At 38.0% G+C, this 72,089-nt stretch overlaps 1 protein-coding gene across 2 annotated transcripts; it reads left to right on the top strand.

Annotated features, from left to right (window-relative positions):
* The first annotated feature begins 41,886 nt into the window (after window positions 1-41,886).
* Window positions 41,887-60,685, top strand: Plscr5 (phospholipid scramblase family member 5). Of its 2 annotated transcripts, none has more exons than XM_045137005.1 (7): window positions 41,887-41,998; window positions 47,054-47,199; window positions 50,990-51,032; window positions 51,914-52,134; window positions 54,689-54,850; window positions 58,552-58,713; window positions 60,647-60,685. In XM_045137005.1, exons 1-7 carry the CDS (start codon window positions 41,986-41,988, stop codon window positions 60,683-60,685), a joined length of 786 nt encoding a protein of 261 aa, XP_044992940.1. In that variant the 5' UTR covers window positions 41,887-41,985. The 2 variants fall into 2 exon arrangements, with proteins under 2 accessions (XP_044992940.1, XP_004663688.1); XM_004663631.2 differs by having other exon boundaries at window positions 47,054-47,235.
* Window positions 60,686-72,089: the final 11,404 nt, after the last annotated feature.

Genomic DNA, 72,089 nt, shown 5'->3' with positions numbered 1-72,089 from the left:
ATCAATATACCCATCTGGGTCTTAGAAAACTTAAGAAGCTCCTGAAGAATGCAAACTACAAAATTTTCCACCCAAGGCCCTTAGTGAATGAGGCCATTTCCCACTGCCTTACCTGTAAAGCAGTGAATCCCTTGACTGTAGGACAAAAGGCCTCAGGAAACCATCTATGTGGACAGAGACCAGGCACAAACGGGGAAATAGATTACACTAAAGTCAAACCAGGTTTATATGGATACAAGTACCTTTTAGGTACTTTTAGGTACACCTTGTAGACACCTTTTCAGGCTGGGTGGAGGCATTCTTCACTAATAAAGTGTCTAAGAAGCTGCTAGAAGAAATTATCCCCAAGTATGGACTGCCTTCATTTTGGGGATCTGATAAAAGACGTGCCTTCATATCTCAGGTAACATAATTTTTAAGGTTGTGGGGTACAGATTGGAAACTTCATTATGCCTACCATCCCCAGAGTTCAGGCCTGGTAGAGAGAATGAATCTGAACTTAAAGGATACCTTAACTCAATTAACCCTAGAAACTGGCAGTGACTGGGTAGCCTTCCTTCCTTATGTCCTGTATAAGGCTAGAAACACCTCCTATACCCTAGGCCTAACTTCCTTTGAGATACTATATGGGAGGTCCTCCTCCCCTTCTGCCTAACCTTCAACCTGAGATCCTTGCAGAATTTGATGATTAGAATTCCCTAGAATCCCTACGAGCTATCCATAAAGTCCAAAAACAGATTTGGCCAGATATATGCCAAATCTATGGGTCAGCTGACCATCCTAAGCCCCATTGCTTTGAATGAGGTGATGAAATCTGGATTAACAGACACAATCACAAGACTTTTGAGCCACGCTGGAAAGGCCCTCATCTTGACCACATCCAGAGCCGTGAAGGTTGATGGAGTCAGAACCTGGATACATCAGTCCCACATCAAACGTGCGGGATGAGAGACCACTCAACAGTTGCAACACCAATGGGAGAGGCCTCCTGACGACTCAACTCCAGAAGGATGGAAGATTCATCTCCACCCACTGGACCCACTAAAGCTAAGACTTTACAAATCCTGATCTTGATTTCTGCTATGGGTTTGGCTCTCACTGGACCTAACCCTCATGAGCCATATGACCACACATGGGTGGTTACTAACATGGGTACAGGGACAATTGTTAATTCCACATCCGACTCAGCCCCTGTTGGAACTTGGTTCCCTGTCACAACATTTGACTTGTGCACATTGACTGAAGGGAACTGGGATACCCTATACTGAACTCTAAAATTGCTACCACCCAAGTGGGCTCAACATGGTGCAACACACCCCCTTCTATGTCTGCCCAGGGGGCAGGAGATCCAAATCTCAGAAAAACAAATGTGAGGGGTGGAATCATTCTTTTGTGCAAGCTGGGACTGCGAGTCAACAGGGACAATCTTTGGGGATCTCCCAGTTAAGGATGACCTCACTATAGTTAAATGGAGGCCTGGGTCAGACTCATGAGGATTGGGATATGGACTGCAGCCCAAACTCTACTCAAATGTTCTCAGTGGACCATATGCTTTTAGTACCTGTAATCTAATCATTATTAAGTTTACCCCAAAAGGTAAAAAAAAGCCACCAACTGGGGAGCAGGAAACACATGGGGTCTATGGTTCTACATACCAAATAGTGATTTTCAAATACTATTCACTATTCAGCTCCTAAATCTAAAGATAAAATTTGGGCCCAAAGTACCAGTAGGCTCCAACCTTGTCCTGCCACCAGCTAAAATGTCACTACAGGAGCAGGAGGCCGCACCTACTGAAAGGCCCAATCTAACAAATAAGCCTAGGGTGACTTATATCCTATCCTGGAGCCCTGCTGCAAGTCAGGAGCCCCAACCCAGATCCAGACCTTGGAACTTACTCTGGGCCACCTATCAAGTGATCAACTCTAGGCCTGTACTCATTGATGACTGCTGGTTCTGCTTAGATGCCAGGCCTCCCTATTATAAGGGAATATCCATATTTGGGAATTTCTCCACCTCTGAGGATAATGGGGCCTGCTGCTGGCACCACCTGGACATCAGGAGGTTAATTTTGGAACTGGTAGAAGGGAATGGACTCTGCATTCCAGGGGAAGATAAACCTGTCCCCCGTACTCATAGATATCTATGACACACCACACTAAAAGCCCAAAATCAGGAGATGTACTTCATCCCCCCAGATGATGCCTGGTGGGCCTGCTCTACTGGATTGACTCAATGTGTTCCTACTTTAACTCTCAACTATACTGATAGATTCTGTGTGCTGGTCCAGCTAAACTCCTAAAATCCTTTGTTATTCAGGTGAAGACATGGAGACCTGACTCTCCCCTCTTCTGGCCAGAAGATTAAAATGGGTGGCATTCACTGCAGTTCTAGTCCCCACCCTGCTAGGAATTGGTGTTGTTGGGGCCACAGGAGTGAGCACCTTGGCCCTCATTCTCCGAGACAAAAATTACAAGGCCCTAAGCCTAGCAATAGATGCTGATCTATTTGAGCTAGAAAAGTTTGTCTCATATCTTGAGACTTCCTTATCTTCACTAGCTGAAGTAACACTTCAGACCAGACATGAACTAGGCCTCCTACTCCTCTAGGACTATGTCTAGCCCTAGGAGAACAATGCTTTTTTATGCTAACCGTTCTGGAATCATCAAATAGTCAATGTCACTAATATGGAAAAGATTGTAAGATAGAGAAAAAGAAAGGAAAAAGTCAAAAACTGGTATGAAACCTGTTTTAATTGGTCTCCTTGGCTCACTACCCTCCTTTCAGCAGTGGCAGGGCCCCTGATGATGTTGCTACTCACCCTCATTTGTGGGCTCTATTTACTTAACGCTCTTATGAGGTTTGTTAAAGAATGTATATCTACTGTTCAGCTTATGGTATTAAAGTCTCAATATCAACCCCTAGACCCCTCTCAAGGATTTGAGATGAAACCTATCTCAAGCAGGGAATGAGAGGATCAAATTTGCTCCAGTTTACAGGTAGCCTGAAGTTTCATTTTCTCAGAGAGGCAGGCAAGACTTCTGGGAAAAACCACAAACAAAGGGCTGTTAATCAACAGTGACCCTGACATGTGGCGGGGGAAGACAGCAACCCAGGGTCCTGAGTCAGTTCCTACAAAGTCTCTAAAACATGTCTAAACATGCCCAAAGATGGTAAAATCTGGGCCACAGCAAATCAAAGGTATACAAATGTAACTGCTTCTTGCTTAGCCAATCACATTAGAAGATGACCTAACCTTCCTAAAATTCCCCTAGCTGTGCTTAAAAGGGGTCTGTGTACTCCTCTCAGGATTGCCATTTTGGATGAATTGTTGAACCCTGCATGCTGGTTGATTCTGCAGAATAAATGCTCTCTATTTTTACATACTATTTGAGTCTGGTGTCTTTATTCAGTGATTCTCAGACCTTTACACTCTGTGCCTTTATATGTTGGAGGTATTTAACTTGTTTTATTTTATAAGACTTACTATCTTTTAAATTGGTCAAGAGTGAGTACAATTTACAATGTGTGATGACTATAAATCTATTGCGGGCCGGGGCAGAGTGTGGTAGTTTGAGTAGATGGCCCCAATATATTCAGTGTTTTATTAGTTTGTAGTTTGCATCTGTAGCCACCTAGCTGGAGGCAGTGACACTGGGTGGATCTTAAGGTGTGGTAGTGGGTTTGAGATTTCAATCTAAAGATATGCAAAGTGTGACTATCTGGAATTCCTGAAGTTTGCTGTGCTATGTGACTTTTAGGCTTGTGCTTCTCCCTCTGTGTTTGGACCTGTGAAGGCAGACCAGCTTCTTCTGCTGTTATCAAACTTCCCCTGGATCTGTAAGCTTCCAAAAAGATTTCTTCCTCCATAACCTTGCCTGGTCTGGAAGTTCATCACAGCAAACCTGAAGCTGTCTGCTACAAAATCTAACCAAGGAAGTGACAGAGCTCTACCATGAAAACTTAAAGTCACTCACATGAGAAATTGTAGAATACACTAGGAAATGGAAAGACATCCCGTGTTTTTGGATTGGAAGAATCAATATTGTGAAAATGTCAATCTTACCAAAAGCAATATGCACATTTAATGGAATCTCCATTAAATTTTCAAAGGCATTCTTCATGGAAATAGAAAAAACAATCCTAAAATTCACCTAGCAGCATAAAAATCTTTGAATAGCCAAAACAATTTTGAGCAGCAAAAGTAAAGCAGTTGGTATTACCATACCCTATTTTAAGCAACATTACAAAGTGATAGTAACAACACAGCATGGTACTGGCACAAAGGCACACACATAAATCAATGGAACAGAATAGAGGATCCACATGCTAATCCAGGCAGCTACAGCCATCTGATTTTTGACAAAAGCACCAAAAAACTTCATTAGAGAAAAGACAGCCTCTTCAACAAGTGGTGCTGGGAAAACTAGATATTTATATGTAGAATGATGAAAATAGATCCTTGTCTTTCACCATTCATAAGAATCAAGTGAACTTAATATCAGACCTGAAATTTTGAAACTACTAGAGGAAAAAGTAGTGGAAACCTTTCAACATATTGGCACAAGCAATGACTTTCTGAATACTACCCTAGTTGATCAGGAAATAAATCCACTAATCAACCACTGGGGTCTCATGAAATTACAAAGATTTTGTACAGCAAAGGGCACTGAGACAAAGAATTCAGAAAACATTAAATAAACAACCCAATTTAAAATGAGCTATGGAACTAAACAGAAAATTCTCAAATGAAGAAATACAGATGGCATGTAAACACCCAAAAATGCAAATTAAAAATACTTTGAGCAGGGCTTGGTGGCACACACCTTTAATCCCAGCACTCTGAAGTCAGAAGTAGGAGGATTGCAATGAGTTCAAGGCCACCCTGAGATTTCATAGTGAATTCCAGGTCAGCCTGGGCTAGAGTGAGACCCTACCTCGAAAAACAAGCAAACAAAAACTACTTTGAGATTCCATCTCACACCTGTCAGAATAGCTGTCATGAAGAAAACAAATGACAATAAATGTTGACAAGGATGTGGACAAAGAGGAACCCTTCTATACTATTGGTGGGAATGTAGTCTGATACAGCCTTTATGGAAATCAGTGTGGAGTTTCCTAAGACAGCTAAAAATATATTTACCTTATGACTCAGCTACTGAACTCCTACGCATATATCCTAATGACTCTTCTCACTACCTTATAGATACTTAAACAACAATATTTATTGCTAGTCTATTCACAATGGCTAGGAAATGGCTAGAGGTCCCTCAACAGATGAATGGATAATAAAGATGTGGTACATTACACAATGGAGTTCTAGTCAGTGGTAAAGGAAAACAAAATTATGTAATTTGCAAGCAAATGGATAGGTCTGGAAAAGATTATACTAAGGGAGGTAACCCAGGCCCAGAAAGCTAAATGTCACATGTTTGCTCTCATATGAGGATCCTAGTTACAAGTGTTCAGACTTGTGTGAGAGTTGGAGTAAAAATTGGTAGCAGAGGTTAGTAACCTAAAAAAGTGGTATAAGAGAGGGAGAAGAGGAGTGGACTTAAGGGGATGCTACTGTATATATGTAAGTAGATGGACAGATTACTGCAGTTGGAATGGCCAAAGTGTGGTCAGGGGGAAGATATTGAGTAAAAGTGTGGGAGAGGGATAATCAAAATTCAGGATATTGTGAATAAGACACATGATAACCTACATTTTTCGATAATGGCACATCCAGAAGTTATACACTGTTAATAGAAAAATGTCAATGCTTGTAACAGAATACCTTTCAGTGAGTTGTTGGCCAGGGAGGTCCCTGATACCCCCAAAACATCATATGGTATTGCCAAGGCTCTTGATTTCCCACAAGAAATAGATCATAAGCCCCTATTACTGAAGACTCCACATGCTTGGCCTGCAAGGTCACTGAAAAATCAAACTGGAGATGAGCTGAAAACCTTCTTCTTATAGACCAGCTGTAAAACTATATTGTATGCAATCTTATGGAAGACAAAAGCCATCAGTGGTAAAAATAGTGGACACTACAAGCCTCAAGTTTGGCCAAACAGGCCAAATGAGCTAACGGGTGCAATAGTGGCATGTCTATTATGGGGGAACCAACTGATGTCTAATTGGACTGGAGAACCACTCTATGGGAGGGAATACATGCCTAATACTGAAAACCTAATCAAAAGCCTATGGTTGAGGTAGTCATGCATTTAGGAGTGCAATGTCTGCTCTTGTCTGGCTAAGTATATTATGCTCACCAAACTGTCCTGTAAGCCATTTACCTAATGTTCACACCCATCTATTAATGCTACCCTCACTTTTGGTTAGAGAAGCTTCTTTTTTCAGATGGTAGTGACCCAAAAGTCACCACAGTGCTGAAATGATGTGATGGAGGAATGTTCAGCACTGAAACATCTCTATCACATCTTCCAAGGCTCAGGGTGCATTGCAGAAGAGGAAGAGGAAATAATGTAAGAGCTTAAGGAAAGGTAGAACTGCTTACAGTACAATTGATGAGACAGAAATTTGCCTTGATCTCCATGACCTCGCAATGCTTAGTAATTTCTTCACAAGATCCTCATAATAGGAGGAAAAATGATGACATTAAAATAAGAGACAGACTAATGGAGAGAGGGAGGGGAGATGATGGAGTGTAGATTTGTGAAGGAGAAAGTTGGGGAGGGGATTATCATGGTTTATAGGTGGTAAGTATGGAAGCTGTCAATAAAAATGAAAAATAAAATAAAAATAAATCTTACTTGGTCTCTTGAACTTGAAGCAAAAAAATTATGCTAGGTCCAATTTACTAAAAAGTATCAATGCTGAGCCTTTTATTATAGCAGGAATTATATTTTCACTATGCTAAGTGTTTTCCATTATATTGAAAACAACTCTGAGAAGGATCTATGCTTTATACACCTTTTAAGGCTTGGAAATAAGCTTTCAGCAAATGAAAGAACTTGCCCTGTAATCACACAGTTGCAGGCTATAATGGGGTCCAGTGTCACGCAAGTAAGACCATTGACTCATAGAATGTGAGACAAAGTTTTACTGGGTAAAAAAGAAAAGTCTGGTTTATCAGGTCTCCACCCCATATTCTTAGTGAAGCCCAGAATTATTCAGAGTGTCAGCTTTTTATTGGAAATAACCACATGATGTTAGAAAAAGAACAGGATGGGAGTTAAACCCTAAATCACAATTTACATGTGACAGTTACAGCCATAAAAATAAAAACAAACAACAACAAAAAAAAAACAGGAACATGAAAACACATCTGTTGGTCAGTTACAGGAAGCGCCACCTGGTAGGTGTGAGGCAGGCCTGTGACCAGGAGTCCTGCTTATCTTAAGGAGTTCACTCAACAATGCAGGCCCCAGGAAATGCTATTCATCCCAGCAGAGCCTCTTGTTTACTTGCTATTAGCAGAGCCTCCTGTTTATCTGCCATTAACAGAGCCTCCTGACCTCTATATTTCTCTAGGCTAGGTATAAAGAAATGTAGAGAAACCTAACATTCTGCTCTCTTTACACAGGCTGCTTGAAACTCAGCTTTGGCTGAGTCTGAAGCAAGTGTGATATGGAAGTATGCTTTTCTGGTGAGTCTTGTAGTCTAAAACATCTATGTATATGTGTATGAGTGTATCACAGTTATAGAAAGTAACGCCATGTGAATTTCTGAAAGTGTCAAAAATGGGAACTTAATTTGTAAGTGGGTAGTTCAGTATTCAGTGTAAAGGTAGAAAATAATGACATCGCAGGCCCATTCAAGACTGGCCTGGAAAGACAACACGAAAGTGTTACCTTTCTGGTGATCTGAGCTACAACTTGTATATGTATTTATGTACCTCACAGAGGAGAAGTAGCCAAAGAGACAAGATGCACAGGTCCTTGTTGGAGCCAACTGCCTGGCTTTGGGCCAGGGACTAGAAAGAAAAGGATGACCAAAAAAAGTATGGAGGGGCAGAAGAAAAAAGTATGGAGTCAAGTCACATGTCTAAGTAGGTGGTGTGGAAAGAATATATATTTTCAAATAAATTTTAATGACTATCAGAAAATATACATCATGGAAAAGAGATGTAAAACAAACAAAGGCAATAATGAAGCTTTTAAAAATATATGCACACCCAAAATAAAGCTTTGACTTAAAATAGCATCACTTATTCTTCAGGATGGAATTTCAAGAATTAAATATAGAAAACAAATTAGAATGAGATTGTCAATGTTCTTTCTTTATTTTAGAAGATAAATGCTTTGTTAAGATTTAATTCATCTCAAGCTTTATTCCTTCAGCATGCTAATTAATAGAACAAGTGCATAGATTTGTTAATTAAAATAAGGTACCTCAGGGAATTGAAATTAATTTTGATGTCCTAATAGATACCTTTATATCAAACAATTTCCCAGATGTTTTGTCACTATTATGTGAATGTAGATAAAGGCATTTTAAGCTTGACCTTGGCAAAATTGAGAAGGCAGCTCCCATTTTAGAAAAGTCACAATTGCAGATTAATGCAGTTTTCATTAAAACTAATCTCCATGGATATGGTCAAAATTTCAGAATAAGCTTTCAGCCACTGTATACCAGTCATTTGTTCAAATGTGAACCAGTTTAATAGTTAATGAAAGCTATCACCACTTGGCAGATGTTTCCTAGCCTTCATGAATGTGTTGAGGGGCTCATTTATGCTTGTATTGAGCACACGTCTAGGTCACCAGAAATATCACTACAATTTGCACCTTAATTAGCAAAATCAAGCATGTTGTGGGCTGCATGATAATGAAACATAGGTGCCCTCCAACTCTGGAAATGAGTCAGAAATGTCTTTGTGGGGTCAGCATTAAGAAAGCTTGCATTTCTGTGCAATGTAAATGTCAAAACCAAAGGATTTTCTTTTAGCTAGTATATAAAATATGCCATCTTTTATTGAGTATTGTTGTAAAATACAGAGTATTGTCACTATAAAGAAGAGATTTGTTACTATGATTCTTAACACCTAGAGGCAAACAAACCTCTCTAAATATTTGACTTAAAAAGCTATGGTTTCTCCTTGGATTTAACTTGCATATGCCCACAAATATTCATATATAATGTCAGAGACTTCACAGAATACTTTTACCCCATGGAGTATATAAAAATATATGAAATATAATCAGTGTTTTAATTATTATACAGAGGATAAGATCAATGAACAAGTTTTATTAGAATACTAGGCCCAATAAAAGTATATATAATAAAATTGATTTCAAGTAAAAAGATTAAACAAAACGTGCTTTGCCTCTGTCATATCTGGGCTGGAATGGTGCATATGCATGTACATACAGCCACACTGTGGTAGTTTGTGTCTTTTGCTGGGAATGGACTTGATGTTTTATTTAGCTTCTAATGTCAGTTGGCTCACTCTTACACTACAGTGTTCCACCTGCTTTGGCTGCGGTGATGCCCACCCTCTACTCACGTCATTCTTTTCCCTGCCATTACGAAGTTTCTCCTTGAGTCTGTAAGCCAAAATAAATAACTTTTATTTCATCCGCTGTTCAGGTGCTTTGTGCCAGCCACACGCAGTTAATGACAACAGTAAAATTAATACCAGCGAAGTGAATTATTTGCTTTTACAAACTTAACTTTGTGACTTTTAGAACTGATTTAAATGTGGGAGGAAAGTATAAGGATTTGAAACCTTGTAAGTATAGCTTGATGGATTCTGGTCAGAGTTGAAATGTGGTAAGAACTATTGTCGGGGAGGTTTGGCTTATAGAGGAAGGAAGAACTTTGTTCGGACTGGTCTAGAAGCAGTTTGTGGGAGAAGCTGGCTGAATTCTGTCTGCCTGTTTCCTGAGAACTTGTACAGAGATGCACTGCATAGAAATGGACTGCTGTGAGTAGAAGGATATAGCACAGAAAGGAATGAAATTTTTGGGCTACAGGCAATTGTTTGAGAGATTACAATTGTTGACATTGGCCCAGTGGTTCTCTATTGGGCAGCAGGAAGAATGCAGACTCTTGAAAATTATGAGAATGCTAAAGAAATATCCTGCACTTCAAAGTCAGCTTTATCCTCCCTGGATTAACAAATTTAGTAGTCCCCCTGGTACTATGGTATATGACAAATGCAGGAAAGGGACAGTCGCCGGATTTGCAACATGAGTTATTTATTGAAATGGCCACTGTTAGATGTGAGAAAGGGTTATTGGAAGTCCCTTCATAGAGTCATGATGGAGCCATGAGGATGAACCACCGGTTGTAGTAGAAACTCAGCCGAGATGCCAGTGCTATGGGATGGCTACCAAGGAGACCTGTGGGCTCAGGATGGAGCTGTGGGTTTGAGATGGGATTTTTCCACAGGCTTTGAGCAGTCCAGCTGGAGGGGCAGAATTGGAATTCCAGACTTACTAGTTAGAAATGTTAAACTTGGGCTGGAGAGATGGCTTACCAGTTAAGTGCTTGCCTGTCAAGCCTAAGGACCCTGGTTTGAGGCTTGATTCCCCAGGACCCATGTTAGCCAGATGCACAAGGAGCGCAGGCATCTGGAGGTCCTTTGCAGTGGCTAGAGGCCCTGGCGTGCCCATTCTCTATCTATTTATCAGCCTCTTTCTCTCTCTGTCTGTCACTCTCAAATAAATAAATAAATAAATAAATAAATAAATAAATAAATAAATAAATAATTAAAAGAAATGTTAGACTTGGAGCTATAGAACTTTATTATCTGCCCTGTTTGTTTTAGATCTTGTATTAGTTCCATTTCCTTGTTATGTTCAATGCCATGTCTTTCATTGTGTATATTTATTCTGTGGCAGTATTTTTTGCTTTTGTTTCTAAAGCTCAGTTGAGAGACCTTTGACTATGAGACTGTGAGGATATTAGATAGTACTGGAATTGATAGAAACTATGGGAACTCTAAACTGAATGCATTGCATTTTACATCATGGATGTTCATTAATTTATGGGGGTCAGGGACAGAATGTGGTTGTTTGAATCAGGTGTCCCCCATAAGCTAATGTGGTCTGAATACTTGGTCTCTGTTTGATGGCACTTTGGGCAGTGAAGGCTTGATGAGGGAAGTGTGTCACTGGGTGTGGGCCTTACTAGCCCTAGCTTGCCAGTGGTAGTTGATATGCTCTCCTGCTGCTGCTATCCTATTTGTGTTGGCCAGGAGGTGGTGATGTCCAGAGGCTCATACCATGTTTTCCTCTGCCATCATGGAGAGAGCTTCCCCTCCAGTCTGTAAGCCAAAATAACCACTTTCCTCCCATATGCTGCTTTTCATCAGGTGCTTTTGGCCAGCAACAAGAAGATAACTGCAATGCACACATACACATGCACACACATACCAAATACACATAGGCATACATACATACACATGAACGTATCCACATGAAAGAATTCAGGTGTGTTCAGAGTGGTTAGATTTTTGTTTCTATTTTACTGTCTGACTATATTTACAGATTGTTATTAATGCAGCCCATACATATGGCAAAAGCCATCTCCATTTTACAGGTGCCCTTCCATTTTGCATATAATGTTAGACATCTAAATAACTGCAGAGAATATTCTTATTATACTAGAAACATGTTTGTTTTATAGAATGTGTGAATCACCAGACGTATAATTGTAAAAGCATGAAAATGAAACATGAAGGAAAGATTTTTCTTTTGATATAAAATTCCTATCATATTTGTCAGCATTATGTCTAAGTGCTTTTGCTTCCCTGAAATTCATGTTGCACTTCTAACCTTGAAAGTGATGACAGTCATAAGGAAAGGGTAGCTATGTTATAACATGGTACAAACTAAGATGGGGGAGGAGAGGGTGGCAGGGATCCTTAAGAAGGCTCTCAGCCAGAGCTAAGTCCTGGAGACCTGGAGCTGCAGAAGACTTTGTACATATTTCACAAGAGTCTGAAAAATCCAAGTCCAGCTTCAAGATTTCTCATAGAAAAGTACAAAACAGAAACAGACACCTTGACTTGTTGAAAATATAGTTAATCATGAAATTATTGTGATTGCTGTGGATACTGATGGGTATTTGAGAAGGTTGGTTATTCATGTAATTTAGAAACTATCAGGACTCCCTGAATAATTAGTATGCATGTATATATATGACATTTATTATTTAAACGTATCTCAAGTTCTCTCAAGCTAGAAGAGATCTATGAAATAATAAAATAATTGAGATAAAATTAAAGCCAGCATATACATAAGATGGTTAGTGAAAGAAAACATATATTAATAAAATTAAAAAGAATCTCAAGAACGATATATAAGGAATACCAAAATGAAAAGTCAAGCAAAAGCCAAATGAGGAAAAATAATGTTCAATACAGCCCAGAGGGAAACTTCCAGAACAGGCCTTGTCAACAACTGAGAGTCAAGGGATTCCACATGAATAAGGATTTCAAAGCTCATACAGTTTTGGCAACCAGAGGCTAGGTTACCTTGGAAACCGCCATTTGACTCCAGGAGTAGAAGACAGAGCTCACTTCTCTAAGCAGGCAATGGGGGTGGAAGGTGGGCAAAGGAAGTTGAGCAGACAAATATTGACGTATATTTTAGGAAGCAGATATTGAAATGAAAGAGACAAAGGTTTTGTGCTGCAACTGACAGGAACACAAAGAGAAACCATTCTGCACATCCCTTTCCTGTGATGTTTAAATATCTAGATAAAGCATAGATGTAAAAATGTCCTCCCAGTAGGATATCAATTAACAAGACAATGGGCTGCTATGCATGCCTAGAAATGTTTTGTAGAATCACTGCTTTTGCAGGTAGGCCAAAAGATTTGTTAGACAAGATTGCAGATAAGGAGAAAAGCAGAGAGCTCTTTCTAGCCCCACCCAGCTGTAACTTAGAGAATTTGTTCTGCTTTTCTCCCTTAGCTTCCTCTGAAACATCATAGAAGGGCCAGTGAAACATTTACAGAGCATTCTTGGCAAGAAAATTTATAAGACATGAAGAAAAAATTAAGCACAGATCCTTTATAAAGCTTCTACCCCGTTTCCTTTGCAATAAATATTTACAACCAAATTCTACTATAGTTGATGCATTTTCTTTGCCATTTTGTTTATTTTACACAGGTTATTGGTTTTTACTTGTGACTTCTTTTGTACAGTAATATATGCAAGTATAAATAAATTAAGACAGTAGAAAATGAATAACAAATCCATGAGTTTGCCATGCATAATAATTTTTAAAACTCAGAATTCTGGAGCATAATTTTATTGTTTGCTTTTACATAAACTCAGCAGACTGGTCTTTACAGTTCCTTCAGCACAATAACAAGAGAAAGAAATTGTCAGCTTCTAGAAGATCTTCTAGGATCTCCTACTTTTACCATTGTATTTTAGTTACAAGTAAAAGCTAAAGCACAGGCTGGGGAGATGGCTCTCCTCTGACACCTATGTGAACGAGCTTAGCGCCCTGCCAGGACATATATGTGTGCATTTGTCTGTCTGTCTGTCTGTCTCTCTCTCTCTCAACACTTCTCCCTCCCTCCCTCCCTCCCTCTCTCTCTCTCTCTCTCTCTCTCACACACACACACACACACACACACACACACACACACACACACACAAAGAAAAAAAAGAAGAAAGCCATGACTGTTTTGAATTGTATTGCCCTTTCCTTTTAACTGAGTGCAAAGTTTCCAGGCTTTTGGTGTAAATGGATACTTAGGTTCACACTTTCATGGGCTTGTATGAGACTACAAACCATTTCCAGTTTCAGCATGAAAACACAGGGTTTTTACAGTAAATAGAGAGATTATGATTGCTTATTAATTCAACAAATTCTTCAGTGCTATTATCTTGATAAAATAGAAAATAATAGTCAAAAATAGAGCTACAAGAGGGCAGAAATGCCAGGTCTTTTTAAATTTTATTATTTGAAGGTTTTCATTGACAATTTCATACATGCATTTTGACCAGTTATGGGTCTCTGCTTTAGCTGCCTCCCAGTACAGAAAAACAAAAAAAGCTTTTCTGACCAAGGCTGAGGACAGGACTAATCTATGGATTGAAATACAGATATTCAGAAGGCTGTTGGACAATGCGTTCATTTAGCAAAACAACCAGTGATCCGCCTGTCCCCACCACAGGGCCTAATGGCCTCCTCAGCAATGGGTTTCAGACCTGGTTTACAGTATCAAGCATGAATTCCCATTAATGCAGTGGGCCTCAAATCCAGTCAGAGAGCAACAATTAACCCTATAGTAGTACCAGTAGGTACTTCTTGCCTGGCAGGTCAGGATTGTAGGGTTCACAGCTGGATGAGGTCATTGAAGACTTATCTCTCCAAGCAACCTATATATCACCCTGTAGCATTACAATAAGTAGCCAGCCAACTTGGTTTCTTTATGTCCTGCAACTACAGGGTATGGTGCCCTCAGCAATTCTGTCTTGTCATTTTGGTCTGGTGGTAAATCAAAAGTGATGGTAATAGCGTGTATTGTTTTGGGTACCTTTGGAGTTTTTCTGACCAATAGTGGATAGAGACCCTGTAATGCCTATTTCTCCCTCTCTCTCTCTCTCTCTCTCTCTCTCTCTCTCTCTCTCTCTCTCTCCCTCTCTGTCTCAAATAAATAGATAAATAAAATAATATTTAAAAATAAATATTTAGGGCATAAGAATTATCTTTTTCTTTTTTGCCATCAAGTACTCCCCTTCTCAAGTGAACTCAGACTTCAAAGCTGCTTCTAAGCTAATTTTTACAGAAAATGACCTTTATATAATGTTGTCACTCATATAGTAAGCCTCATTTTGTTATGCTTTCCTAACCAGCAGTTTGGAAAACATACATGTACATATATGTGTATGTATTTTAATTCAAACCTGTTAAATACAAAATAATCCTTCAGTGGTGGAGTTTGGAACCTGTAGCTTATTTTAGGGATCAGTTTCAATCTTCTGAACTCCATCAAGATGTCTTCTGATAGAAGAGAATTTAGATTCCATAATTTCCATTTTCCCGGTCAACATAATTATTTTATCTAAGACACCACGTACAGTCAAGTCAGTTTCCTTGTTCTGAATGTTGCTCACACATGAGACGGCACCTTTCAGGCCATGCATGCAGTATCTAGTTTTGCCATGAATAAAAGGAGGCCATTCGCATTATAGACATGGCAGATTTGTAACATAATTACAATAATCTGATATGTGAAAAAAATATAGTTCCAGCAAAATTAGAAAGGGGGTCTTCCTTTGCCCCTAAAACCTATCCTCAGCCTGCTCTCTAAAGAGAAGTTGACTACTTTCCTCTCCAGAAGGCTTTGTGTCTTCTCTGGCTCTTGCTGGAATTTAGTCAGTGAGGAACCGGTGGACAGAAAGGTGGAGGACAGTAAGACACTAACTGGTTTCCTGTTGCCCTCTCAAGAAAGCTACACTTCTTTCTTTCCTGGGTCCTACCATAATTCAATATATACTTCTAAGTAAGAATGAGGGTAATCAGTTTAGATTGAACACTTATAAGAATAGAAAGAACCCATTTGTAAATAAGCATTCCTGAAGCTGCCCACCTGTCCTAGTTTGTACTCCTGGAGATGCCTCCTATTTGACACATATGCATGACTTGCTCATTCCTTCCTTGGGCTCAAGTTCAACCTCATAGCCTGTTATCAGAGCTGCATGCACGCCTCCATGGCAGAACAAAGAAGCATTTGTGGGAAAGAAGACCCTCAGGAAAGCTAGCACATGGGCTTTTGTTCTCCTACAATTAGAAAAACAAGAAAAACAAGCCCTACACCTTTCCTCTTTTGTGAAAATCATAACTGCCAGCTACAAAGCAGCAAACACTTAAAGTTTCTTAACTTAAAGTTTCTTTAGCAGATCCTCAGTGGCCAAACAGAAATGCAAAACTATATAAGCACTTTAAATACATCACATTCCACTCCCAATCTCTGGTTCCTTATGTCTTTTCAATTATTCACTTCCATTCATCCTTGAATACATATCAGAGATATTTTAAAAATATTCTAAAAAATTCATATGTCTAAATATTGTATCTCAACATATTTATAAGATTATTCTAATTTAGATTTCTTATTTGCTAAACAGCATGTATTAACTAACTCAACGATATTAGATTAGCTATTTAAGTAATTTATACTTCCTTTTTACCACATTTTAATGTAGGGAGATATATACAACTGCTTTTATGTTTTCGTGGTTTCTATAATGTGCTTGCTCTTGTTTACCTGAAGTCAAATCTTCTGTGTCCCATCAGTTAACTAGAACACTGAATAGCAATGGTGGTGTGTACAGTATCACAGTACATTGTCCTGCAGAATGAAGTTCTATGAAGGATAAATAACCCCCAGATACTAGGTACTTACTAAAGGGAACTATTCTCAGCATCGAGGTCTAATTAATTCTCTTTTCAGACAATCAATTGCTCAGTGTCACTGCACTCATGTGCCTATCCCTCCACTTTCAACTGTATATACAGTTAGGTATCATTTTAAATGGAAAATGATGAAAAAAATCAAATAACCAATCTATAAATCATATACAAATATGGCATCATTTGTTTTAAAATTTCAATGAATTTATTAATCCTGGGAAAAACTGATAATAAGGATAAAATGATAACTACAGGAAGGTAACCTTGACAACAGTTTGGCTTGGTTTCTATGGTTACCAAGAGTACAGCTGAGAGGCTCAAAGAATCACAATTTCCTTTGATTGGTAGATTCTCAAAGTGATGATTTGGAAAGTGACAAGGGATTTACAAAAAGAAAAAGATTTCCCTCTTGAGGAACGAGACATTAAGTGTAATAACAGCACATTGATGGCGGGACACAAGACAGGCCTTTGAAATTTAATGAAACCTCCTTTTGCTCTTTCATAAAAAATTGGGTAGAATATCTCAATTTATAGCAGCATGAAGCCACAGACTAAAGTCACTGCTTCTGATTAACTAGCCAAAGTGTATTAGATTGTTTATAAGAGGCCTTTAATGTAGCTTAAAATCTATTAGTTGATTAAAAAGTGAACAAAAATTTTTAAATAAATGCTTTCAATTGTTTCATGAGATTTAGTTAGCAAAATAAATAATTGAAAATGTCATATAAAGAATATCAAGAAATCCAAGATGGGGGATTTTCCATAGTTAGTTGCATGAATATAGCCTTACATTCATTTTCTACTTGGTTTTCTGTTGCTAAAATAACTACCATTACTTACTATCAAAAGTAACCCTGAACCAGAAGAAACACCTCACTACTAGTTAGGAAACACCACACAAATGATCTTGCCTTACAATAAATAATGCCCATTGTGAGCAAAAAAAGCACAAATTGGAAATGCATTTAATACACCTAACTTACCCAGCAACATAGCTCAGTGACTCAGCATACCACAGGGTTCAGTGGGAGCAGCTGAACACTGGCCCTGCTCAACACATTGAGAGAGAGAGTGATGGCATGTACCACTAGCCCAGGGGTTAAAAAAATCATTTAAATTTGCCTTAAAATTTTCTGTTGCATTCTTAATGCTTGGGAACCATCATAAAGTTAAAAAAAAAAAATGTCAGTTGAAAGACCATAAACGAGGAATACCTGTAACACATGATTAAAAAAAATCTTTCTATGCCTTAACACTATTGCTTTTAAATATTCTTCCCAGTGTGAAACAAAAGCTTGAAGAGATGTGTCAGGCAGGGTTTTGTTGTTTCCAGCAAACACTGGGAAACACCTTTAAGCATGTAGCCAGCTCCAGCACACCAAAAAAAGCAAGAAAAATAGAAAAGTCAACAAAATAGAAAAATACAAGATTTTTCACTGAGATTTTGCCAGAAGTAAGAGTGTTTAGAAGGAAGAAAGACTTCCCTAGAACTAATTGTTCATCACTGACAGAAGTACATTTGAGGACTTTTTTAAAAATTGCAAAAAAAAAAAAAAAGCAGTGCAAACCCTCCAAGGGGAGTTGGGCATACTGTTAGTAAGACTGGAGGTCCTGGCACCTTAGTTGTAGCTTTTAGCACACACTACAGAGAATAGAACACGAATTCAAGGAACATTTTTCATGTAAAAGAATAAAGGATCATATTAAGCAATAGGTTCTATGGGGCTGGAGGAATGGCTTAGCAATTAAGGAACTTGCCTGCAAAGCCAAAAGACCCAGGTTCCATTCCCCAGGACCCATGTAAGCCAGCTGTACATGGTGGCACATTCATCTGGAGTTCATTTGTAGCAGCTGAAGGTCCTGGCATGTCCATTGTATCATCTATCTATCTATCTATCTATCTATCTATCTATCTATCTATCTATCTATCTATCTATCACCTATCTGCCTCTTTTTCTGTATCTTAAATAAATAACTTTATAAAATGAAATAAAAAGAAAAAGAAAAAGTTCTACATATGCTTCAAAAAGAAATGCTATAAAATGGTCTGGGGAGATGATTCAGCAATTAAGATCATTTCCATCTTGAGCATGATGGCCTTTCAGGACCCAGGGTTGCTCAAGTTCAGCTTCCCAGGAACCCACACAAAAGTTGTACATAATCCCAGTCCATAGGGGGTGTGACGATCAGAGAATCTCTGGAGCTCACTCACTGAAAACCAGCCGCTCTAGGTTGAAGAAGACCTATTTGAAGGACATGCAGCAGAGAAAGAAAGAAATGCACCAACCGCTCCTCTCTGGCCTCTATATGCATGCATAAAACGTGTGTGTGCACACATACTCTGTGCACACACATGCAAAAATATACTAGGAAACAACTGTTTGCCATATGTTAGTCAGCTTCAGGAGATACAAGAGATTAAGAAGGATTTCTTCAGATGAGAAAGGAGAGCAAGGTACAGATGAGGGAAACATGTCTATTGTCTTTCAACAGTACATAAGTATTCAAAGATAATAAGACTATATTCTACAGTAACCCATAGGAAAATAAAATATAATCTTTATCATCAATAAAATCATGTTATGCCTAGAAAATGTGTCAAGCAATTTAAAGGGGAAAATTTCTCCAATATGATATTCCTAAATTTAGGAAACATAAAATGATATATTCTATAGTATTGTAACCACTCACAATATGACCACATTGTGACATTTTTATTTATTTACTTATTCATTTATTATTGACATTTTAGGTATAAAATTTATGCTAAATATTGACAATAAACATAGCTATAGAAGAAAAAAAAAGCTGCCTTAAGTTAACTAATAAAAATACTCATTGTGTAAGTTCTGGGTCTGTAAGTCTAGAAATTGGTTTTGTAATTTCTAAGCCAAGATAGGAAAAGAAAAACATTACAGAAATATATATATCCCATAGACAACAAAAATGAAATTTTTAAAAAAATTACAAGTGTATGAAATAAGATGTAGAAGTAACCCTAGTTGAAAATTGAAATAAAGGTAGGAAAAGAGTCTCGTCATACTTATTATCAGATTGCATGATAAATTTGACCATTGTCTTTTCATATGATGAAATTCCTGAGGTTGGAAATTTTACAAAAATCATGTTTATTGAGCTCCCAGACCTGAAGATTCAAGAGCACCAGCTCAACTCTGACGAGGCCCTTGCAGAAATTGACTTCACAATGGCTATCTGTGAGAAGATAAGGGCCCAATTGCATCAGAAGCCGAAGAGGTTGGAAAGTGGCCAGCCTTGTTCTTTAATCACAAGCCCCTTAGGAAAAGTAACTGGCTCCCATGAAAACTACTTTAAGGCCATACCATCAGAACTTCCCCTTAGGCCATACCTCTTTAAGGTCCCATTGTTTTTTACTCCAACATAGGGACAATTCAGGGAAAATTCATATCCAATTCACAGCAAATGCTATTAGAAATCAGGCACGCTCATTTTGATTTCTTCTTTTTTGGATTAATAATCTAAAAATTAAACTAACCACAAATCCTTCTATTTCAACTCAGAGTCATATACTTTTACATGTATATATTTACACTAATGCTTTGGTACCTATTTCTGGGTTTGAGTGTACCTTGAGAAATATTTTGGACACTTGTATCTACTATATTTATGCTACATATATCATGACTTATATAACTCATAATATGATTCATGGTTTTCTACCTATTCTGTATTAGCATTTGTTGACTACCAATTTATGAGCAGGACACTGTTTTGATGCTTAGAATATAAAATAAGTAATAATAAATCCAAAGATGGCTTCATTATATTCTTAAAGGTGAAACACAATGTATAATAAATTGTGACATACATATAGTATGATAAAAACTGATACAGTATAATATAGAAAAGAAAAGCTCAGTAGAAAAAGAGGGATGAGGTAGTGAAACCCTTTAAAAAATGTTGTGCTGACTATTAAACAGGGTGGTTAGGATGGACCTCATTTAGATGGTGGTGGTTAGGCAAAATTTTAATACAGATGAGTCAGTTAATCTGCAAATATATTGCAAAATTGTATCCTAGAGGAAAGGAGCACTTAGAAAATATCTAAAATAGAATTTCAAGGATGTTCAGCCCATAGCAAAGATACTAAAGCAACTGACATGAAGTAAAAACACCAGTGTCAGAAGATGTGACACAGTATATGGTCTCCATAGTTTATTTCAGAATGCATAAAACAGTATATCTGTTTTACAATTTCAAAGGGAATATTTTTGTTGTTTGTTCGTTTTTTTATCTTGAGAATCAAGAATAGAAGCAGGAACAGAAAAGGAAATTCTCTTATGAGACTAGTACAATAATCTAACATGAAATTATTGAGGCAATTCTAACACAGATGCAGTGGAAATAGTGAGAACTGGTTGGATTCTTGATATATTTTGAAGGAAGAGCCACATAATTTCATGTGTGAGGTATAAAGCAGTAGAATAAGAGAGGTATCATAAGCAGATCAGACTAAAAAGGAGTGACCAGCAAAATCAACAAAATGTCTATTGAGGAAAGTATGTCAGTAGGAGGGCATGGCCAGCCATAGGAAGTGCTGCCAGGAAAATCAGAATTTACTCATTTAATTAGTGAGCAAAAATATTATTGACCTTAATACAAAGCAGATCTATAGCAAGTTGAAGACATAAGTTTGAAGGTGTGCTTGGGAGAATATGTTAAAAGAAAGGGCTGGAGGGATGGCTTAGCAGTTAAGGCATTTGCCTACAAAGCCAAAGGACCCAGGTTCAATTCCCCAGGGCCCACATTAGCCAGATGCAGAAGGTGGTGCACATGTCTGGAGTTCCTATGCAGTGGCTGAAGGCCCTGGTGTGCCCACTCATATTCGCTCTTTCTCTCTTTCTCTCTCTCTCTTTCTCTGTCAAATAAATAAATAAAAATAAAATATTTTTTTAAAAAAACAATACAAAAGAAAGCTAGAGAAATATTTCAGTCAGGGCTTTACCTTGTGTGGTAGTTTGAATGGGAATGTATAACCTCCATAACCCTGAGGTAATTTAAATTAAGCATTCAACTTGAGTCTCCAGCAGCATGCTGGAGTATCACTGAGGAGAGATCTTGTAGTCCAGCCCTAAGGGAAGCTACAGCTCTGGCTGTTCCTGTTTGCTGGCTCTTGGTGCTTGCTCCTTTCTTCAGTTATTTATCCTTGCATGCCTCATTTCCCTTTTCTAATCCCTATATACTATTTCACAGTGAGAACCACTATAGTTTGCTAAGAACCATGCCCATCAGGTATTATGGACACCCACATTCAAAGTTATTAGTTAAAGTTAAAAAAACACTACAACAAAAACTTCTATCATGAACCTTTTATTGTTGTTGTTGTTTTGTTTGTTTTTGTTTTTGCTAGATCAATGCACTAGTATTCCCATATCCAACAGGGAGACACTAATCACATAGGACAACTGAAAACTTTACATGTGTTCAGTCCCACATATCAGAATTATATTTGTGAAATAGTTGATTAGATAGAATATATTTTATTTAGCTTCATCAATTTCAAAAATATTATAAATATAGTTCCAGATAATATTAAGATATATCTATAAACATATGTATCTTATAAATCTTACATATATATTTTTACTGATAGTATTTACTAGAATCTATATCATAATTTGATAAAAATAAAGGAGTTTCAAAACAAAATAATAATATATAAAATATAAATATACAACCTTTCATCCAATATAGAATTTGAACACAATATTCACAAAAACTATAGATGCATAAATTATTTGTAAGTAAAATAGTCAACAATGATTTGAGGAGAGTATATTTTAGATTGACATACAAGTATTATTTTAGGTCCAGTCATTTAAAGTACATAACTCTTAGCAATGCCATTCATACAACTTCTTTCATTCCACTGTCCAAAATACTTGGCCTTTAGAAATAAGGTGGAGATGGCATAGTCAAGAAGGGTTCAGGACTTCGGGGTAAGATGGATGCATAGGAGTCATACCAAACCAGCCTAGGGAGGGATTTAAGCAAAACCACAGAAAAATACACTTTTCTTCTGAAAAGTGAAGGTGTATAGCTTTTTATCAGCCACAACAGAGCAGCAGAAGAGACCAAGATCCACCAGAAAGGCAAAAAACAGCCAGAATCTCACCTAGGTGTTTGCAGCCCACACGGCTGTCCAGCCCAGCACCCAGCTGCAGGAGCACTGACCAAACAAGGAGATTTCCCAACCTCATCAAACCTTAAGGGGAGACAGCAGAAATCAGCTAAGGAGCTGCTGAAAGGGATACAGGAAGAACCAGCTGTGCAGTTCCAGTACAAAACCATGCTTCCTGTCAGCTCACATCCCTCAACCATCAGAAATGCTAACCTCCAGAGAACACAATTCAGCCCCCAATGGCAGGGCACCCAGCACAGCTGATCAGAGCACCAGCTCCACAGTACAACATGGAGGGATGGAGGTGGGAATTTAGCATTGGTGAGATTAGAAGCCACCCCAAAAGGTAACAAGACCAACTGACATAAAAGCAGGTGTATAGGCCTGCACTGGAAGTGCTAATCTCTCTTTCCATGTCAGGGCAGATTATAGGTTATGTAATCTTGGTTGCCTTTACCATTTTCAATTAAGCTGTATTTGGGGGTTGACTATTGTTGCCTTTGGTGCTTTCAGATTCATAAGGCCTTTGTCCATTTCTTTTGCCATTATTGGGGATAGGGGCTGATTCAGACCCAGGCTGACCTGGAACCCATTTCAGAACAGAAATCTCAACCCCTGAGCAGACAGGATTAAGGGTGTAGAGAAACACACACCCTTAGAGATTTTAATTTCATAAAATTATCAGTTACCTCTAATCCCCACACTTGCATACTCTGTGCTGGCTTTGACTGAATTGGTACATTATTCACTTGAATTTTAGACTTTTGCAAGTAAATTGTTCCAAACAGCCCACTAGGATACTTGAATAGCAGGCAAACTCAACAACTAGGCTTATTTCTGAAGTTGTATTAGAGTATAAAAGCTACATTTGGCACCTTAAACTCCTACTCTAAAGGTACATAAAGTTGTATTGCTAAGTTAAAGAGCATTTCAGATAATTAGAAAACCCAAGCATCAAATCAATTCAGGAAGCAAAACCTGCTACATTATAATTCAAGAAACACAAAGAATCAAGACAATACAATTCCACCAAAAATTATAAATCTACCAGAAATAACCCTCAGTGAGACTATTTTAGATGAATAGCCTAACAAAGATATCAATAAAATAATTTACCTATACTCAAAGAAATCAACAGAATCAGGGTCAAAGAAGAAAACATGAAAATTAAAAAAGAAAACAAACTCTTTAAGGAATTCCAAGAGAACACAGAAAAAATGAAATAAGGAGGTCAGTACAAGACATGAATAAGAAAATAGAAATACTCAAGAAAAACCAGGAAGAAATTCTATCACTGAAAATAGAGTTAGTTAAGTACAAAACTCAATGGAAAGAACAAAATATCCAAACTAAATGACCAGGTGGCAGATCAAATACACGCCAAGAAAGAGAAAGTTAAGCTAACAGGAAGGTATCAATGGGAATTTCAAGATATTTGGGACACTATGAAGAGATGAAACATAAGAATTCAGGGTATGTTACAAGAAGAAGAATTTCACTCCAAAGGCATTTTCAACAAAATCATAGAGGAAAATTTTATCCAAATTGGTAAAGTAATGCCAATGTAGAAACAGGAAGTTTTTAGAACACCAAACAGAAAAAAAAAAAAAAAAACTGGAAAGAACCTCTCCTTGCCATGTTATAATTAAACTACTAAACATGCAAACCAAAGAAAATTTATTGAAAGCAGTTAGAGAGAAAAAGGAAGTCACCTATCAGGGTGACAGTATATTTATTATTCAACACAAACTTTAAAACCAGAAGGACTTGGAATAATGTATTCCAAGTTCTGAAAAATAACAAGTGTCAACCAAGATAACTTTATCCCACAAAGCTATCTATCCAAATTGAAGGAGAAATAAGGTCATTCCACAACAAGAACAGGCTAAAGGAATTTATGACAACTAAGCCAGCTCTACAGAAAATAATTGAAGGAATCCTTCATGCTGAAGAGAAAGCAAGGCACATACACATCAGGAAACAAGAAAAAATAAACCATACTCAAATAACTGTTAAAACAAGAGAGTAAAGGGAAATCAGAAAGCATTACAAAACAAGAAGAATGGTGAAAATAAACACATCTCTTTTAATAATAACTCTTAATATCAATGGCTTCATTGCCTCAACCAAAAGACACAGGTTTGCAGACTGAATTAAAAGGCAGGATCCTGCTGTTTGTTTCCTCCAGGAAATTCATCTCTCAATAAAAGATAGACATTGTCTTAGGTTAAAAAGAATGGAAAATGGTATTTCAAGCAAATGAGCCTAGGAAACAAGTAGGGGTTGCTATCATAATATCTGTCAGGATAGACTTCAAACCAACATTAGTAAGGAAAGATAAAGAAGGTCACCGTATACTTATTAGTGGAACACTCCAATAGAAAGAAATTACATCCTAAATGTATATGCACCTAACATGGGGGCTCCCAATTTCATCAAACACTATTAGAATTAAGGTCAGAGATAACACCAAACACAATTGAAGTGGGTGACTTCATTACCCCATTCTCAATTGACAAGTTTTCTAGGCAAAAAATAAACAGACAAACATCTGGATTAAATGGTGTCATGGAAAGAATGGACCTAAGAGATATCTACAAAATATTCCATCCAATACTGCAGAATATACATTTTTCTCAGCAGCACATGGAACATTCTCTAAAATAGACCATTTATTAGGACACAAAGCAAATCTTAACAAATACAGGAAAATTGAAATAAAATTGTACTCTATCTGACCACAGTGGGATTAAACTATAAATCATCAACAATAAAAATTATAGAGCAGGGTGGCGAGATTACTTAGCAGTTAAGCACTTTCTTGTGAAGCCTAAGGAACTCGTTCAAGGCTTGATTCACCAGGACCCACATAAGCCAGGTACACAAGGTAGCACATGCATCTGGAGTTTATTTGCAGTGGCTGGAGGTCCTGGTGCACTTATTCTCTCTCTCTTTCTCTATCTCTTTCTCTCTGTGTCTGTCTGTTGCTCTCAAATAAATAAATAAAAATTAAAACCTACAGAGCATACACAAATTCATGGAGATTAAACACTACATCATTCACTGATGAACAGGTCATTGAAGAAATTATAAAAGAAACCAATAAATGCACAGAATCAAATGAGGAAGAGAATACAATGTACCAAAACCTCTGGGATGAAATGAATGTAGTCCTAACAGGGAAATTTATATCTCTAAGGGCCTATATTAAGAAATTAGACAGTACACAAGTAAAAGATGTAATGCTTCACCTTAAAGACTTGGAAGAAGAAGAACAAGGCAAGCCAAAACTCAGTAGATGAGAAGAAATAATAAAGACTGGGGCAGAAATTAATGAAAGAGAAACCAAAAATAAAATAAAATAAAATAAAAAGCAATCCAAAGAATCAATGAAAAAAAGAGTTGTTTCTTTGAAAGGATACACAAACAAGATTGATAAACCCTTAGCAAATCTGACCAGAAGAAAGAGAGAAGAAACAAAAATTAATAAAATTAAATATAAAAAAGATACCACTACAACTAATACCAAAGAAATTCAGAAAATCATAAGGACATACCTTAAGAATATATACACTTCTAAATTTGAAAATCTGAAAGAAATGGATGATTTCATTGATTCATATGACCTGCCAAAATTAAAGAAAGATGAATAGTTAAATAGACCTATAACAAGTATGAAGATCCAAGCAATTATGAAAAGTCTCCCAACTAAAAAATTACAGGCCTGGTTGTATTCATTAGTGAACTTTACACAACCTTCATGGAAGAACTAACACTAATGCTTTTCTAACTTCTCCATAAAATAGAAAAGGAAGGAATTCTTCCAAACTGTTTCTATGAAGCCATCATCACCCTGATAACAAAACCAGACAAAGACCAAAAAAAAAAAAAAAAAAAAAAAAGAATATTACAGACTAGTCTCCCTCATGAACATAGATGCAAAAATTCTGAACAATATATTGGCAAACAGAATACAAGAATATATCAGAAAGATTATCCACCCTGACCAAATAGGCTTTATCCCAGAGATACAGGGATGGTTCAACATATGTAAATCAAAATATGTAATGCAACATATAAATAGACTGAAGGAATAAACATCACATGATCATCTCAATAGATGCAGAAAAGGCATTGAACAGAATCCAACATCTCTTCATAGTAGAAGTCCTACAGAAACTGGGAAAGAAGGAACATATCTCAACATAATAAAAGCTATTTATGACAAACCTACAGCCAACATAATCCTGAATGGGGAAAAACTTGAAGTTTTCCACTAAATCTAGGAACAAGACAAGGGTGTCCACTGTTACCACTTTTATTTGATATAGTGCTGGTAGTCTTAGCTATAGCAATGAGACAAGAGACACTCATAAAAGTGATACAGATTTGAATGGAAGAAGTGACATTTTCATTAGTTGCAGATGATATGATTCTATACATAAAGCATCCTTAAGACTCTAACAGCAAACTGTTAGAGCAGATAAACACTTTTAGCAATGTAGCAGGATATAAAATAATCACACAGAGATCAGTAGATTTCCTTTGTACTCACAACAAACATGTGGAGGATGAAATCAGGGAATCTCTCCAATTCACAATTGCCTTAAAAAAAAAAAAAAAACCTACCTTGGAATAAACCTAACCAAGGAAGTGAAGGATCTCTACAAGAGAAATTTAAAACTCAAGTGAGAATTTGCAGAAGTCATTATGAAATGAAAAGACAGCCCATGCTCATGGACTAGAAGAATCAATATTGTGAAAATGTCAATCTTACCAAAAGCAATCTACACATTTAATGAAATACCCATTAAAATTCCAATGGCATTTGTCATGGAAATAGAAAAAAAATCCTAAAATTCATTTGGAAGCATGAGAAAATTCAAATAGCCAAAACAATTTTGAGCAACAAAAGTAAAGCTGGTAGTATCACCATAGCCAACATTAAGCTATATTACAAAGTCATGGTTTAAAAAAAAAAAAACAAACAGCATGGTACTGGCACAAAGACAGACAGGTAGATCAATGGAACAGCATAGAAGACCCAGACGTGAATCCAGGCAGCTACAGCCATCTGATTATTTTTTTATTAGATAGGGACATATTTTGTATGTAAACAACACATATTGGTGCCATTCTTTCCTTCCTCCCTTCCCCTTTTCTGAAGAGGCCTTCCTAGTTGGGGATGCAGGTCAACCCCATGGGGATTGTGGGTCATGCATTATGAGGGGAGAGGGAGAAGCAATGTTTCTGAGCAAAATGTCCCAGATTGTGGCTCTAACAATCTTTCCACCCCCTCTTCCACAAAATTCCCTGGGCCATGCAGGGAGCATTTTAAGATGACTTCAGTGATGGGCACTTATGAGCCTCTGGATGTGTGGTTTGGTAGATGTCGAGTGTCCTCAGTCATCTGATTTTTGACAAAAAGTGCCAAAGATATTCATTGGAGAAAAGACAACCTCTTCAACAAGTGGTTCTGGGAAAACAAGATATCTATATGTAAAATGATGAAAACAGATTCTTGTCTTTCTCCATGCACAGGAATCAAGTCCACATGGATCAGGAACCTAAATATCAGACCTGGAACTCTGAAACTGCTAGAGGGAAAAAGAAGGGGAACGCTTCAACATACATAACGACTTTCTGAATACAACCCCAATTGCTCAGGAAATAAAACCACTAATCAACCACTGGGATCTCATGAAATTTCAAAGCTTTTGTACCGCAAAGGACACTGTGAATAGAACAAAAAGACGACCTATAGAATGGGAGAAAATCTTTGTCAGCTATACATCTGACAGTGGATTCATATTCAGAATATACAAAGAACTCAAAAACTAAACAATAAGAAATCAAACAACACAATTAAAAAATGGTCTATGGAACTAAATTGAGAATTCTCAAAAAAGAAATACAGTTGGCATATAAACATCTTAAAAGGTGTTCTGCATCTGCAGCCATCAGGGAAATGCAAATTAAAACTACTTTGAGATTCCATCTCACACCTGTCTTAATGGCTATCATCATTTTTAAAAATGGCAAATGTTGGCAAGGATGCAGAGAAGAGGTAACCCTTCTACATTGTTGGTGGGAATTTAATCTGGTAGAGCCATTTTGGAAATCGGTATGCAGTTTCTTGAGATACCTAAAAATAGATTTACCATATGATCCAGCTATAGCACTCCTAGTCATATATGCTAATGACTCTTCACAGTACCTTAGAGAGATTTACACAACCATGTTTATTGCTGCTATATTCACAATAGCTAGGAAATGGAACCAGCCTAGATGTCCCTGCACAGGTGAATGGATAATAAAGATGTGGTACAGTTACACAATGGAGTTCTACTCAATAGTAAAGAAGAATGAAATTTGCAGGGAAATGGATGGATCTGAAAAGGATTATACTAAGTGAGGTAATCCAGCTTCAGAAAGCCAAACATCACATGGTGTCTCTCGTATGTGGATCCTAGTTACAAATGTGTAGACTTGCATGTGAGCTGGAGCCATAAATTGGTAGCAGAGGCCAGTAATCTAGAAAATGGCTATAAGAGAGGGAGGAGAGGGAAGGATTTAAGGGATGGTATTGTATATGTGTAAGCAGAAGAACATATTACAGGTAGTGGTATGGCCTAAGTGAAGCCAGGAAAAGAAATTGAGAAAGAGAAGGGGGGATGTGGGTCAAACTTCAAAATATTCTGAATAAGACCTATGTAAACGTACTTTTTTTTGAATAATAGCACATCAAGAAGCCATAGATTGTTACTAGAAAATTTTCAGTACCAGGGATGGGATTATTTGCCTCTAAAACAGTATAGACTATTGCTAAGGTCCTTGTTTTCCCTTGAGAAACAGATGGTAAGACCCTATTCCTAAGATATCACATTCCTGGGCAGCAAGGTCACTGAAAAATCAAGCTGTGTCTGAGCTGAAAACCTCCTCCCTGTAGACAAGCTGATTGGAAGCTGGAAAAAGTTGCACTGCATGCAGCCCTATGGCTATGGACTCTGAGCCTTGGAGGGTGTGATAGAGATGTATCAGTGCTGGACACTCCTTGCTCACTTCTTCTCTGCACTATATTGCCTTTTGGGTCATTCCAGCAGTCAATGCCATCTGAAAAGTGAAGTTTTCCTGACCAAAAGTGAGAGTAGCACTAATATATGATAATGAACATTAAGTGTAGTACTTACTGGACCATCTGGTGAGCATAATACAGGCAAGAGCAGGCTTTATACCCTTAAGACTCATGACCTCCCCTGTCATAGGCTTTTGATTAGGTTTTCAGTACCAGGCATGTATTCCCTCCCATAGAGCAGGCCTCCAGTCCAATTAGAGAGCAGTTGGTTTCCTCTAAAGCAAACATGCCAATATTGCCTGGCTGGCCAAACTTGAAGGTTTCAGTGTCCATTGTTTTCACTGATGATGATTTATGTTACCACTGGGACATATTATGTTTTCCTTGTATATAACATAAGTTGTGACAAGAGACAGATAAAGACATTTATGACAAAACACTATACAGTTCAATTTAGTCTCACTAGAAAAAGTGTAAGAAAAGAATGAACAGAACATCTACACATTAGCTAAACCTCTGCTTGCAACTGCTACAGACTTTATAATCTGCTAAGTGAATACAATTTGTCCATATGGACAGATTCTGTCACTGGACACACACCTTTCAGTTCAGTCTTTTCCACCTCATCCTGGTCACTGGTCACTGGTCACTGTTACAGAATCAGGTCAGCCAGATTCTACTCTATCTAGGACTGTTTTCCCTTCTTTATGGTCTTTTGGATGAATACCTTTTCTTTTGCAGGTAGAAATAAAGCATATAGGAATGATTTCTTATTACCAGCAAAGAAGAGTGTTAAAATTTATTACTCTTATTACTCACCAATGAATATTTCAATATCAATAAATTTCTTGTCTAAAAGTAATAGAGAAAGGGTAACTTATAATGCACATATGAAACAATTTATTGCTCATCTAATTTGAATGACATATTACTAATTCTAATTAGTTTGGTTTTTCAGAAAGGATAAGTTATATCATTTTATTTTCAGACATGTAAACTGAAATGCAATAAAAAAAAACTAGCCTATTAATTTCTGTGTAGTGGTATTCCACTATGGTATACAGACTAGAGGCCATGCCAGTACATTTCAGTATGTTCTGCAATGCTAAGAACACAGTGAAAATTGAATGAATGTTTTTGAATGAATTAATGAATCATGTCAAAACAACAGGTTGCAGTACATAGTAAAGAAATACACTTTGATGTGAGGTTTATTCATAAGAGTGTATAAATGACTAGTGGACTAAAAGTTAAACATGCCACATCACAATAAAGGATTGTATTTTTCATGTTTGTCAAGTTAATCTTGTATCCTATGACTGGAGAACAGCAATACTGATGGCAGGGATAAGTCATGCATACAAATAAGTGCCTCAGTTGCTACAGTGGAATCCTTACATGGATTCATGCTTTAGGAGTTCATGTAATGAGCATCCCTGAATACAAAGAACTATGTTATTGCTGAAATATAATCAGACCTTTTATATCCAGGTCATCACTTGCATAACCAGCTACTCATAAAAGTAGTTATTATTACATAACAATATGACGCAAACATATGAAACTATAAATACATACAGAATTGTTTAATTACTCAAATTATGTATGCAAGGCCTCTGGTTGCTGCCTCTTCATAAGTTAAAATGTAGAGGTCTCTTGTAAAGTCTCCACTGCACAGATCAAGTGTGTATTGGAAAAAGTATGTGGGAATGAGCGAGGCAGGATCATTGAAAGTGCCCGCAAACTCATTCCAGGGCCTACAGGAGATCCCACAACCGACCCTGCCATAATAAATGGCAGTTTCCCGACTACCCGCCCAACCTGGGACTACAATACAGCACTAAGTAGGGAGAGACTCCTGATCTATTGCCGGACTCTGTTAGCGGGTCTCAGGGCAGCAGCAAGAAAGCCTGCCAATATGTCCAAGGTATATGATGTCAGACAGGGACCAGATGAGAGTCCAGCTGCTTACCTAGAAAGACTCCAAGAAGTCTTCTGTAGATACACTCCATATGAGCCTGAGTCAGGGGAAGCGGCTACCACTGTCATGTTTGCTTTTATTAATCAGGCCGCCCCTGATATTAAGAAAAAGTTACAGTCATTAGAAAGGTTAGGAGAGAAAAATATTAGGGACTTAGTAGCAGTGGCGGAAAAGGTCTTTGATAAAAGAGAAAGCATAGAGGAAAAAGAAATTAAATGAGAAAGGAGACAGGAAAGAAATTTAACTAAGATCTTAGAACTACAACAGACCAAGCATCATCAAGACCTTAAGGAAATTCTGGCTGCCACTGGAAATCTCACCACCCAGGACACCACTTGCATGAGGAGACCCCATTGGAAGGGAGACAATAAAGGAACAAAACCTAAGGTAAGAAAAGAATCAATGTGCATACTGTAAGGAGGTAGGACATTGGGTCCGAGATTGTCCCAAAAATAAACAATGGACTAATATCCTGGCAGCCAGTCAAGAAGACAGTGACTGAGGGGGACAGGGCTCAGTTCCCCTCCCTGAACCCAGGCTAACCCTTGATGTGGAGGGGAAGAAAATAACTTTTATGGTGGATAGTGGGGCAGAGAATTCGGTACTATTACAAGCAGAGGGGCCCATGACAAAGAAAACTACCTGGGTCCAGGGAGCCACAGGCACCAAACCTTACCAATGGACAACTAGGAGGACTGTTAATTTAGGCACCAACCAGGTGACCCACTCCTTCCTGGTCATACCTGAATGTCCATATCCATTGTTGGGACGGGACTTGTTATCTAAAATGAAAGCCCAGATATCCTTTTCAGAACAGGGGGCACAAGTTTCTGCCATGGGTGGATCTTCACCCAAATTAAAGGCTACAATAGCCCAAATTCTTGTAACTACCAATCTAACAGAAGAATACAGGCTTTACCAAAAACATGCAAAGGAGGGGGGAACTTTTAGATTCTTCCTGGTTGATGGAATATCTGCAAGCTTGGGCAGAAACTGGTGGGATGGGATATGCACAACACAGGCCCCCCCATACTGGTGGAACTAAAACCCGGAGCCACACCAGTTAGGGTATGACAATACCCAATGCCAATGGAGGCCAAACAGGGGATCACCCCCCACATCAGACGGCTCCTCCAGTTGGGGGTCCTAAAGCCAGTCCAGTCAGCTTGGAACACTCCCCTCCTACCAGTGAAAAAGCCTAACTCAAACGACTACCGCCCAGTCCAGGATCTGAGGGAAGTAAATAAAAGAACAATGGATATCCACCCAACAGTTCCTAATCCTTATACTTTGCTGGGAAGCCTAACACCTCAGCTCATTTGGTATACTGTCCTGGACTTAAAAGATGCATTCTTTAGCCTACCCTTAGCCCCACAGAGCCAACCATACTTCGCTTTTGAATGGCATGATCCAGACATTGGAATCAACGGCCAACTCACCTGGACTCGGCTGCCTCAAGGATTCAAAAACTCTCCTACAATCTTCGATGAGGCTTTACATGAAGATCTCTCAAACTTCTGGGTACGTAACCCAGGACTTACTCTGTTACAATATGTGGATGATCTTTTAATAGGAGCAGTCAGCCAAGAGATATGCCTGGCGGGAACCGGAGACCTCCTACAGACGTTGGGCAATCTGGGATACCGGGCCTCTGCTAAAAAGGCCCAGATCTGCAAGCAGCGGGTGACATACCTGGGATACATCCTCCGGGATGGGCAACGCTGGCTGTCAGATGCCCGGAAAGAGACTGTTCTCCGGATCCCAACACCAACCTCACCCAGGCAAGTTAGAGAATTCCTTGGCACAGCAGGCGTCTGCCGTCTGTGGATCCCTGGATTCACAGAACTGGCAAAACCTCTATATGAAGCCACCAAGGAAAACCAGCCTTTCCAATGGACAGATCATCACCAACAAGTTTTTGACGACTTAAAGGTACACCTTCTAGAAGCCCCGCCCCTAAGCCTCCCTGATGTGACTAAGCCATTTATGCTCTTCATAGATGAACATAATGGGATAGCAAAGGGAGTCCTCGCCCAAAGCTTAGGACCCTGTTGCCTACTTGTCAAAGAAACTGGACACTGTAGCAGCAGGGTGGCCCCCATGTCTGAGGATTATAGCTGCCACAGCCCTTCTAGTCAAGGATGCAGACAAGCTGACTTTGGGAAAAAACCTTACGGTTGCCACCCCTCATGCCACTGAGGGAGTGCTAAAGCAACCACCGGATCACTGGCTCAGCAATGCCCACGTGGCCCACTACCAGACTGCTCCTGAATCCAGCCAGAATAACTTTCCAGATGCCCATTACTCTGAACCCCGCCACTCTGTTGCCTGATCCGGACTTGGAGATGCCTCTCCATGACTGTGTGGAGATACTGGCTCACGTGTACAGTGTAAGGCCAGATCTCAAGGACACCCCTCTCAAAGACGCTGAAGTAACCTGGTTTACAGATGGCAGCAGCTTCATCCAGGATGGACACAGGTACGCGGGGGCCGCAGTCACATTGGGGACAGATGTCATTTGGGCATAGTCTCTTCCAGCAGGCACATCGGCCTAAAAGGCAAAACTTATAGCCCTCACCAAAGCCTTACAACTAGGGGCTAATAAAAACCTAAACATATATACAGACAGCCGTTACGCACTTGCTACGGCACACGACCATGGAGCAATATACAGAGAGAGGGGGCTCTTGACAGCTGAAGGAAAAACTATTAAAAACAAGCAAGAGATCCTAGATCTGCTCCAAGCCCTCTGTGGCCCTACACAGGTGGCTATCATTCACTGTCCAGGACACCAAAAAGGGGATGGACTAATTCCTCAAGGAAACAACTTAGCTGACCAGACAGCCAAACGTGTGGCCCTGGCAACTAGGATAGCCCCTGTCCTGGTAGACCCTGGAGACAGAAAACTTCCAGACGTTCCAAAATACACCTCAGAAGACTTAACATGGGTTAAACAATTAAAAGGAGCCCAACAGTCTGATGACTGGTGGAAAACAGAGGATGGCCGCCTGATTCTACCTCAAAGATTGGGACAGAGAATTCTAAAAATGATCCACCATTCTTCCCATCTAGGAATCAAGCGGATGCAGGAGTTACTGTGTAACTCCCACCTCAAAATAAAAAATGCCAGTCATATCATTGAGCAAATTGTATCTAATTGCCAGCCTTGCTGTATGACTAATGCTACAGCTCTTCCCTCCAATCCAGGAACCAGACTGAGAGGAAACAGACCGGGAGCCTATTGGGAATTAGGCTTTACTGAAATTAGGACTGGAAAAACAGCATGTAAGTATCTCCTATTGTTTATAGATACATTTTCAGGCTGGGTAGAAGCCTTCCCTATAAAAACAGAGACTGCGCAGGTGGTTGCTAAGAAGATACTAGAAGAGATATTGCCCAGGTATGGCTTCCCAATCTCTCTAGGTTCAGACAACGGACCAGCTTTCATATCTCAGGTAAGTCAGGGAATAGCCACTGCACTGGGGGCCAATTGGAAGCTGCACTGTGCTTATCGCCCTCAGAGTTCAGGACAAGTAGAAAGAATGAATAGAACTCTAAAAGAGACCTTGACTAAATTAGCTTTAGCTAATTTAGCACTGACTGGGTGTCTCTCCCTCCCTTTGCTTTGTTCCGAGTTCAGAACTCCCCATATCATATGTGTCTGACCCCTTTTGAGATAATATTTGGAGTGCCGCCTCCTATTATCCCAAGCCTCCAAATTGACCTTCTAGCACAAATGGATGACCAGGACCTAATTCGCTCTTTAAAGTGTTTACAGCTCACTCACAAAGAGATCTGGCCACTTTAAGGGCTGTATATGAGACTGTTGCTCCCCCAAAACCCCACAAGTTCCAACCAGGAGACAAAGTACTCATCAGAAGATACCAACGGAAGTCCTTAGAACCCAGATGGAAAGGACCCTACATCGTGCTGATGACCACTCCCACAGCCATAAAGGTAGATGGCATCACATCATGGATCCATTGGGCCCACGTAAAGCCGCTTCCCTGGCAGGCTGGAGACACATGGACGAGCCATCCCAACCCAGAGGACCTACTGAAGCTCCGCCTCCACCGGAAAGACCCAAATTGAAACAAGTACTGAGACTGTTACTTACTGTTTGCTTAATTAATAGCCAGGTTTGCTGAGCTGCTAGAAACCCTCATCTCCCACATAACATCACCTCTAGTTCCAAACAGGTGGTAACGCAAACTTGGGAAACACATACCCCTGGAACTTGGTGGCCCAATCTGACTTTAGACTTATGTGCCCTTTTTAAACAGGACCCCCATCACCAAGGCAGGATAGGAATCCCAGGATGTGGAACTCATACTGCCATGCAAACCTTACAGGGCACCTGCTTTTATGTATGTCCAGTCCCCATGGATAGGAGGAAAATCTCAAAATGTGGGGGAAAAGCAGATTTTTATTGTAAAGTGTGGGGGTGTGAACAGACTGGGACTTGTTCTTGGGTAAAGCCATCCCCCTCGAGCCTCATTAAGATACAAAGAAGCAAGGCCACTCAATGTACCCCGAGGCAACCTACATGTAATCTCATTGTTGTTTCCTTTACTGAAGCAGGAAAAAAGGAGACAAAATGGGATACAGGGATTTCTTGGGGATTGCGACTCTACCAGTCAGGATATAACAATGGAGTCCTGTTCACCATTCTCTTAAAAATTACACCCCTACAGCCACCCCAGGCTATAGGGCCCAATAAGGCTTTAACTCAAGCCGCACCGGTCAAACCCCTTGCCCTACATAATAACACCAGGACCCTACCTTCTTCAAAGCCCCATCCCCCCCATCACAAGCCTATAAAATGACAACACAAAAACCTCCAGAGAGGCCTGCAGAAGACATAGAAAAAAACCCTAGCAGGGATTTGATGCAAGAAGAACATAACCCTCTTCTCTCACTCTTAGACTCTACCTATCATTTCCTTAACTCCTCTAGACCTGATCTCACCGAATCCTGTTGGTTATGCTATAATGCGAGGCCCCCATTTTATGAAGGGGTTGCAGTCTCTGATTCATATAATGTATCATCAGATATAAACAAATGCAGATGGCAACAGCCAAGAAATATAAAACTTACCCTCCAACAGGTATCCGGACAAGGACTATGTGTCACTGGTGCCCAATCTAACTCAATTCCCTCTCCCTTATGTGATCAGACCATTTTTCTCAATGCCTCTTCCTCCTATCTTATTCCCTCTGAAGACTCTTGGTGGGTTTGCAATACAGGGCTCACACCCTGCATTAATGCAGCCATGCTAACCCCTGCTGAGGATTCCTGTGCTCAGATACGATTAATCCCTAAAATAACCTACTACTCAGCTGAAGAGATGAACCACTATCTGGGTGTAGACTTAATCAGAACAAAGAGAGAGCCAATTACCGCCCTAACTGTTAGTTTACTACTAGGTTTGGGACTTGCAGGAGCAGGAACAGGAATAGCTTCCATAGTGACTCAGAAGCAACAGTACACTGACCTCAGAATAGCAATAGACTCAGACATCCAAGAATTAGAAAAGTCAATCTCCCATTTACAAGAGTCACTTACTTCCCTAGTGGAGGTAGTTCTTCAAAATAGAAGGGGTTTAGATTTGCTCCTTCTACAACAAGGGGGACTATGTCAAGCTTTAGGAGAAGAATGTTGCTTCTATGTTGATCATTCTGGAGTAATTAAATAATCAATGACTAAAATAAGGGAGGGATTAGAGAAGTGGCAACGTGAGCGCATATTTCAAGAAGGATGGTTTGAATCATGGTTCAATTGCTCCCCCTGGTTCAGTACCTTGATATCCACCCTCCTAGGACCCCTACTCATCTTACTACTATTGCTTACTTCTGGCCCCTGTATTTTAAATAAGCTGGTACAGTTTATGAAACAACGGCTAGGCACCATCCAATTGATGGTACAAAGAAATCACTCCTACCAACCAGAGACAACCAACATAGATACAGGAAATATTTAAACACTCAAATAGGGACCCTAGATAGGCTCCCCAAGACAGATATAGAGGGGGAAATGAGAGACCAGAAAGAAATAACACATAACTAATTAAACAATGACACTGCCATTGTAGGACAAACCATTGTGAACAAAGGAGGATCCCGGGCTTGGCTCAAATAAGGAACTAACTGATTAAAGTGCCAACCTTTGCTTCTGTAACTCATGCTCGCTTGCTCAACAGGACATTCCAGAAATACTTAGCTCTGGGGGCCTCTGGCCCCTTGCAAAAGATAGGATCTGCAAGCAGTCTGCTAACCAGAGATGAGCAACTAGAAATGTTCCCGCGCGTGCCTTCTTGGAACCAATCATTTTAAAAGATGCTATGTGATGTAACCCTTTTTTCCCCTTCCCACTCTTTTCCTTTATAAACCCCTACTTTTAGAACGTCGAGGCTCTCTCCCACTCCCGCTGCATCAGTCTGTGTGGATTGAGTCCCTGCTTAAGCTTGACATTAAAAGAAACCTGTTGCTTTTACATTCGAGTGTCTCGGCTTCTGTGGCGGTCCTCTAGGTGACTCCTGGGTGACCGGGGGTCTTGGCTCCTGGTCAGGGGTCGTGGCACAACAGTTATCAGGCACTGTGAGGTCATGGATATCCAGGTCATTTTGTGTCTAGAGGAGCAAATTGTAAGGAGTCCTACCCTTCTATTGGTTCTTACATTCCTTCTGCTACCTTTTCTGCAATGGATCCTGAGCCATGGAAGGTGTGATTGAGATATTTCAGTGCTAAGCACTCCTCCGTCATTTCTTCTCAGCACCATGGTGCTTTCTGAGTCATCCCAAGGTCACTGCCATCTGAGAATAGAAGGTTCTGTAACCAAAAGTGAGAGTAGCATTAATATATGTGTATGAACATTAAGAGATATGCTTACTGGACAATTTGGTGAGCATGGTATATATTTTTAGCCAGACAGCAACAGGTGTTACAACCACAGGGCTCATGACTTCTCCTGTTGTAGGTTTTCAGTATCAGGGATATATTTCTTCCCATGGAGTGGGCCTCCAGTCAAATTAGAGGGCAGTTGGTTTCCCCCATGACAGACATGCCACTATTGTACCAGTTGGCTCATTTGGCCTAGCTGGCCAAATATAAGGCTTACAGTGTGCACTGTTGGGCATAGGCAAACAGAGGTCTCTTGCCATTTTTAATGAACACCAGATGTTTGCACCACATTTTGTGCTTAGGTTACATGGGTAGCTTTGGAATTTAACCCTGGCTGACAGGCATTGCATGTAAGCACCTTTAACAACTGAGTCATCTCTCCAGTTCCTCTGCTTTGGCATTATTCATTTTATTTTTATTATTGTTATTAGATATGGACATATTTTGTATGTGAACATCGCATGTTAGTACCATCCTTTCCCTCCTCCCTGCCCCTTTTCTGAAGAGGCATTCCTCCTTAGTGATGCATGTCAACCCCACAGGGATTGTGGGTCATGCATTATGGGGGCAGCAGTCAGTTATGGGTGAGAAGCAATATCTCTGTGCAAAATGTCCCAATTTGTGGCTCTGACAATCTTTCTGCCCCCTCTTCTGTAAAATTCCCTGAGCCATGCTGGTAGCATTTTAAGTCTACTTCAGTGATAGAAGTATTTGGATCTCTGGTTTGGTAGGTGTTGAGAGTCCTCAGTATCTTTCTCCATCACCCTTGTGCTGATATCAGCTTAACTAAGAGAGCAACATTCTTGCTCATTTCTCCAATTCCTCTGTGGTTTCAGCTGGAGCCAGAGTGGAGTGCGACTGGTCATTTATCTCCTCAAATTCAGTTCCCATCTGAAAAAGAGAAGCAGATTCTCCAAGGGAAAGTGAAGTCAGTGCCAGTTAAATGGGATAACCATTATTAACTTAGAGAGAATTAAAAGGGTTCTCAAAATCTAAATGACTCAGAAGCAAACAACCTGACCTGATGCTCACACAAGTGCAATAGTGGCACACAGCCATGCTGGGTAACCAACTACTCTGGGATTGGCTTACAGATCTGCTCAGTGGAAAGGAAACTGTATCTGGAACTGGGAAACAAGTCAGAATCATATACAGATAATGATTCTTCTTTCCATTGTCAAGTTCCCACTAATATTAGACTATAAGTGTGTCTAAACCCTTTTAATTCTCTCTATATTAAAATTTGAGTTATTCACTTTAAATACTACTTTTTTGACTGTAGTCTCACTGTTTGATTTTCAAGGTGTGGGTTATGCCCAAATTTATTTATTCATTTGTGGAATACAAGTTGAAGAACAGAAAACCAGCTTTGTGGTGTCCTGTGAAACTGATGCCCCTTGCAAAAGTAAAGACCTATACTATGGATACATTGATGTGAGGACTGGTGACTAAAGGTGAAATTGTGTAGCAGCATCAACAGCAGCAGAGCAGGAGAGACCAGCTTGCAAAGCACCATGCATCATCACTGGCTGTTAGGATGCTGTAAACACCCGTGTTTGATTAAAGATGGTTTGCAATCCTCTCCTTGAGAAAGACTAGGAAACAAATAGTAATGGGGAGAAGGGAGACTAGGGTAGGTGAATGGCAGGCCCTGAAAAGAAGAAAATGAGGTTGACAGGCAGAGGAAGAATGCACAAGAGTAAAAGTAAGCAGTGACCCTACATTAGCAGCATCCTTGCTGGGGTAGAGGACACAGAATCAATCCTCCATGGCAGCTTATAAAGATACCATCTTTAAGTCTTGTGAGCACATTCAAAGGAGGGATGACCTGTCCTCTGTAGGTCAAATATATTTAATTGTATTTTTCTTATTTTAAAACTGGTGCTCTGTAGAACAGTCAAAATTAACTTGTCAATTATGACCATTATTTAACACACTTTATTTGATAGTATAGCAACTTCTTTGGGTTAAAGGTTTTGTAAATGCCCATGAAAAACTAAGTATTTATATAGCATTCCTTCAGTATGGAAACTTAAATAAGGTAGCTTTGTTCAAATACAAACATAATAAGAAAAAAATACCCTTTTCTTTGTAAAATAAGAATTTTAAACTTTTGAAAAATATTTTATTTATTTATTTACTGGAGAGAGAGAAAAAAAGAGAGAAAGAAAAGGTAGATAGAAAGAATGGGCAGGTCAGGACCTCTAGCCTCTGAAAACGAACTTCAGATGCATATGCCACCTTGTTCATCTGGCTTATGTGGGTCCTGGGGAATTGAACCTTGATCCTTAAGCTTTGCAGGCAAGGACCTTAACTCTTAACTGCTAAGCCATCTCTCTAATCCAGAATTCTAAACTTTTAACAATGTACAACGTGTTAGACTTTAAAACTTTTCATCACTATACCTTCTGAGAAACTTAACAAGTTTTAGATATAGACAGGGTTCCAAAATATCTTGCATCTGGAGCCTTTGCAAACCAAGGCAACCCAGGCAATGGACTTACTGGGTAAAATTTACATGGTCTCCTAGGCTGTTGTATTCAGAAATATGAGTTGTTTCCATAAGATTCCAAGGATGCAAAGTACATAATACCTGTATGTTTTGATTAGCTGTGTGGGTTTTTTTGTTTTGTTTTGTTTTGTTTTGTTTTGTTTTGTTTTGTAAAAGTTTGTATTTCCTGACTTATATGACTGTTCACATTTAACTTAGACATGAAAATAAAGATTTATTTAAGTTCATAAAAATTGAAAATTAGTCTGGAAAGATGGCTTAGTAGTTAAGGTGCTTGCCTTAGGTAAGCAAGCCTAAGGACCCAGGTTCAATCTCTCTCCAGCTCCCATGTAAGCCAGACACACAAAGGTGATGCAAACACAAGGTTGTACGTGCATACTAGGTAGCACAACCATCTGGAGTTTGATTTCAGTGGCTAAGGCCGTGGTGTGCCAATTCTCTCTCTCTCATTCTCATTCTCTCTACAAAACATTGAAATCAATCCTCTTTCCCTATCTCTGGTTTATCTTTGTTTTGGGGTGTGAAGAGAAATCACAAAATCAAAATTAAGAATGCTTTTCATTTTTATTAGACAGCATTGTATTTACAATTGTGAAGCACATGCTCTAATAGAACCTCTGACTTTTAGAAATGAAAGTCAAAAAACAATGACTATCATTAATGTAAGAGTAAATAAAAATCTGCATATTCCAGGACATATTCAAATAAGTGGAAATGTGACTTTTTACATGAATGTTAATGTGTTTGTAATTATTTTTAAGTGGTCCTTTGTCCACCAAGTTATATGCCAGTTTCCAAGTAGTGTTCACCTTTGGTAATGGCTTTATCTCCCCCTGTAGTCCAAACAGATAAAATCAAGCACTCTGGAACAGCAGAGAGGCACTCCTTTCCCTTTGTGTGTAAGCTGAGGAGGCCGACAGATAGCCTCTGAAGTTTTGTGCATGCTGTTTTCATTCCAGGCTTCAGCAAGAAAGCCTCTATTTGAACTTGATTGCCTTTGAGAAAGCTGCTCAGGCATCTTCATGGCCTCTAAAGGTAAGAGCCAGATGACAATTTGTGAAAATTATTACCAAAATACAGGTTTGTTGAGGTGTTTCGGTGAGGTTGCTATTTGAGAAGCTGTCATTTATTGCTTTTGAATATAGGAATTTTATAATTTTAACTCCAAGTAGTACATTGTACAAAACACACACCCACACCCACACCTTAGCCAGTAGAATATAAAAGTTTAGAGGTATAAAATGTTTGCATTGCCATGGATTCAAATGTAGTGAATTAAGAAGAAAAGCTACAAAGCAATGCTGAGAGTGAGAATATCTAATGTAAACATGGAAATAGGATGAGATTCTAAGCTTAAAGACTGAAGCAAACTTGTCAGACATACGCTAGAAAGTGTTACATTAAGATTGGAACATTTTTAATTTCCTGTTTCTTATGCAGAACCATGTGACAGCCATTTGAAAGACAGAAAGTTAATGGAGTAGAAATAAATATATATATTTATTTTATGAATTTAAACTATTTCAAAATTTCTTCAGTAGTAAGTTAAATATAATAAAGCAAATAAATACATTAATATAAACAAACAGATCAATTAGGGTCTAATGGGGAATGTGAGATGGTTTTTCCTCAAATCCCTACAATTATAGAGATATAATAATCACCATATTAATTTTAAAAGATTTAAAGAGATAAAAGATATGGTTTTGCCAGGATGATAAGCTGCAATCATTTTAAAAACCCTTGTATAATTTGTCTAAACATGGAATTTACTTTTAATTTAATTATCAAATCAAACCATCAAACTTTAGCTCATAATGAAAAGTTTTAACATAAAAAATTTTGATTTGTGTCATTGGTTGAAACATTTTAAGTTAATTATAAATAAGAGTCTATAAATGTACATCCTAAATTAACTTAATAAAACTCAAAGAAATACATATGCTTTTTTGTTTACTTCGTCAAACCTTCAGTCACACATTAAAGAGATGGGGTAATCATTTAATTTTTGTCATCATCATGTAATATAGGCCAGTCCCTGCAAATCACTGGGAAAGCTTACAAGCAAATTCTAAAATATGCACAAGAAAGAGTAAATTCTTGAATTTTAATCCATGTGTAAATCACAAAATGTGCTTGAAGACACATGTGCAAAATCCTTGACAAGTATTTCTTTCATTTAATACTAAGACCAATGCTGCTCACTTTAGAAGACTTACAGCAACTGAGGAGTCTAGAAGGGGAAGAGTTGCAGAGTGAATTAAATATTTATGTGTTAGTTATACATTTTTAAAAGTGTAGATAGAAATTCAAAGCCAGATAGAAATTCAAAGGAGCTCCTTATTCATGTGGTAGTCTGAGTCTTTGAAGAAACTGTGACTAGAAAGCAATATGATGATCAAAATATAATTAATCTACCCCAAAAGCAATGATGTACTGTAATGACAAAGACTTAAGTCTGAATTTAGAAGCAAACTTTAGAAGAAAAACTAACAACCCTACATCTGCTCACAATGTTTATTAACCAACAGTGTAGACAAAATATCCATCACAACATTGAAATGACTATGAATCTGTCATTTGAATCAGTAATCTTATTTAAACAAAGAAGTCAGATTATAGTTATTTGCTGAAAAAGCTTTTGAGATTTTCTTCACATATTTTTCGAGGTATTATCTACTATGTCATGATATCCTCAGGTCTATGGAACTGTATTGCCAATTAGTGCCTCCCCAGGGATCTAGGTTAATTGGACACTTTGTAGACAGGTCACATATAGTCTGAGTTGGCCACCACTAGATTTAAAGAAATGTATGTCATCTGGAATCTCCTCAGTTAATATAAACATCTAAGAACAGGCTTATATCTAAATTTGAGAGAAGCAAGAGTTTCCAGGACCTAAACTGGAGAGACACTAATTCCAGTTATTCCCTCATGTCCCTCCAATGTGCACCGATTCCCAGAGAAGGGCGCAATCATGGGATCCTCAGGCGTATGGACTTAATGCATAGGCCCAGATTATACAGCCACTTTCGGGACATTTAATAAGCTATCATATTTTGTTATATAGGTAATTTGGTGGTATTTTAAATAAGAAAAATAGCAGTAAGAGATAATCTACTAATCTTCCATCATCTATTGTCAATTAAACCTACATTATAATTAATGCATCTTCTTCTTACATAATGTGTACAAATGTCTCCAAGTCTAGGCACCATGTTTTTTATACATTCTATTCCTAGTCAGTGTGGCCAAAAGAAATGTTTCTGCATCAGTTCTTAATCATAAAGCATGTCCTCTACAAATTTTAAATGTCACATATTAAAAATAATAAATCCAGTCATCTTATACAACATTATGGGTAAATAACATCACCAAATGCCCCCCACCAACACTTCCTGTTTAACCAATCTTCAAGCTTGTCATTTCTATACTTAATCTGTGCCTTTGTCCAAAGGGTCATTCTGAGGGTGTCTGTGTTCCATTATCAATTTAAATTCTTATCTAGGTACTTATTCAGGCTATTATTGATTTTTTTTTATTTCCTTCTTTCTTTTCTTGCTTGCTAGTGTGTGATGTGGTATGTGTGCATGCATGCGTGTGTGCGTGCGTGCATGTGTGTGTGTTTGTATTGGTGTGTGTACCCTCACAGCACCCCATGAACTTGCCTGCACTGGGGGCACTTACTTACCATGACCAGAGCTCATTGCTATTTGGCTCTACACATTTTGATCTCTTGCTGATATAGAAGCTTGCTGCTTTAGGTAAGTGGGGGGAAGAAGTGTGACAATATTCCCTGGTATCTGCTCCCCTTTGTGGTCCTGGGGCTGCATGCCCAGTTGTTCACATGGAATCTACAGAATCAAACTCTAGCATTTGGAATCCCTCCTGGGACTTTAGGCTTCAGCAAGAAGTGCATTTAGCTGCTGAACCATTTCTCCAGCCCTGAATTTTTTTAGTGATAAGGAGTTTATTGTCTTCAAAGGAAACCCATTGCATTTCAAACTTCATTTGATACTTAAAAGATACAGAAAATACCTTTCATGAAAACAAACTTTTATAAATTTGGGTATCATTGCTGAGATAAGACCACTTTAACTGACTAAATATCTACATAGCACTCCAATTTTACTATGTGCTTTGTGAGACTGCTATAAATTTCTTCTTTGTATCAATCCACAGCCAGTTTCATTGTGGATGACATTAATGTGTCTTTAGAGTAAGCTAAATTATAGCCACTTATTACATAATAGCATTTCAGTCAGTGATGCACCATAAAGATAGTAGGCCCATGAAATAGGATTGCCAGAGATGCCACCATCATTTTAGTTTGTAAAGTATACTCCATGACCTTCACATAATGCTGAAATAACCTAACACATTCTCAGAAAATATATGTGTTGTTATGCGATGCTTGACTGTACCTATTTTCACAATGATGCTATTTTATATTGAAAATACCTGGTTACCTACTTTATCATACACCTATACCCAAGCAAAAACAATGTAATGTTGACTAACTAATGTACTTGCAAATAACCTGGTACTTACGAAGATAACAAGTAAACTCACTTATAATCTATGAAGAAAATTGATACCTCAAGAAAGAGATACTCAAATGATAGTTATGAAAGAAGAAAAAAAGAAAATAGTAAAAAGGCTATCATATTTTCAAATCAAAATAATTTTCAGGCTTAGTACTTTTGCCCAGAACTTAAAGGTACTTGCAAATTCTACTGTCCTGGGTTTAATTCCCAAGTAACTCACATAGTCTGGACGCAAAATATGGCACAAGTTTCAGGTGTTTTTCTGCACTGGCAATAGGCCGTGGCGTACCTATAAACATACACAAATTAATTAATTATTTAAAATAAGAGTCTCATGCATCACTTATGGGTTATACATAACATTGCACATGCAAATGTACAGTAAATAAGAAAACTCTAGATTACAATCTGAGGGATGATTGAAATCTGGCACAAATACTAACAACAGGTGATCCCTCTAGAAAGCAAAGTAGACTTTATATAATTCTGTAATTATGTTACCTTTTGAACACCAGAGGAGAAGCAGAGGTTCATAGTATCAAAAGAATCTTGATTATTAGTAAATAGAACATGTCCAAATTCAAGTCGAATTGATATTATACTGTCCATAAGAAGTTCACAACTTAGATATGAATCTTCTGTTAGTTTATGGAACTTAAGCTACATTCATTGACAAAGTAATCTTCAGGCCAGTATGGCTATTATCTTTGCCTTGGAACTTATTAAATACAACTTTGCGAGCCCTACCTCTCAACCGAATTGCTGAATCAGAAACTGAAGCAGAGACACAACTACCAGGTAAACTGAGGCAAATATCCATGCCTACGTAGTATTCCAGGTGATCCTGATGGAGGCTAAAGTGTTAGAGCTACTGAATCAAATGAAGCCATAACAGGATGATTAATAAAATTAGGCAAAATAGCCTCGCAAATTATGAGGCAACCCCATATCATTTGGAGCAAGGAGAATATGGCTTGCAAGACTCCAAGGATAAGCTCAAGTCTTTTCCACTTGCCTTATGCCTCTCCCTACTCATCTGTAAGGCAGAGAACAGTTGTGACATGGATGAGAGAGGATAGTGGGAGGGAGAAGAGGAGAGAAGACAAGAATCAACAATATAAACTGTGTTTGAAAATGAATGAGACCTAAATCTCTGTATGTAACAAAAAAGTAAATTAAATTAATGAAAATGAAAACAGAAAGTTAAAAATCTAAATCTAAGCTTTTGCTTTTATGAGTGCAAGCTTTATGGTGCATTTTACTATTTATTTTGTTATTTTGGCTTTATGATTCATCTTTTTGAACAGGTGGTATGGGGGTGTCTTAAACTCATTTATTTTGGCTAATTTATTCAACTTTTTCTTACCATTATCAGCATCCTTCACATCCTTTTCCCAGGGCTTATACATCAAGTGGCAATGAGTACTGAAAATAAAGGAAAACACACTAAAACGAGAGGCATTTGAGTTAAATTGCAAAAGAAAGAATAAGAATTAAAGTTGCCTAAGTTTTCCTATGCATTGAGATCATTAATCTTTTACAGATGCACAGAACCAAAAGCCAAGAGGTCAGCCTGGCTTCCCTCCTGGAGCTCCAGACCCAGACCCAGGTCTTCACAGAGCTTCCTCCAACCCCAGAAGCCCAGTGCAGCAACCAGGTGTCCCAAAGTCAAGCAGTTTCCTGCCAACAGTCAGTCTCTCTCCTGGTCTAGAATGTTTAAGCCAGGCATGTTTACATTTCCTTTCAACAAATGTGCTCTCATTAAATTAAACACAAACTTGATTTCTTGCTTTTCAACCAAGTTATAAAGATGTTAATAAATTCATGAAATAACTTCATAAATTCATGAAATTATAAAATGTTGATTTCATTGTTTTCTGTTGTTTAGGAGGAAGTTTGTTTCATGGCATTACTACCTTTCTTTATTTACATGGCAGAGTGGTGAGACTAAATACTTTTGGTAGAGCTACTTAACATATTTATTCATATTTGTTCATTGTTCCACATGTAAGGGAATTTATCATCAAGGAATTATCTAACATGACTAAGTTACCCACAGCTATTTAATTAACAATATTTATTGAGCACTTGGTATATTAACGACACCTCCAAAGCATGAAATTTGGCCACTGTCACAAAAACATTCTGCAACATAATTAGCTAAATAATGTTGATAAAAAGTGCAAAGTTGTGTACAAAAGCCAGGCAACTCATAGCTGTAATGTGTGCAGGTATGCAAAGGAGAAATAGTGCTGGTAGAGGCTTCTGTGATAGGCTAAACATTTTCAACTGAATCTCAAAATAAATGTGAACTGCCAACATTAGTGTTTTCTGATACTTCTGTGTCTTTAGGCCAATATGTTTGAAAGATTACATCACTATAAATACAGTTGCTGAACTGCCATTGGAAGATCAGCAGCAACTCAAGCCTTACAACTTTGTCAGGCAAAAAATATCCTCAAGTTACACAGAAAGTATAGTTATTGTCATCCATGTACATCCATGCATTATTGTTGGCTTAGCACTTTTTCCTGAAAAAGATTAGAACGAATGATATTGAGATGTCAGCACATCTGCCACAGTTCTCCACTTGTTTGGCATTCTTTCAAACAATAAGGTCTATCTCCTTTATCAAAATCAAATCTCAGTGTAAATTCCCTTAAGGTACAAAATATTTCTGTTATGCCTGATAAGGTTTAAGCTGCATGCAGCATATGTTCCTGGGAAAATGTTTATAATTGCAGATGCCTTCTTCACAAACCCACTGACAGAAAAATGTACTTTAGAGACTGGAGAGCTCGGGGAGATGTGTAAAAGAGCTGGATAGCTAACCTACCATCTTCCATCTGTAGGAAGGATCAGCTGTAATAGCTGACTAGAGTTGATTAACTACTGCAAGCTGTTTGGGAATGTTGTCAGACAAGGTTTTGCCAAGTATAAAAGTGATATACCCATGCCAGAGGGCTGAGGTTTGATGATCACATATGGTCACCACATATTCTTCTTCCATCCATGAGTGATGACACGTCCACAGCCAGATGCTGGACCTGAATACATTTTGTAACAGTCAATAAAAGAACTTCAGGAATTATTTATTGAATAATTTTTAATGTTTGATAGGCATGAACTCATTGGCATGAATACATTTTTCAACATCCAATACACATATTAACTCATTGAGTTGGTTTAAAGTGCAGTGCATTTTCCAAAAACATATCACTGATTATCTTTTGTCAGAAAATACAACATGCTACAAATAGTTGGATATGTTACTTCTAAAAGGAATGACACATTACTCATTTCATACTAAAAGAACATGGGTTTACTTTAAGCCTTGTGCATTTAAAAGGATGAGTGAACAAAAATGTGTTTTAAGTGTTAACTTTAAACGAAAAAAATATAAGAACTACATGAATTGGGCTTACTTAGAAAGAGTACATCATTCAAGAAATAAACAGGAACACTTAAGAAAATTCCATCTGCATTTAAAAATGTAGATGGCTATTTAAGCCCTTACTTTATTGGCTATGATTCAAGTCTATCCACTAACTTTCAAATAATTTGAAGATAAACTACATATACATGGAAAATTAGTCTATGCTTTCTAGATTAGATTTACATATTCATAATAGTGAATAATATTTTATGCTACTATGCCAAAGAAAATTTTTAGAATTTGAATAAGAGAACTTAAAGTTGCACGCAAATGCATACATTAAATGAAGTTAATGATACTTTTAAGCCTGATATTTTTTCTTTGTTTTCTCAAGGTCGGGTCTTGCTCTAGCCCAGCCTAAACTAGAATTAGACTCAGGCTGGCCTTGAATTCACAGCAATCTTCCTACCTCAGCCTGCCACGTGCTAGGATTAAAAGCATGTGGCTCCACACCTGGCATTATTTAAAAAAAAAAAAAAAAAAAACAACTTACTTTTAAGCTGTGTATGTAGAATTGTCGTTGTGTTTTCATTTCTTCAATATTTATGAAATATTTTATTTATCCTGATATGTAAATATATATTTCCCTACATTTAGAGCTTCTACCAATCCCTAGTCTTCCCAAAAGGGTATTTATGCTACCTATTATTAGTGGCTCAGAACTAATTAAAAGAAACTGTAAGAACAACCAAGAGGCCCACCCTCAAATCCAGGAGGTTTGTCCATAGAGAAATCAGTGCATATCTTATCATAGTAGAGTAAAGGCAACAGGGAGCAAAAGCCATCAAGTATAATAATGTCACTTCAGAATTATTTCCTTATTGTTTTGTCAGGTTAGTCATGTCAGGAAAGGGTTAAGAAAAGCATGTCAGGATGGTGGACACTCACTTTTCTATGTCATCTGCAGTGAGTTTCTTCATGTGTCTAGGGTCTTAGGATTATACAAAGCATTATGTCAAAATGCATACTTCAGTGACTACCTTGAGGCAGTAATTCAATTATTAACTATAATTGTTGAACATCAGGGAAATACAACTTCCCCTTTCTTTGTGGAGTACACTTCAATTGTAGCTTTGACATTTCAACAAGAAAATTGGATCCATGTCACTGATATTCAAAGTTCCTAAACTCAAGTACTTAAGCCCTAACACCACCATTAATGTTGTTTCTCCATATGTCCTTTCTGAAGTTTTCTCTATAATTCTTCCTTTTTCTCAAAAAAATAAAAAATCCTGTCCCATTTTCAAAAAGGTTTAGCTGTGAATATTAATATAATTTTAGAATATATAAGGTTATAAATAATTTGTGGAAAATGTTTCATTTGGGGTGCTAAAAATAAGCTACATTTATAATCAGACAAGAGGAAATATTGTGTTTTACCCTTACCTAAGGAAACCCAAAAACTAGAGGAATAATGCAGCTTCACATTTTCTGGATTTTTGATTTTCAAGCAATACTAAATTTTATTTATAATAATTGGCTTGGGTTAACAGTTCCTCATGAGTTTATGAATGTGAAGGGAGAATAAATACAGTCAAAATAACTTTAAGGTGAAATTTTAAAATACGAAGTGTGAGAAATATAGTGAGCAACCATGGAGTCAGGGCTCATGGGTTTGCTTTAACTGCTCTTGAAGCACTGAAGCCCAAGCCTGAAACATTCAAATAAGACTGCTGTAATAACACAGCTTTTATATTCCTTTGAAAAGTAATTTTCATGACATACTTTTAATACAGTCATTTCTTAGCTATCTGTACAAACTATTTTTATGAGTCAAGTTTATTTTTAATTTCTTGACTCAAAGTATTCTTGTTCTTTACAATTTTTATTTGAAAATTTAAGTTTTATGAAATTTTACATGAGTAAATAACATTCTATCCTCTTTACCTTATAACATGTGAGCTGCTTAAAACATCTTAAAGGTGTGCTTGACAGTGGCCTGATTTCATGTAGTATAGTAGGTCAGCTACTAGTGACATCTCCAAAGGCTTCTATAGTATGCTGATTCAAGTGTTCTCACTGCCTTTGTACTTTCCTTTACAGCTGGACCTCATAATCATACACCAACAGGTAGAATTACTTGGGAGTAAGTACATCTGATTCTGTCTTTGCTAAAGTGCTGAGAATGCTGTAGTGTGTAAAGTTTCTTTACATCTAAATTTGTTATAATTAATAAAGCCAAATATATTGAATAAAATTAGATCAAAAGAGTACTTGATATTTAAAAAAACCAAAGGCAAAAGTATTAGTATAATTTCAATAAAACTACAAGTAAAAATATCATTAGGTTTTTGGTGATAGAGCCATCCAAATTCTAACATATTTAGTCTTAAGATAATAAAAGAAATTAACATTTCCTGGATAGTGATAATTTGAATTTCTTAACACTCTCAGAAATGGAAAAGAAGGTTAAGAGTCATCAAAACTAAAAGCTGCATTTTTTTTTTTTGCTTCACCAAAGATCCAACATATAGACACAAGGTTTATCCATGCACATATTTATGAGGATGACCTAAGTGTTTCCTATTCATAATGTTCTATTACTCTGAAATGTCTAAGTAGAAAAAGGTGGAGAGTATAATAGCTATGGTTTTTACCATAGATTTTTAGACATAGACATGCTTAGCGCTACAAATTGTATAATTATTTATGTAAAATTATTGAAATAGTGAATTCTTCTCCACACATTCTTTGGTTCTTTGGTTATAATGTAGGACAAAGTATTTGGTCATAGGTCTGGAATCAAAGTAATTGATTTCTTAGCTTTGCTCTCAAGTTTTCTTTGATTTCTGGGACTAGGTCTTGAAAAGTTAGGGCATGGAAACAGAATGAACAGTATGAAGATGAGATTTGCAACTTGGTAGCTCAGCAGTGACTCTATTTTATTTTCATAGTATTTCCCTTTACTTTTTAAAACTGTTGATACCAATTGATAAGCATTTCTTTCTAAGATGTGTTTTCTGTTAGTGATACTTGGCACCCAGACCTCCAACAAATATGAAATCAAAAACAGATTGGGACAAAGAATCTACTTTGCAGTGGAGGAAAACCACTGCTTCAATCGCACTGTGTGCTCCACACTGCGAGCCTGCACCCTGAGGATCACAGACAACTCTGGTCAAGAGGTGATTACAGTGAACAGACCCTTGAGGTGTAATAGCTGCTGGTGCCCCTGCTACCTACAAGAGGTGGGTCACTGGCTCTGGGTATCCTTTATTTCTTAAGATTAGCAGTTATTTCATTCAATGGCATTCACTTGGAGCAATTAGCCTGTCAATGGTTTGAATTTATATGTTCCCTTTTAGGATGAGAACAATTTGAACAGCTTGAGGACTTGGTAAGTCACTAAATTTGTTTCCCTTGAAACCAAAATCTGTGGCAGCTCCTATGACATTAATTGGCGAAGACAGCTCATATATCCTGTAAATGAGATATATCCTCCTGAACTAGTATGTTAGCCACATAATTGTAATATTCACAAGTCTCCCCACTGAGTAAATATACCCTGTTTTCTCTGAAAGTAGCAAAGTCCTGGAGGTGCTAATGACATGAAGTTCCTCTGTGATGCTCTCTTCCTTCCTGTGTATAATTTTACACAGACTTTCACTTTGTATTTGTACATTGTAACTAACTGTGCAGCTTATAACACAATGCTATTGTCCTAGAAAGAATTACTCAATTATTATAATTTAAAATAGAATAGGTTCTCTTATTATTATTTAATAGACTTATAACAATAACTTTCATCAACATAGTACAGGTAAATTGACACAGATATTACCCAATTTGATATGCCATTATTGTGAGCTAGAAATACATGGTTTTATTCTCTTCCACAGTCTGCAATCAAATGGCTCAAAGTGGGTAGACATGGCCATGGCTCAGAAACATCATGGTGGGATTGCACCAGGTCCTGATCAAACCCTGATTTTCTCTGTCAAGAAACTTTATATGTGTGTCTTCTGAGGACAATGGTGGCAGATGTAAATACTGAAGGGGGCTATTTAGGGGAATTTGCAATACTAACTAATGATGATAATTCTCTATAGAACAGTATAGGGGTAAGCCCAAGAAAACTCCAGCATGTACATATGAATCTTCTTACTTACTGAGGGCCTATAAGATTGACATGCCCCAAGATGCTCTCTACTTCATTAATAATAAATATGTCATTTGAATATTTCTGATAATTGTTTTGTGTGATGTAGATCATAGGAGCCTAGTACCACATAACTTAAACATCAGCTGTAACTCAATGTTCACCCGTTTTAAAGTGATCACAGAACAAAAATAGCAAGCTCAATAGTCTAGTTGAAACTACTTCAATCTGTTCAAAAACACTGCAGACATGCACACAATACTAAACTTAGTGAGAAAGTCAAAATGAGAAGAGTGATTGGAGAACTTGTTTAGTCTAAAAGCAAACACTTTTACAATTTATCTTACAAATGGAGGTATTTGGCTGGCATAAATAAGTAAAGCTCAAATAATAAGGAAAAATGAAAAATTTTAGCCAGGCATGGTGGCACACGCCTTTAATCCCAGCACTCGGGAGGCAGAGGTAGGAGGATCACCGTGAGTGTGAGGCCACCATGAGACTACACAGTTATTTCCAGGTCAGCCTGGACTAGAGTAAAACCCTACCTCAAAAACACAAAAAACAAAAACAAAACAATGATAAATTTGAACACTAAAAAATTGGTAAAATAGGGGCCTTGTTCGAGGCTCGATTCCCCAGGACCCACGTAAGCCAGATGCTCAAGGTGGCACATGCATCTGGAGTTTGTTTGTAGTGGCTGGAGGCCCTGGTTGCCCATTCTCTCTTTGCCTATCTGCCTCTTTCTCTCTCTATCACTCTCAAATAAATAAATAAATAATAAACAAAAAATATCTTAAAAGTTGGTAAAATAAGAGGCTTAAAATCATTTGTGTTATGGCTATACCTGTGGAATAGTTACGAGTTCCCTTTACAGTCAAAAGGTATACTTGAACACCTCCTATCCTTGAGGTGAAAAGGCAAAGAAGCCAGTGTCCAGGGCCAGAGCCTGACCTGCAGCAGCTGTTCTAAGGAAGCCAAAGTTCAGAGATTTGGTGTGAAGTGCTAAGCATATCCGTGGAATAAATATTTTTGCCTCTATAACAAAGATATAAATATGAAAAGAAAACAATGATTTACCTCCTTAGAAGCAGATATTTATGATGATTTTTACTTTATTATTCATTCATTCATGTTTTACATGGGAAAGTGTATGTTTTATGCATGGATATGTGTATGCATTTTTCTATGTGTGTGTATGATGGTATGCATAAACGTGTGCATGTGTGTGTGTGTGTGTGTGTAGGCTAGAATTCAAATATCAGGAGTCTTCCTCAATCACTCTCCACATTATTCTTTGAGACAAGGAATGGGTACACTACCTGGTAGTGACCAAGGTACCTGGTAGTGTACCCATTCCACTGGAATCGCTAGTCAATGAGACCCAGGCTTCTGTCTCTGCTTCCCTAGCATGAATGAAACACCATGACCCATATTTTCATAGGTTCTTGGAATATGAATGCAGGTCTTCAAGCTTTAATGACAAGCATTTTAATGACTAAGAAACCCTCCAGCACTTAGATTACTTTTAGTGTAAAAACAATGAGTTTCATCACAGAACATTGCATAGAAGTTAATAGACATTATAATGCATTTAGAATACAATAACCTTAGAAATCTTATTTTATTATTATTTCTTCTTACAGTTAGAAATCCAAGCCCCTCCTGGTACTACAGTTGGTTATGTTTCACAAAAGTGGGACCCCTTTCAACCCAAATTCACAATTCAAAATGCAAACAAAGAAGATATTTTGAATATTGTTGGTCCCTGTGCAACCTGTGGCTGTTTTGGTGATGTGGATTTTGAGGTATGTTTGACAAAATGAGGAAGCATTTTGCTTAAGGCTTTGTTTTTTTTGAAATATAATTCAGTTTTTAACATATCAAATTATAGAACATCCCCTGAATGAATTTAGAAAATTTCATGCTTTTTAAATAATAAATGCTTTTTCAAAATAAATTATATTTTCCATGCCAAAAAATATTATTACTATTCCAAAGATACTAAGTCCAAGATTGTTTAGGATAAATAATATGTAGCTGGACAGAGAATGAAGGTACTTGCCAAGCAAGCATGAGCCTCTGAGATGACCTGATTCATGTTGTGTTGGATTCCTTAGCACCCACATGAATAGCTGGGCATGCATGGCCATGTATGCCTGAGACCAGATGGTCTCTGAGACTCACTGATTAGCCAATCTGGTAATAAAACAACAGCTCCTGGTTCAGTGAGACAGTCCATTTCAAGGAAACAAATGAAGAAGCTATAGAGGATGATATCTGATGTTCTCCTCTAACCTATACACACACACACACAAACACACATCACAGAACCACACTTATCACATAGTACACACACCAAATTTATGATATATATATATTAATATATATATTAGTATTATATATTATAATATATATATATAAATATATTAGATCACTTCAATTATGAACCCATCTCCTTTCCTATAAACCTACTTAGTGGCTACTTAATTCAGTTAATGTCTCATTTCAGAAGTACACACCACTAAAATATTAATTTACAGCTATGTTTGTAGGTCTAGCTAATTTTTTTTAATTTAAAAAAAGTTTTTGAAGTGGGATCTCACTCTAGTCCAGGCTGACTTGGCACTCATTTTGTAGTCCCAAGTTGGCCTTGAACTCAGCAATCCTCCTACCTCTGCCTCCTGAGTGCTGGGATTAAAGGTGTGTGCCATAATGTCCAGCTTAAATTTGTTTACTTTTTTTTTTAAAGATAATCCATTCTCACTTTTCTGAAATTTCAAATTCAAAGATGTAAATTCACCCTAAGGCCATATGAGCTACCTTAACTGATTAGCCTAGGCATACGTTTTAAGCAGAGGAGACAATCTAATTAGAAGCATGTTTCTATTTTTCATCATTCACATGTGTCCCACCTAGGTCAGTTTTCAAAACTTTGTGGACTATATTTATGAAGCAATGTACATGTTGCTAAGTGACATGTTCTCACTCCATCACTGGAAAAGGGTGTGACTCTTAAAGAGTAACTGAGGAGAAATATGTAAGAGCTTTAGTATTCATGATTCAGAAATAGTCTAAGTAATTGTCTTTATATCTTATTTTCTACCACCATAGAGAAAGTGAATTTTATACTATAACTGTTAGCACCAGAATGGAAAACATGATAATGAAGTCATTAAAAGAGTTCAGTTGTGATCGCTAGCTTAGAAGATGTGGACATCAGATTCATCTCAATATTCTGTGTTATAATTTTTGAGTTAAAATATGACTGAAGATTAGTTAGAAAGGAATGATTTGGGAAATACCCGGCTAAAGAAAAATATATAATTTAACAATGTATAATAATGCCTAAGGATTTTAATACTTGCTTGATCTTAACAGATGATTTGAAGTTTACAAATATACCTAGAAATTAATTCCTTCTAGTAGTTCTCAAAAAACTCATTTGTGTGTGTGTGTGTGTGTGTGTGTGTGTGTGTGTGTGTGTGTATACATATATACACATACATGATTTTAAGAATCTCCTGGACACAGATAAAGGAATTATGTTTATGGTTATACCATAGAACTGAACTATGTACCTGCTGCCATCTTGTGGCCTGGTCTTTTAAAAAATTTATTTATTAGTTTTGTACTCAGTTTATACAATCACCTTGATACCATCATTAGCCTCCTCCCTCTGCAGGGACCCTCCTGTTTGGGGAATATAGGCTGTGCATTGTGGGGTTAGCAATCAGTTATGGGCAGGAGGCAATGTCTCTATGTATCATGACCCAGTGTGTTGTTCTGACATTATTTCTGCCCCCTCTTCCTCAAATTTCTCTGAGCCATGTTGGGTTCATTTTAGGTCTGCTTCAGTGATGAGGTCTTGGGTGTCTCTGGATATCTGGTTTGATAGGAGTTGAGTGTTCTCTGTGTCTGTCTCCTTCACCCTTGTGCTGGTACCAGGTTCACCAAGAAAGCAGCACTCTTTCTCATTTCCCCAATTATTCTTAGTTTCAGTTGGGGTCCTTTTGAGGCATGATGGGCTGGTTATTTCCTCAGAATCTGCTTCCATCTGAAAAAGAGAAACAAATTCTCCAATGGAGAGTGAAGTTAGTGCCAAATAAATGGGATAACCTTTGGGTTTTTTTAGAGAGAATTTAATAGGTGTAGGCCCTCTTGTAACTGGTGATTGGTGGGAGGTTGGTAATGGAGAGTGGGCTCATTTTGGATATGGTTCTGACTTAATTCCCAGCTCCAGCTTTGGGATCTGTTCCACTGAGCAGATCAGTTAGCCAAATCAAGAGCAGTTGGTTTCCCACCATGCCTGTTCACCACTATGGCACTTGTATGAGTGTCATGTCAGATTATTTGCTGCTGAGTAGTTTAGACCATGAGTTGCTTGGACAGATATTGGTCATTTTACCCCAGTCGCTCATGTGCACCTTGTGGCACTAGACCAGCTGTCTGGGGACTGACTCTCTTCCAGCTTCTAGCCATGTCACTACATGTTCCGTACCAACAACATGTAGTGTCTTAAGCAGTAGGGTCTTACTACTAACCTATGGTGGGTCATCAAGTATTCCGACAGAAATCTGTCTTCTTTTGGAAAACCTTGTAGGTCTCTTTGATGAAGAGCTCACTGTGGATGATAGCCACATGCTGGTACTGAGAGTTACAGGTCAGAGCCCAAGAAGAGAAGGAAGAAAAAGATAAGTAATATAAAGAGAAAAGAAGAAAAGAGGAGGGAGGGAGGGAGAGGGGGGAGGAAAGAAATATAAACAGGAGAAGATTAAGTCTTTATCATACCCTCTCTAGGGCCTTTTGTTCAGGTGTTCCCTCTAAGGGCCTGGTGAAGGTTCAATAGCTCAGTCTGTCTTTTAGGATGTAGAATTTTATGGTACCATTGCCGTTTAGGTCCAGTTTTGTGCCCTCCCATCCCCACCCTAACCCTCGCCTCCCTCCCCACTCACCCTATTGTCTGGTACTCAAGATGCTTGTTAAGTATGTTAGCATCTCTGGTAGATTCAGGTTAGGAGCCATAGATGAGTGAAAGTGTGTGATGATTATCTTTCTGTGATTGGATGAGTTCACTGAGAATGATCTATTCCAGGTTCGACCATTTTTCTTCAAATTTTATTATGTTGTTTTCCCTTACTGCTGTATAGAATGCCATCATGTAGATATACCACATCTTGGTTATCCATTTGTCTAATGATGGGCATCTGTGTTAATTCCATCTCTTAGCTATTGTGAATTGAGCCTGGTCTTAATTGTGTATTATTAAGTTCTCCATCTGCATTGAAAATAAGAAGGAAAACAATTGTGATAGGTCAAAGAAATGTCACAGGCATGAAATCTATAAGAACTGAAAAGGTAACTTTTTTCAGCTTACTTCTATACAGGAAGAAGTACTAGGGAACTGCTGTTTGGAGGTGGTGGACACAGTGTGCCTGTCTCAAGCAATCAGACTGAGAAGTGTCAACCATCTCTTTCCAAATTTAATATCCCTTATTTTCTTCTGAAGGTGAAGACTATTAATGAAAATCTTTCAATTGGGAAAATTTCCAAGTACTGGTCAGGATTTGTAAATGGAGTCTTCACAAATGCCGACAACTTTGGTATCCACATTCCAGCAGATCTTGACGTGACAGTCAAGGCTGCAATGATCGGTGCATGTTTTCTCTTTGTAAGTACAGTCCACACATGCATTGGGTGAGTCTTCTTCTCACTTGTCTTTCACTTTGAAGCCAATCCCCATTCACACAGTTTTGAACCACAGTGAATGCTGTATGCATATAAGACAGTTTATGAAAGGACTAAACATCTTCAGAAATCAGAATTTAGAAACTTTCTTTTCTATCAGGCAACCTCTATTGGTCTCTTAACCCTCAAAGACCAATGTCTCATAACAGCCTGCTACTTATTTTCTCAGAAACTGAGTTTCCTTTCAATGTCAGTTTACTTTTCTTAAGCTTATTTTATCATCAAAAACGTGTGAACCTAACATCAAGAAGTATCCTGGCACAGTGTCTGTACTGCTTTACTGTGTGATGATGAGCTAGGTAATGTTCAGATGTCCTTCCTATCTGAGTCTAGATGGGATGAGTAGACAGCTGCCAGAGGCCGTTATTTCAAAGGTATGTCCTGGTTTGTACTTTCTAACTTGTAACTTCATTGGAAGTCTCCATATTTGGAATCTTGGTATTTGTGATAAAAAAAAAAAAGAGCTTAAGTAAGGACAAGACCAAAATTCTTGGCTTGTGCTCCATGTCCCCTTAGGCATGGTTAAGAATAAAATGCCCCAATCTTCAAGTAAGCCATCATTCTTCTTCATGTTTTGCTTTATGACTCCATCAATCTATACTGCTGTTGGCTAAAACAGTTGCTTTTCCTGTGTCTTTTCTAAAGACATTTAGACAACAGGTTAAAATCATGCCTTAGTTATATCACTGCTGGAAACTCAGAATTAAGTATAAAATATGAAGATAAAAGCAAAAGACAGGGAGAGATATCAGAATCATTACTTCAGGGCTTTCTGTTTCCTTATTATTGATAAAATTAATATATGTGGAATGCTAGGGTTTCTTACTGTACTTAGTTCCCATTTTTGTCTATCAATCAAAGCAATTCCAGGAAACCTTGCCTGTTACCTAATGTTTTTCCCACCCTTATTCCCCCTGCACATGACAGTGTCTTAATTTATCAATTTCTGTTCATTCTTCTCGTTTTTAATCATTCGATACTTCAACTTGAACCTTTCCAAACACACACACACACACACACACACACACACACGCACGCATGCTCACACAAATGTGTGTGTATGTATGTATGTATATATATTTATAAGCATGAACACATACTTTTCTCACTGTTCATTCACACACTTTTCATATGAAAATAGATTCTTTTGGGTGACCAAAAAAATTGAACTGTCAAAAATAGGGCAATTTTTTCTGTATCTTAAACCTCTTTGATTTTTCTTTTATTCATTTTCAATAGCCCTTTAAATAGTCCTACTCCACATGCATGTACATCAGAAGTTGAACATGACATCACAAGGAGTCCTACATGTCCCTATAAATTTGAAAAGCACTGATCTAGATAGAACCCTGATCATCTGAGTGTTTAACAATTAAATGCTAGGATCTCAGATAAAAGCAATATATTCCCTGTCAGTATGAACAACATCCATCTATTTTTGTTATGGCATACTCTTACAACACATATTCAGATTTTTCCAATATAACATTTGAAACAACTTCTCTCACATATATTTCCAAGGTAAATAACCAATATTTCCCAAGTCAGTTTCTATTTTAGCCTGCTACACTGACATGGAATATCTACCTTTGAATTTTGTAGTTTTGGTCATGCCAAATTTTGATGTTTTGGTGTTGATTTAGATAATGGTTCAGATTGCCTACACTCTGAAAATTCAACATGAGTGTACATTGAACCTTAAAAGTTTACAATTTTCTCCTATGAATAAATCATTTTTTGCTGAAACACCACTGGGATACATAATTGCTTAATATAATCAAAGCTCATGTGTCAGACTCTTGATCTTAATTATTGCCTTTTTTGTAAATTCACTTATTCAGTTTATTTATTTGCAGGATTTTATGTTCTTTGAACACTCACTCACTAGATTGTGAAAAGCAAGATGACAAAAGCAATAAAATATGCACAACATATCTCAGTAAGTAAAAGGCAAGTTTGGATGTTCTCCTTCCCTTTGAAGATGTCTGTATTTGACACTATCTAATTATTTTTCATTTTCTTCTAGATATCCCTTGGGCTCTGAATTTCATTTCTGAATGGTTTGACTATTTGATTTTTATAACAAAATGTTAATTATTATATTTATGAAAACATAGCTTAATGAGACAATTATCTAGTTGTGAATGCATAATAGCTAAATACGCAATTACTAGCTTGAGCACAGGTTGCTTTGAAAGATTATCATTCTCTTTCTTATCCTTTTGAAGTTATTGCAGTTCTGAGCATGAAAGATGAGAGCTGAGGCTAGCAGCATCACTGATGAAAATTCAATGTTTAGAGAACACTTTGAAGTTCCTCTGGTACTCAGGGTGATTACTAATGAAAGGCTTGAATTTCTAAAATATTTCTTCAAAAGTAGTACCCTTTGACTTTGTAAATTTTCTCATTGTAAGTTTTTTTTTTATTTGTATTGGAAAAGTTAGATATTGAGTAAACAGTAAGTTTAAATATGTGGAAGAAAATTGAGAGCCTTGTGTCCTTTCCATGGTGAGAACTCAGGTTATATTCTAGAATGATTTACAATTACAAGTCACAGTGCACTCAAATATTCAGTCATACCAGAGATATAAGCGATCGTATGAATAGCCTTCTGAATTAGTAAAAATGGTGTTTTTTTCTAGAAGTATTTTCTCTAATTGCAAAGAACTTTCAGCCCATTAAGGGACTTGGGTCACCGAAAATGAAATATGAACAAGGCTAGGACTTAAGAACAAGCAAACAAGAGGCAGACACAGGCATCCAGGTTTCCTAAGCCCTCACAAGAGAAAAGTGCATCTCAGTTTGTTTGCTGTCGCTGAAGGCCCTGCAGTACCCATTCTCTCTCTCTCTCTCTCTGCCTCTTTCTCTCACTCTCTCTCTCTCAAAATGAATAAAAAAATATGAAATTAGGAACATAGCCTCTCCTCGAAATAGCATTATTTGTGCTAGTCCCCCAAGAGTCCAACAAATGTCAGTACCATTCTATGATCTGAGGGAAGCATAAGGTGAAAAGAAACAGGTACTTTGTTTTGTTTTCTGGTTCTGCTACTTATAGTATTCTTTTACAATTTTTTAAATTGTTAATTTTTTTTAAGTTTTATTTATTTGAGAGAGAGAGAATGGCATTTAGAAAGAGGTCAAGATAATGGGCACTGAAAATGAGTTCTAGATGCATGCATCACCTTGTGCATCTGGCTTAGGTGAGTCCTGGGGAATCAAACCTCGGCCCTTTGGCTTTGCAGGCAAGCACCTTATGTGCTAAGCTATCTCTCCAGCCCCATTTTTTTTTTTTAATTTTTAAGGTGAATACAAAGTAATGGGTTTCATTATGAAATTTTCAGACATTCATACACAACATTGTACTTGGTCTATAATATAGCTTATTCTTAATTTATATATTTGGCTTTTCTAACAGATCTTAGAATGGTTCAGGTAAAAAAAAATGCTATGGAATGAAGAAAAATGTTGGATTTAGTAAAAGCATGGTAAATAGGAGCAGAGGGATGTGGGGCTTAGACCAAGCTTTTGTGCAAAAACTTTGGGGTTGGGCTGGAGAGATGGCTTAGTGGTTAAGTACTTGCCTGTGAAGCCTAAGGACCCTGGTTCAAGGCTCAATTCCCCAGGACCCACGTTAGCCAGATGCACAAGGGGGCACACGCATCTGGATTTCATTTGCAGTGGCTTGAAGCCCTGGCATGCCCATTCTTTCTGTCTATCTGTCTCTTTCTCTCTCTCTCTCTCTCTCTCTCTCTCTCTCTCTGTCACTCTCAAATAAATAAATAAAAATTAACAAAAAAAAATTAAAAAGAAAAAAAAAAGACTTTGGAGTTGTTGAGGAGAATGACCTGAAAATTTCAAGTAACTTGAAGACTATTGTTTAAAAACTGAAGTGAAATACTACAAGATAAGATGCATGCACCTGTAGGCCAAGGTAAAGATGATAGATTTAAATGTATAAGCAATGCATCTGAAAACAAGTGATAAAGAGAGGCGATTAAAGCAGAGGGTGGTGGGAGGCCTTGCTAGGTGGAAATGGAGATGTCAGATGAAAAGAGGCTTGTAGGCCAGTGGCAGTACTGGTAGAGGTGGTATGGCAAAAGCTTTGGTTGTGAGGAAAAGCACATAGGTTCAGTTTTAGACAAATAAATTTGTTATTTATTTTCTTTAAGTCTTTTAAAGAATGTCAACTGAGAAGGTGACTGTAAGGTTCAGGAGTGACAAAGAACCGGAGACTACTCTGAAGCAAAGATGGAAGTTTTTATTAGGGGGAAAATCATGAGCTGCCAGGACTAACTCTCAAGAGTGGAGCAATTGACTGAGATTACAGACAGTGAGCTATATAGGGCTCTTAAGTTGGGGAAGGTGAAGAAGGGAAGGAACTTCTTTGTTCTTCATATTAGCCATAAGGTGTGAGACCAGAAATGACCAAGTGAGATAAGAGGGGGCAGGAAACCTAGACCTGGGGCATTGTTAGCTAAGGAATGGCTAATGGCTGGGCAGTTCCTTGAGGGATGTGGATGACCCACGTCCTTCCGTGTGTCTCTGTTGCCCTCCTGCTATCCTTGGTCACTCCATTTTATCCTGGCCTAACATTTTTGTTAATGATAAGAGACAAAGGTTACTTTTTTAATGCTGACCAAAAGGGTGATGAGATCTTATGGCGGGGGAGCTGGATAACATGGTCTATGGGTGTCTTTATAGGACAGGTGATGAGGAGGCAGTTTCATGGTGGCTAGAGGTGACAGAGTGATGAGATCAATATCACCAATGTAGTATGTTGTTACAACTTGATCCTGACCACAGCAGAGACTTCTCTCTTACCGTCCCTGTATTGAACTGGCTTCAGGGAAGTCACTGGTAGACACCTGTTATACAGAAGGTGAGGGAGATGGGCTCTGTATAACCCTTGAGAAGACAGAAGGGAGAATAAAGGAGCTTGTTACTCTTGTCAAAATGCCAGGTGTAAAGGGAGGATGAACATTCAGAGGTGAGAGATAGAGGGCTTGAGAAAAGAGGAAGCAGAGAAGCATTTTGGGATTAGGGGAAGAGTAGGAACACAGAGGCTTTATGTTTGAGAGTGTCTGTTGGAGTGGCAATGTACTTATGACTGGATGAGATAGGGTAAGGGCTAAGGAAGGAGGGGACCAAGGAATAGCTCTGATTCTGGCTAAGGCAAGTGGGAGGAGCTGGGGTCAGGAAAGATGAAGTTAATCAGTGACAGGGCAGAGGTAGAAGACTTGAATTAATGTTAGAGTCTAATATTATAAGTCAGCACCAGACAAGGGATTCTATGAGTCCAAATCATTGTTTATTTTGTAGTTATATTTTTCTTTTTGGGTGATCAAAATCATGTAGGCTGCTGGAATTAATGGTATGTTTTGGGAGGTAAATAATGGCACTGTAGGAGAGACTTTTAGGGACCTGTGAGGAGTTCTGTGACTCTCAGCATTGTCAAGACCATCCTGAGCAAGTGGCCCTCCCTCTTTTGGGTAGCTTGGAGTATTGATTTTCCTCTGGTGTGACTCTCCTGCTGCAGATACACTGACTTGTAATTCATTTCTAGGTCTCCACATCCTCTCTGATCAACAAGATAGGTAACTTACTAGAGGATAGAAGTTCAAGTGTCCCATCATCTCCTGTAGCCTTTTGACATAGGAGCAGGAACCAAAATATTGGTTATACTTTTAACTCCAACATTTCCAATTGATTTTGGCTTCTACGTATTGTTATTAATCACTCAGAGAGACTGTACATATCTGATTAGCAAAACAAATTAGTTAAAAGGTTATAGAATATATCTGGTTAACAAAGCAAATTTGGTTAGAAAGTGACACAGTAATTTATAATCATTCTGTTTAATTATTTAAGTTTAGTTGTAAGGTGACAGTTTCAGCTATATCTGGTATATAAAGAACATACACATTTTATCTTTTCAGTATCTGTCAGTTATAAATATAGGCAGAACATTTTAGTAGCCCTGAAACAATATTTTATCAATTACTTTAAGGCAATTGATTTAATCTAGAAATTGTATATTAGGAAAAGACAAGACAGTACAAAAACTTAGCATCTGTGTTTGAAACAACTTTGGATAGTCTGTATATCAATGCAGTACCAATTATCCCCCAAATTGGAAGCAGTACAGCAATTTAAGATTATTTTTCTAGGGCAGGAAACCAATATCTCCATAAGCAATGAACTTAAGACACCAGAAATGAGACAATTAATTAAGTGAAACCTTGACTGAGACTGATTATACATGAATCAAGAATAAAATAAAATTTGGTCATCATTGAGTTATATTAGAGACAAAATGACAGACACAAAGTAATTTTTAAATAAGTATTTTTTACCATTCAAAAATTTTAAGGCTTAACTAAAGAAATATTTATGAGTATTAAATGAAGCTTAGACAAACTATACTAACATTGTATACAGTGGATTTTCCTAAGACATAGGAAGCCTTTTTAGTTTTTCTAAGGACAAAATCACAATATAAGACTTAGATTATATGTTTACTGATATTCATCTAGCAAAACCAGCATGAACAAAACAAGAACCATCTTAAAATTACAGAGTTTTAGCAAGGTGTGATGACACATGCTTATTGATAGGTAAATATCCTGGACTTTGTAAAAACCAAATTACAATATTCTGATATCTGGAAAAATCTGATATTAACAAAAGTAGAGTTTACATATTCAAGGCACATAAGGTTACAGAGAGTAAACTATGAACAAAAGATCTGCTGACAGAATTTAAAGTAAATCAGAAATATATATTATGTACTAACATTTTTGGCTTAAATACAAAGACAAAAAATTATATAATTTTATAATTATATAAGTTTAGAGGTGGTATACCTTTATAGAATATATACATATATATTTTTAATGGGGAGATTTAGCACTTTTAAAAGCTAAATAAGATGTCCATCCAATCTATAAATCAGTTTCTGAAATTAATTTAGCTGTATTTAACATGCCCAAAGAATCAAGAAACTGGATTAAACTACAATGATCTAATGAAAAAGGAGACACATTCCATGGAAAAGAGGGAATGAGCATGCCAGGGCCACTTGCCACTGCAAACAATTTTCAAAACAATTTCCAAATGTATGTTCCACTATGTGCATCTAGCTTTGCAAATAAGCACCTTTAACTGCTGAGCCAAAAAGAAATATTTTTAGGGGTGGAGAGATGGCTTAACAGTTAAGCACTTGTCTGTGAAGCCTAAGGACTCTGGTTCAAGGCTTGATTCCCAGGACCCACATTAGCCAGATGCACAAGGGGGCGCATGCATCTGAAGTTCGTTTGCAGTGGCTGGAGGGCCTGGCATACCCATTCTTTCTCTCTGCCTCTTTATCTCTCTGTCTGTTTGTCACTTTCAAATAAATAAATAAAAATAAACAAAAACATTAAAAAAGAAATATTTTTAATTTATTCCAAATCGATTTTATAGAACTATATTGAATGCCAAACGTACACAGAATTTTATGACACAATCTATAATTATTCAAACCTTAACCAACTTTATAATTCTACCTGTGGTACTTTGGTAAACTTGTTCAGTAATGAACATAAGTTAAAATAAAAGTATTAAGACTGATTTTTGGAGGAATTGAAGAATTACATCTTAAATCACAACATAACTTTGTTTAAAATTTCATTTTACTATTTACCATGAAGTAAATAGTTTTCAAGTGTGTGGCAGATAAATATGGTTTAATGCTTCAAATGTAGTTTATTTACCTTACAAAATAGGAAGAAAGAATAAATAGTTCCTCTGTGAGAGTTTGTTTTGTTTTGTTTTGTTTTTTTTTTTGAGGCAGGGTTTTAGATTTAATAACCTTAGGAGAGAATTAAATATTAAAGTGTCAATTTTAACCTTAAGATTTTGTTAAAAGGTTGACAGATAGAGGAACCTAGTTAACTTGGTTGGGTACTCTAAATTCAGTCTTTCATAACCATTATTATGACCAGAGTAACATCAATGAGTTAAAGTTAAGTTTACAACCTGAATATTATAGCAAACTGCTACCAGCCATACTTTGTTAATCTGATGTAAACCCTGTGCTAATAGTCGTTTTATATCTCAAGAAGTCTGTAATCTGATTACATACTTTATCTTTAACCTTCTGTTTAAGCTTACTCAAATCTTTATCTACATACTTTACTTATACTTTCATCTACATACTGTTACTTTACAATCCATGTAACCACTCTGTAACAATTATTTTTAAATCCTTTGTAACTTTTCTTGTTCACTTTTTATTTATTTATTTGAGAGTGACAGAGTGAGAAAGGCAGAGAGAGAGAGAAAAAGAGAGAGAAAGAAAGAGAGAATGGACACTCTAGGGCCTCCAGCCACTACAAATAAACTCCATACGCATGCACCCCCTTGTGCATCTGGCTAACGTGGGTCCTGGGGAGTCGAGCCTCGAACCAGGGTCCTTAGGCTTCACAGACAAAGGCTTAACTGCTAAGCCATCTCTCCAGCCCTGTAACAATATTTTTAACCAAACATTTAACATCCAATAAAAAAGTTTTCTGTCCAGTTTATCTTCTTTAGTTAGTTCCTCTCATAACTACCAACAAAAACTTTTATTGTCCTTAGTATAACACGTTAATATGACAATATTTTTCTCAAAAGGCCTTTTGAAATAACTTTTTAAAAGAAAGAGTAGATCAGATTTGACTTATGCTATTTGCCCAAAATAAGCATGGATTTTTGGAACTTTGTTTCTTATAACTTTCCTGAAACACCTTTTTAAAAATATGAAAGCAGTTTTAAACATTATTAGAAATTTTAGAAAATTTTTACAAATTTAGTATCAAGTACCACTAAACTTACACATAAATCTTGAGGCTATTTTCTGTTAATGGTTCCATAGTAGCATGGAAATTTAAATGTAAAACACAAATTTCTTATAAGAAGTCCCGATCTGGGCTGGAGAGTTAGCAATTAAGCACTTGCCTGTGAAACCTAAGGACCCCGGTTCGAGGCTTGACTCCCCAGGACACACGTTAGCCAGATGCACAAGAGGGCACACATGTCTGGAGTTCATTTGCAGTGGCTGGAGGCCCTGGCGCGCCCATTCTCTCTCTTTCTGTCTCTCTCAAATAAATAAGCAAAAATAACAAAAAAGGGTTGGAGAGATGGCTTAGCAGTTTAACCCTTGCCTGTGAAGCCTAAGGACCCCGGTTCAAGGCTCCACTCCCCAGAAACCATGTTAGCCAGATGCACAAGGGGGTGCACACATCTGTAGTTCATTTGCAGTGGCTGGAAGCCCTGGCGTGCCCATTCTCTCTCTGTCTCTCTCCTCTGTATCTCTGCTTGCAAATAAATAAATAAATTTACAAAAATTAAATTAAAAAATAACAAAAAAAAGTTTAAATTAAAAAAAAATTTTTTAGTCTCCATCTGTCCCCATAGCGACCTTGGCATTCACTCATTCTCATGCTGGGTCCAGGACACTGAGACTCCCTGTACTTGCAGCCCCTGATTCTGCAAGTCAGCGAAGCTAAGGAAGATCCTTTTTTTTTTTTTTTTCCTTCCTGTATTCAAGGACAGTTTTGGTCTTCCTGCAGGCCTATAGTCTGCTTTTCAATCCTGCGATTTTACAGCTCTTTAAGAGTAGGAGAATCTTTCACCTTTTTCTATGATCTGAATTATTTTTTGCATTCCTTCTGGGGTACAGTCAGCAGTAAAAATTGGCTATGCCATCTTATATAGTGGGATTAGTGGAAAATATCACCACAATGAAATGGCACTGCTCAGAACAGAAATCATTCTGCAACCTTAGGGCTGTGAGCCATGTACATACTCATACACACACATTCATTTCAAGTGCACTTTTCTTTTTTTTTTTTTTTGGTTTTTTTTCCAGGTAGGGTCTCACTGTAGCCCAGGCTGTCCTGGAATTCACTATGGAGTCTCAGGGTGGCCTCAAACTCAAGGCAATCCTCCTACCTCTGCCTCCCGAATGCTGGGATTAAAGGCGTGCACCACCACACCCAGTGTCAAGTGCATTTTTCATATAGACCCTAGACAACCATTTTCCCTTCATATATTCATTCATTCATTTATTCAGAAGTTATGCATTCCCATTTAAAATTTCTATTCAGTTTACAAATCAGGAGACCAAAATCAAACCTTGTTACCAGGCAGGGTGTCAGGAGAGGCTGAGGGAGCTGGAGGAGCTGTTGGGGCAAGGTGGCCTGAAGGACCTGTTGAGAAAGCAGGTAAAGCAGAAAGAAGGCCATGAACACAGAGTGAAAAAATAGGGTACTTTAGACTATTTGCCTTCACGTTGAAAGTTTTTTTTTTAATCAGTGAGAATTTAGAAATCAAAAGAATCATTGTCAGGCCATTTTGGGCCCATTGTCCAGCTTATGGATGTGATCAAGCAGAGTTGCAGAGAAAGATAAGATGTTGTCCAAGAGTTGCAGAGGCTTTACATTCTTAAGGAGACAGGGATAAAACAAAACAAGGGTGAGAGAAAATAAACTAGAATTTAAACTGGGTTTATACAGAACACCAATATGACCCCTGGTCCATTAGGGTGAATGGGACCTGTGCCTCTCATGTGGGCACAGGCTGTAGGGGCGCAACTGTTGACATTTTAGCCTATCAGTGGTCAAGGAGGGTGACTGTGGTCCCCATGGTGAAAGCAGCTGGCAGTAGAAGATAAGAGCTCAGGAGGGAGAGAGAGGTGGGAGGCAGAAGGGGTGTCCCAAGATGGCACAACCAAACCAAAAGGTGCCCGTTAGGGTACAGTAGGCCAGAAAGCAATAGACTCCAGGTTTCTAGAATGCATCTTTCTTGAGACCTGGGGTTGGGGCGTAGCAGCTGAGGGGTGTAGCCTGGCATGCCAGCACAGCTTCTACAAGGAGGGGTGAAACCCTGAGAGCAGGCCAACCTAAGAGAAGGAAACTTACCAAGAAGGAGGGAGGAGACAGAACAATGAGGCCAAATCATGGTGGGTGTGAGAGCTTATATCAGACAGAGAAGGTCCAAGGCCTTCATAGGGGCAAATAGCAGCTCAGTGGTCTGGTCAGGGGAAAGGATGTCTGGCTACCTAAGAGGGCAACTGGGAGCCTTCTCCGAGTCACAAACACCAGATGTAAGGTTCAGGAATGACCAAGACCACAGAGACCACTCTGAGGCAAAGATGGACACTTTAATTTGGGAAAAACAGGTGCTGCCAGGACTGACTTTCAAGAGTGGAGTAGTCAACTTTGAGATTACAGATAGTGACATATATAGGACTCTTCAGTTCCAGGAAGGTGAGGAAGGGAAGGAATTGCTTTGTTCTTTACATGAGCCATAGGATATGAGACCAGAAGTGACCAGGTAAGAGATGAGGGGGCAAGAAACCTAGACCTGGTGAATTATTAGGCAAGGAAGGGATAATGGCTGGGCTGTTCCTTGAGGAATGTTGATGGCCTGCTTCCTTGTGTCCCTGTGGTCCTCCTGCTGTCCTCGGTGACTCCATTTTGTCCTGACCTAACAGTGACAATCTTTTCATCTACAGTACTTATAAAAGTAGAGATTAGCTTTTGTGAACTATATGAACTCAAAGAGATATAAATATTTTTTTATTTATATTGGGAATGGCCCTCAAACCTTTATAAAATATGTGGACAATAAATTCATTCCTGTACATTTGTTCATTTTGAATCCAGAGATTCATACCTGTGAGGTAAGTACTTCAACACTAAGGTTAATTCCCAGACTAAAATTTATTAAGTTGTTATCAGTCATTTACTCATCTTCTGCAACATGATGTTGTGATATATACATTATGGAATGGCCAACGTAGTCTAGTTACCATTTGCCTTTCCTCACATATTTATCATAGTTGTATTCAGAACATTTCAAATCAATTGTCTAAGAAAGACAAAACATTAACTATGGTCATAAGGCTATATAAGGATCCCTTAAACTTAATTATGACATTTAATTAACTAATATTGTATTGAACTATTTCTACTTCTATTAGACTGTCTTGGCTCCTAAAAATATGCAATTGGCACCTGTTCTTACTGTAAACACTTCAACAAATGTCTGTAGAGTATACACAGTGTGCTATGTACCAATATGGTAAACTAAAATGATAAGGTACTTTCCTTCCTTTATCTTACACCTAACAGTTTTAAATAATAGATAGAATATAATGTAATGACAACCTTCTTATAAAATTTTATGTGATCATAAGTGCTGACTGGATTGAACTTTTCCTGGGGAGACACAAATGACCTTCCACCCCAGAAAGGGCTCTGGGGACAGACCAAAGTAGCAATTTCACCACAATCCAACTTGGTGAAACAAATACAGGAGGTACTCACAGAGCATAGGTGATGGGTTACTAAGTTGATGGATAACTCAAAGGCAAGCTGCATCACCCAAAAGCCCACTCTAGCATGGGTGACCAATTAAGAAAGCTGCATCTCTGGACCTCACTGCATAACTTGCTGTCAGTTCAGCTGGTAGGAGTCTCTTCTCCTACCACTTCTGTTTGAATGGATGTCCCCCAACAGATTCAGGAGTTGTATTCAAGCTGGTAACTTGGTGTCACTGTAGGTGGATCCTAGCATCCAGCCCTAAGGGGTGGGGGTGCATCTGGAATTCTAGCCTAAGATATGTATATTGCTGGAGATATGCCTGGGGTTCCTAGAGTGTGCTTGATAAAGGTGCTGCTGGTGGTATTTCTCTCTGCATGGACCTGTGAAAGGGAAATGGTTCCTTATAGAAGTGTTATGAGAGGTACTACCCCATCTAGCACTCCATAATCCACAGACATTTTCCATGAGCCATCTTGCTTACTTATGAAGCACTTCCAAAGGATATCTGTGCATTTCCCTGTGGGTTTAACAGGACACAGTCAAGCAGCTTGACTCAGCCTTGGGCCAAGAGACGGTGATCCTGTGTGCTGCACTGTCCTCTTAGGTTAGCTTCCCTGGTCAGACAGTCTCCAAGGGTTGGCTGTATCCTTGGTTGTCACCACTCCCTGAGTCACACCTGGCTGTTGTGTCCTACTTACTGTTCTGCAGGAAATATATATATATAATTCTGTGGGTCCTGGACAGTCGAACTGGGATCCTTTGGCTTTGCAGGAAAGTGCCTTAACCACTAAGCTATCTCTCCAGCCTAATTGTATGCTTTTTAATAATTTTCTGAAGAAGGCATTACTGATTATCTTGCAGAATTGTGAGTACTATTTTTCATTATTTTTTTCTTTATTTATTTGAGAGAGAGGAAAAGACAGAGAGAAAGAGAGAATGGGTGCACCAAGGT

This window comes from Jaculus jaculus, chromosome 17 (assembly GCF_020740685.1).
Source record: "Jaculus jaculus isolate mJacJac1 chromosome 17, mJacJac1.mat.Y.cur, whole genome shotgun sequence".
Classification (NCBI taxonomy): Eukaryota; Metazoa; Chordata; class Mammalia; order Rodentia; family Dipodidae; genus Jaculus; species Jaculus jaculus.
Note: the sequence above shows the minus strand (reverse complement) of the source record. Positions and strands in the feature narration are given on the sequence as shown.

Excerpts from the sequence above, each read along its gene's own strand:
- Plscr5 (XM_004663631.2), top strand. Across the intron at positions 51,033-51,913 it reads ACAGGTAGAATTACTTGGGA|TGATACTTGGCACCCAGACC; the intron begins GTAAGTACATCT and ends GTTTTCTGTTAG. Across the intron at positions 58,714-60,646 it reads TCGGTGCATGTTTTCTCTTT|GATTTTATGTTCTTTGAACA; the intron begins GTAAGTACAGTC and ends ATTTATTTGCAG.